The sequence below is a fragment of the Tursiops truncatus genome, chromosome 15 (assembly GCF_011762595.2).
Source record: "Tursiops truncatus isolate mTurTru1 chromosome 15, mTurTru1.mat.Y, whole genome shotgun sequence".
Lineage (NCBI taxonomy): Eukaryota > Metazoa > Chordata > Mammalia > Artiodactyla > Delphinidae > Tursiops > Tursiops truncatus.
In genome coordinates, this window is record NC_047048.1 from 8,377,898 (window position 1) to 8,444,224 (window position 66,327).

The 66,327-nt window shown below is 48.0% G+C and overlaps 2 protein-coding genes across 3 annotated transcripts; both read left to right on the forward strand.

Annotated features, from left to right (window-relative positions):
- Positions 1 to 527: 527 nt before the first annotated feature.
- On the forward strand, positions 528 to 29,700 carry SSC4D (scavenger receptor cysteine rich family member with 4 domains). Of its 2 annotated transcripts, XM_019933775.3 has the most exons (10): positions 528 to 693; positions 2,136 to 2,171; positions 2,444 to 2,749; positions 3,469 to 3,546; positions 4,332 to 4,646; positions 5,727 to 5,804; positions 6,378 to 6,452; positions 6,568 to 6,879; positions 7,781 to 7,849; positions 8,479 to 29,700. In XM_019933775.3, exons 1-10 carry the CDS (start codon positions 528 to 530, stop codon positions 8,793 to 8,795), a joined length of 1,752 nt encoding a protein of 583 aa, XP_019789334.2. In that variant the 3' UTR covers positions 8,796 to 29,700. The 2 variants fall into 2 exon arrangements, 1 of the variants encoding a protein (XP_019789334.2); XR_012326015.1 differs by lacking the exons at positions 528 to 693; positions 2,136 to 2,171; positions 2,444 to 2,749; ... (3 more) ...; positions 7,781 to 7,849; positions 8,479 to 29,700 and adding an exon at positions 4,722 to 4,847 and having other exon boundaries at positions 5,634 to 5,804; positions 6,207 to 6,412.
- Positions 29,701 to 29,801: 101 nt separating this feature from the next.
- YWHAG (tyrosine 3-monooxygenase/tryptophan 5-monooxygenase activation protein gamma) lies at positions 29,802 to 57,054 on the forward strand. The gene is made up of 2 exons (XM_033839207.2): positions 29,802 to 30,089; positions 53,639 to 57,054. Exons 1-2 carry the CDS (start codon positions 30,003 to 30,005, stop codon positions 54,293 to 54,295), a joined length of 744 nt encoding a protein of 247 aa, XP_033695098.1. The 5' UTR covers positions 29,802 to 30,002; the 3' UTR covers positions 54,296 to 57,054.
- The last annotated feature ends 9,273 nt before the right edge of the window (positions 57,055 to 66,327 follow it).

Below are 66,327 nucleotides of genomic sequence, written 5' to 3' on the forward strand. Positions count from 1 at the left end.
TGCAGCCAAAAAAATAAAATTAAATAAATTAAATTAACTTTAAAGGGAAACTTTATGTTGTTCCAGATAAATGAAAAGCCAGAATCCTTTGCCATAAATAGAAGGCAGTGTAAAAGAAAAAATAAATGAAAATGAAACAGTAAATGTCATCTATCTCCCCCCAAAATGATGTGGGTTGCCCCCAGTGGCACAAACACCCTGCTTTGGGATGTGCTGCCCTGGAGGAAAAACTCTGAGCCTTTGGCACAGCCAGGCAGACCTGTCTCGGTTTGGGATCAGACAACCCTCCCACCCCTTGCTTTCATACACCCTCTGCTCCAGCCAGACCTAACTCCTCACGAGGAGTTTCCATCTGTGTTTCTGTCCTCATCCTCCAGCTGCCGCCTCCACTCAGAATACGAAACCCAAGTGGAAATGTCACGCCCCCACCCCTCACCGAAGCTCTACCTGGGTCCTTCCAGCTGGAAGAAGTGAAGGGGAACCTTTAATTCCAGAAGTTCCAGCTGTGACTTCTCCATCACCCCTTAATGGGACCCTTGGAAAGGCCATCCACTGGCTGGACGCGTAAGGACACGGAGATGCAAGTTGGTCCCCAGCCTGATGAGAAGAGCAGGGGATGGAGGCTGGGAGACAGGAACGCTGCTCCTTCCCCCCTCACCCCTGTCCTGTCCTTCCTCCTCCTCTTGCCACTGGGTGAGTGCCCCCCTCCCCTCATTTCCCCTTTCTGGCTCTGAGTCTTCCCAGTTGTAAAATTACGGTGGGAGGTGGCCTGTAATTGAGGTGGTTTTCAACATTCCCTCCAGCTCTGACATTTGCCCAGGTTTGATGAAAGCTAAGGTCTGAGCTGGGGGAGTGGAAGGCTCAGTGCTAAAGGTGAGGGCTCAATGTACACAGAGTATGGGCAGTTAGGATATTGGAAACAGGCAAGGAGGGAAAGGGCATGGGCTCATCAATGGCTGTTGGAAAGCCAACTGGTGGAACAGATGCAATCAAACAGCCTAGGGACTATCCTAACTTAGGAAAGAAGAAACTGACTCTTAGTTGCTTCATCTGTAAAATGGGTACACTAGTACATGCCTCAGAGGTTGTAAGGATTCTTTCTCTGAGCTAAGGTATGTGGCTGTGTCTGAGAATTCTGTGCACAAATGAGGGGCTATTATGGGTATTCAATTTCCCATGCTAGGCCAGTTTCCCTCTCAGTCCACGTGCTCAGAATTGTATGGTGAAGGAGAGTGTGGCTGTCCGGGTTAGAATTCCAGCTCTACCTTTTATTTGCGGAATGGCCTTGAGCAAGTTACCTAATTTCACTAAACCTGAAGTTTCCCCTTCTGCAAAATCCAAGCTGCCTCATAAGTTGTCCTAATGAGTATGTGAGTCAGGCCACATAAAGCAATAAGCACAGTACCCAACATACACATATGTGAAAGCCGAACCAGAAGGACTTATACAGGTAAACCTTTGGGGGGAAGTCAGAATGAATCCCAAAGGTAATTTACACACTTAAGGCAGAGCTACTGAGCACCTGGGGAGTAACAGGCTCTGGGCAGGGGGCTCTGGGGGAGACCGAGATGAGACAGACGTGGCCACATCACCGGGCAGAAGGCCTGGAAAAGGGTATGTATACGGTGCCCAGGTATTCAGAGGAAAAGGAGAGCACTTCTAGCTGAGAGCTCCAGGAAGGCTTCCCATAGGAGGTGGCTCGATCTGCAGGGCTGTAATGAGCTGGGCTAGCAGAGGAGACTGCAGGGTTAAAGACCTGGAGACAAGACTGATGGGAGATTAAGAAGTAAGGAGAAGCGGATCAGAAGATCCTAGAAGACTTTGTAGAGAAAATTTAGGTTCTGGGACTCCTGCAGGAAAAGGGGAGTCTTTGAGGAATTCAGCAGTGGAGTGGGATAAGCTGAGCTGATATGTGTCTCAGGCAGATCTCTCTGGCGTGGCCCATGGGCCGATGGGCGAGGGATGAAGCAAGGAAAACAACTGGGGCAGTCAGGGGCTTTGGAAAAGCAGGGGTAGTGAAGAGGAGGGGGATGATGGTGGGGACCATGGGCGGAGGAGAGGGGGCTCTGTTCCCAGGGCCAGGCAGCCAAGGGAGGGGGCTGAGGGGGCCAATGCTCTTCCTCACTCTGTTCCAGCCAGCGCCCTACAGCCCACCTCACTGCCCTTTCCAGGTAGGTGCCCCTGCCCCACCCCCCCGCCCTCCCCCCTGCTCCCGAGGTACTCAGATGCTCAGACAGAAGACCCAGGGAATAATGACTAACCAGCCCTCCATTATTCTAGAGGCCCCCAAAGGGATTGCTCTAGTCTCCCCATTTTACAGAAAGGGAGAAATAAGTCCCAGGAGGGCCTGATCCCAAGGACCCCACAGCTTCAGGGCAAGGCGGAGGCACCCTCTAGTTTGGGCCCACTGATTCCCCCCGTGCCAGCTTAACCCACTCCACAGAGCTGAGGCTGGTGGGGGGCCCGAGCCGCTGCCGGGGACGCCTGGAGGTCCTGCATGGCGGCTCCTGGGGCAGCGTCTGCGACGACGACTGGGACGTGGTGGACGCCAATGTGGTGTGTCGTCAGCTGGGCTGCGGCCTGGCTCTGCCCGTGCCGCGGCCCCTCGCCTTCGGCCAGGGCCGTGGCCCCATCCTGCTGGACAACGTGGAGTGCCGTGGGCAGGAAGCCGCGCTGAGCGAGTGTGGCAGCCGAGGCTGGGGCGTCCACAACTGCTTTCACTACGAGGACGTGGCTGTCCTGTGTGACGGTGAGCAGGACAGTCTGTGACCCGGAAGGGCAGACAGGCTGGCAGGCAGCAGGGCTTCCCAGCGGTAAGAATGTTCCAAAGAAGAAGACCGAGCCAGCAGCTGCAGTGTACGGCGTTGGGGAAGCGCCCCAGCCTGGCTGTCAGAGCCTGGGCCCCAGCAGTGCTCTGGCTCATTGTGTGACCTCTGCTGAAAACCAGCATTACTGCTTCCATGGAGGGCCTTGATTATCCCAGCAGAGCCCTCTTCCCATTTTTAAAACCAGACAATTGGGGTCAACACTGGCAGTGAGGCCCGCTTGGTGTAGAGCTGCAACAAATCTCTGAGAGGCTTTGACCTTGAGAGCAGTAGTTCAGGTTTTCAAGAAAATCAGCTGGAGGGCTCATTAAAACACAGATGGTGGCCCCATGCCAGAGTTTCTGATCCTGCGTCTGGGGTGGAGCCTGAGAATTTGCATTTCTAACAAGTTCTCAAGTGATGTGATGCTGCTTTAAGAACTAAAAGAACTGAGAACCAAACGAAATCCTCTAAAGCTACTGCTTTCAGGACTCAGGTGGCCCTTTCTCCTCTCACACCCCAGATTTCCTAGTTTTGACCCTTTGTGTGGCCAGAGGCCCTGAGGGCAGGTACCTTAGGGTCCTCAGATCCCATACCTGTGTTTGTGAGGATGGAGAACAGAAAACTCCATATTCTCCTCCCTTCCACCCTGCTTCTTTCCCAGAATTCTTGCCCACGCAGCCCCCAACAAGGAAAGTGTTAACCAGTAGGGCACCCCCTACAACTCCCCAGAATGGAAAAGGTAAGTAAAGGCAATGTGGGGGACCACCTGGGTCTTAGGAGAGGGATCCAGGGAGGAATATCCCAAACCCTACCCTAGGCAGTGGGAAGTGAGGGATTACTGATGGGTGAGTTTGGTCATTCCTTCATCCCGCCCTGCCCCTGCACCCCCTCAGGCCACTCACCATCTGGACAGGGAAAGAAGATTCATTCTAGTGGGATGATAAAAATAGTCAGCACAAGGTTGGAGAAAATAAGAGAGGTGGGGGCTGAAGCTTAATCTAATGGGAGAGTCCGATACTCACAGAAATGCTGATAATGATGTAGAACAACAAAATGAAAAGTTCCCTTAAAGAAAGACAGATAAAAAGGCAAGAAAATCCGGAGGAGGAAGAAGATCCCATTCATCAGAAATCAGGGAGGGTTTCCTGGAGGAAGAGTTGTTGTTGCTGTACCTGGAAAGATGAGAAGGCTTTCATTGCAGTTGTGTTATAAATGAGGAATCAGCACATCCTAGATGGTTAGCAGAGCATGGATGGACAAGGGCAGGGAGGGTTGCTTTTAGGCAGGAAATGACACAGTCATAGGGTTCTGTCCTCAGATCCCATAAAGCACCCCCAATCTAGACTCTGAGGAAGCAGTGCCTTGGGGGTAAGTGGGTGAGCAGCTCCTCCTAGGTTTTAAGCCCTGGGACACCATGCACTGTGGGTATGCGGAGGGCCTGGGGCAATAAGGAAGAACTTTGGGTTGGGATGGGCAGCAAAGCCATGTGGGAGATGCTCCTTGTCCCCCCACCCCCATTACCAGGTGAGGGCAGCGTGCGCCTGGTGGGGGGCGCGGGCCCGTGTCAGGGCCGAGTGGAGATCCTGCACGGTGGCCTGTGGGGCACCGTGTGTGACGATGACTGGGGGCTGCCGGACGCCACTGTGGTCTGCCGCCAGCTAGGCTGCGGGGCGGCCCTGGCAGCCACCACCAACGCCTTCTTCGGCTACGGCACGGGGCACATCCTGCTGGACAACGTGCACTGTGAAGGAGGCGAGCCCCGTCTGGCAGCCTGCCTGAGCCTAGGCTGGGGGGTGCACAACTGCGGCCACCACGAGGACGCCGGCGCGCTCTGCGCAGGTGCGGATTTCGGGGGCGGGGCCGGTGGGCGGGGCGGGGCCGAGTCCTGAAGTAGGAGGAGGTGGAGTGGGGCCTGGGAGGGGACCGGGATGTTGACTGTCTTGGTGTTAACCTGAGCTCTTTCAAGAAGGCCCCCGAATTAGTTTTAATTTCTCAGTACTGCTCTAGAAGTGCCTCCGAACATCCTAGTAGACTCCACAGGTATGTAATACTGCAGTATTACCTCACCAATACTCCAGAATTGTCTAACAGTACTCCAAAAATGCCTTCGGAATTTTCCACCACTTTCTAAGTACTCTTTATGGAATACTTCAGAGTAAAGTAATAGTCCTCTAGGATCGCTCCAGAGATACTCCAGAATTCTCTCATTGACACCCAGGTATGTCCCCAGAATTCCCTAGCCATCTGTAATCCTGATTCTCTTATAATAGTAGTTCTTCTCACCTGGTCCCTCTCCCATACTGAGAGGTTTTCTGAAGTAGGAATAATAGGGCTGTTAATGGCATTTCACAAATGGACTCCATTCTACCAGATATAAAGTGCTTGCCCATGCCTCACAGCTAACCAGGGGGCATCATCCCCAATTTACAGATGGGAAAGCTGAGGCCCAATGAGGCAGAGTGAGCCCTGGCAAAGCCTCAGCTAACCTTGCTGCATGATCTTGGGTATGCCCCTTGCCCTTTCTAGTCTTATTATTTTATCTGTAAATGGGGATAGTGAGTTTTGTTCTGCAAGCCCCTCAGGACTGTGCATGGCCCTCCCTGTTGGGCAAGGCCTTCTTTATCTCCCCATCTTGGACACACATTGGGCTTCTGGGAGCACTGGAGAGAAATGAAAGCACATCTGTGAATGCCTGTATAAACCGTGAAGTGTACACCTAGGCAGCACAAATAAATTACAAGAACTGGCAAAGTGGGGCAGACTTCCTTGGACCCCAGTTGGGACTAAGCCCCCAGCTCTGAAAGTAAAATATGTTGTCTTCTCCAGGGAGACCCTCCCATCCTCTCCGAGAGCCCAAGGCTGACCAGGAACCAGAACCTTGGCCTCTGACCCTACTCCCTTCTCTGACTCCTACTCTAGTCCTGGGGCACCTGGCTCTCACAGCACTGCCACCGTCGGGCACAAGAGCGGACTGGGCCTGGCACACAGAGCCAGAGGGTAAGGAGCCCAGCCCACCAGGCTGGAATGGTAGGGGCAATGGTAGGTGGGCAGGGCTGGGAATTGGGAAGACTGTTCTGGACTCAGGGGGAGGGGGCCCGGGCTAGCAGGCCAGGGCTTTTGGCCAGACGGTAAAGAGGTGGGTGAGAGAACAGATGAGCAGGTGGAGCAAGGGTGAAATCCAGAGCTCTGAACAGTTCAGCAGGGTGGGAGGAGGCACTTCCTCAAAGCTCTGAAATAAAACTTGGGTTGGGGCTGAGGTTGGAAATTGAGAGGCCTTGTGAGAAGTGAGATATAACTTGAAGGAAGGGTCGAAGTACATTTGCAATTAGGGCTGGACCTATCATTGGGATCGAAATTAGGATAATGCATGGAAGTAGGATTTGGTTTATTCCCTTCAAGCTTCCTGAGGACCCCACCACAGCATACAACATGGTGACGCTAGGATTGAGGCTGAGTGGGGTGCAGGTGTGGTAAGAGTTGGGGCATCTCAGTAGACGCGCCCTGTGCCCTGCTGCAGGCCAGAAGCCCTCTTTGTCCCCTTCAAATGCTCTAGATACCCTGTCTCTGCAGCTACAGGAGTTGGTGCCCTGCCTTCCAGGGAGCCGGCACTGTTCACCACAGCGGCCTGGGCGGCGGGGAAGAAAAGTAAGTGGCAGGGCCGGGGTTCCGTTGTGGGTGGAAGAGGGTGGGGCCGGGGCTCTGCCCGGGAGCCGATGGCCCCAGCCCAGCCCCTCTGGCCGCGGGCCTGTGCGCCCCGCAGGCGGGCGGCTGCGGCTGGTGGGCGGCCCGAGCCCGTGCCGCGGCCGCGTGGAGGTGCTATACGCCGGGGGCTGGGGCACCGTGTGCGACGATGACTGGGACTTCGCGGACGCGCGCGTGGCCTGCCGCGAGGCGGGCTGCGGGCCGGCGCTGGGTGCCACGGGCCTCGGCCACTTCGGCTACGGCCGCGGCCCCGTGCTGCTGGACAACGTGGGTTGCGCCGGCACGGAGGCCCGCCTGAGCGACTGCTTCCACCTGGGCTGGGGCCAGCATAACTGCGGCCACCACGAGGATGCGGGCGCGCTCTGCTCAGGTAAGGCCGCTGCAGGACCACGTATGCACAGCGGCACGGGCGGAGCCGAGCGCCATCTGAGGAATGGGGGGCCGGAGGGGGGGGGGGGCGGCGGGGTGCCAAGCGCAGGCGCTTACTGCGACACGGGCGGGGCCTGCTGTGAGATGGGCGGGGCCGGCGCAGGCGCGTACAGAGGCGCGGGCGGGATGAGGCAGGCTCTGGGGAACGGGCGGGGCCACGCGCAGGCACGCTCTGCGGCGCGGGAGGGGCGGGGTCTGTTGGGAAATGGGCGGGGCCGAGCGTCAGAGCTCGCCGAGGCACTACGGCGTGAGCGCCGCGGGAGAGGATTCACGCTCCGCAGACAGAGGCGGAGCCCACCATCGGCGCGCTCTGCGGCTGCGCGGCATGAGCGGGGCCGTGAAGGGAGCGCCCTCTGCTGCAGTGAGGGGCGGGGCCCGAGGTGAGAGGCCGAAGTCCAGTGGTAAAGTGTGGCAGAACCTGTGACAGACAGGCGTGGCCGGGGAGGTTTTGTTCTGCTGCGTCAAGGACCCGAAAAACTGTAGTTAGCAGGGAGAGTTGATCAGCTTTCGGGGAGCAAGCGTATGACCCTTGGTGGGAGTCAATGGAAAAGGGATGTTTGCAGAGTCTGACACATTTAAAAATGCGTCTCTTTATTGATTGCTTTGGGAATCGGTATTTTCGCCCTTGTTTGGTGTCCTGGTAGCCTTGGCCACAAAGGGTTCTGCTTTGGGCCCCAGGGTGAAAGAAGCACAACCCACGTTTCTGTACCAAGGAGCGGGGACCTACGAAGTCCTTTCTGACCCTAAATCAGTCCTCCCTTGGAGGGTAAGAGGTGACCTGGCCTCAAGGGACTTGTTCCCCAATGTGACAGCCACCTGTTTCTTTATCCTTGCGGAGCCAGGCCCAGACGAGCTAGTCCAGCAGGACGGTGCTGAGACCACCCAGGTGCCCACTCCTCGGCCCAGGGACGGTAGGTGTCCACCGTCCCTAAGAGTGAAGTGGAGGCATCAGGATACGAAGGACCAGATTTGGAAGGAGGTCACAGCCTGGGGTTACACAGCAGATTTGCACCAGGTCCTGGAGCCTTTGTCCTTCTGCGAGAGTCTCAGGCCTCATTAATAGAGGCGTGATGTCCAGAAAGAGGGAGGTGGGTTTTAAGCTAGAGTCATCTAGAGATTTCTAGAGTTGGGACCAAAATAAAGGGATGGGCTCCTGTCCTCAGGAGAGCAATGAAAGAATTCAGACTTTAGTCTGGGGAGTCCAGGGAGGAGGGGAGACGATGATGATAGAGAGGAGCCCTGGGTCTGAGGTATTGGGATTGTGAACAGAGAACTAAGGAGAGAGCAGACATGAAGCTCCCAGCATGCAAAGAGCGCCCCACAAAGGCTTGTGCACATTCTTCTATCTTGAGATGCAGTCTGGACCGATGCCCATCTTATTTCAATCTCATTTGTCTGCCTTCGTCCAGTGGTTCCCAGGGCACTGCTGTGTCCCAAACCACCACCCTTTGCCTCCTCTAACTACCCCTCACCTGGCCTAGCTTGGGAGTGGCCTGGCCTGGGCCAGCCCCTTTCAGCCCCAGACCTTGTCTCCCCACAGGGCACTTACGTCTGGCCAACGGAGCCCACCGATGCGAGGGCCGTGTAGAGCTCTTCCTAGGGCAGCAGTGGGGCACTGTGTGCGATGATGCTTGGGACATGCGGGCAGCCGGCGTCCTGTGTCACCAGCTGGGCTGTGGCCAGGCCCTGGCAGCCCCTGGTGAGGCCCACTTTGGCCCAGGCCGAGGCCCTATCCTCCTGGACAATGTCAAGTGTCGTGGGGACGAGAGTGCCCTGCTGCTCTGCTCTCACATCCGCTGGGATGCCCACAACTGTGACCACAGTGAGGATGCCAGTGTCCTGTGCCAGCCATCGTGACCCAGCCCACTCTGCAGACCACTTCTGGGAGCCTACTGTGGCCTGCCCCTCTTCCTTCAGGAAGTCCTCCTCCTGTGACAACTGCAGTTCACTCTGCCCTTCCCTCCCCTTGCCTGGGAGAGAGCCTGCCCAGATGGTGTAGTCCTGCCTGAGGGAGCCTGGCTCTATCCCATCAACTTAGTGTGTGACCTCACCTGTCATCACCTGCTGTGGGCCCATTTCAATGAAAACTCCTACTTTCTGCTCAGCTAAAACAGAAACTGGTGGGAAGGGAAGAACTCCTAACTTTCCTCTTTGGTGGGACTCCTGTTACAATACCCTTAACCCAGCCTTCCTTAACCCTGGTCCAGGAGGTTCAGGTGCTCTCTGTAAATGGGGTATCTCCTTTCCCCCCACCCATCTGGGGATCCTCAAGAAGAGGGGAAGGCAAGAGAGGCCTACAGCTCTTACCTTAGACTGGCCTGGGGCTGCAGAAGGACCTGGGTCGTTGCCCTGGCCTGCTCTGTGAGGGCCTGGACTCAGATGGTGCTTGGCTGGACAAGGGGACTGGAGGGGCCAAAGCAGGGACAGTGGCCCCTCCCTGCAGCTGGAACCAGCAACTTGATTTATGCTGCTCCCACCACAGAGCCTCCACTTTGCAGAAGCAAAGAACCCTGGGGGCCTGTAGCCACCCGTTCATAGGTGCCAAGTCAATAAAGCATTGTCCCCCCTGTCTTTTAACCGAGGTCAATGTTTGGGCATAAGTGCGTTGTTTGTGGCAGCAGGGAAGACTCTGGTTAGGACTCTCTGGAGGAAACCTGCCTGGGGTGGAGGGCAGTTCAAGAGCATCATCAGAGAGCTTTCGGCGGGCCCATCACATCCTGGAAATGCTGACTCACAGTGTCAGGCCAGGAAGGCCCCTAAAGGGTCCCCTAGCCCATCCCCATTTTCCTTTTACATACACAGAATCCTAAAGGAAGGGGTCTGCTCAAAGGCACATAGCAAGTGTCATTAGAAGAGAAAAAAATTGAGACGAGGCAGAAAGGATGATGGAGGAGAGTAAAGCAGCATTGGGGCTTCCCCAGGGGCTGCTCTTGAGGTACCTCACCTGGCGCCCCAGGGCCAGAGGGAAGTGAGGCATCCTGCCAGAGCCTCTCTCAGCCCCCCGGTGGCTGACTTGCCAGTAGCAACTGTATGACGTCAAACCCCCGCCCTCCACATCAGCCTGCAGGCTCTGTATGAGTTTCCTATCCCTGCCGTAACAAATTACTATAAATTTAGTGGCTTAAAACAACAAATTTATTATCTTACGGTTCACAAGGTCACGAGTCTGAAATGGGTTTCCCTGGGCTCAATTCGAGGTGTTGGCAGGGCTATATTCTTTCTAGAGGATCCAGTGGGGAATCCTTTTCCTTACCTTGTCCAGCTTCTCCAGGCTGCCTGCGTTCCCTGCCTGCTCACAACCTCCTTCCAGCCAGCATTGCATCACTCTGACCCCAGCGTCCATCATCTCATCTCTTTTTCTGATTCTTCTGCCTCCCTCTTCCATCCTCGAAGGCCCTTTGTTATTATATTAGGCCCACCTGGATAATCCAGGATCATCTTCCCATCTCAAGGTCCTTAATTTAACCGTGTCTGCAAAATCTTTTTAGCTACGTAAAGGAGCATTTTCACCAGCTCCAGGGATTAGGACTTGACCTCTTGTGGGGGGGGGGGGGCGGCGGCGGGAATTATTCTGCCTCCCACAGGCTCCAAACCCAAGTCCTGGCTGCCAGCCAGAGAGTGAGGCAGACACTTAAGCTCCAAACTCCATCAGCTCTTGGCAGTATTGGTTTTGTCTCCATTTGTCAGGGAGCTCTGTGACCCACTGTGTCATTGGAGGGATGAGGGCTGGAGGAGTGAAAGGAATGAAAATGCTTAAGAATTCAGGGAGTCGGGGCAGAGGGACAGGGATGCTGTAGCTGCCCTCAGCCCCTAGACCTCAGTGCAGCACACTCAGATTCTGCTTAGCCTGTGGTCATTGCCACTCCAGCCACATCCACACTCGAGTGTGCCTCTCTATTGTCTTGAGATGTGTCACGGCTTCCCACCCCTGGACTCCCTTTCCTCATCTAAACAAAGTGCTTTCATCAATGCTCAACTAAAGGGAAGTATTAGCATCCCTTTTTACAGACAGGGACCACTGAGGCTCAGAGCGGGGAAATGACTTGTACAAGTTCACAGAGGAGACCCAGGACCAGAAGTTAAGATTCTTGATGCCCATTACTGGGCACCAACATGTCCAGTTCTTCCCCTTCCTGGCATATGGTAGATTTGTACTTCCCTGTCCTCTTGAAGCGAGGCATGGCATGTTGACACGCTTTGGCTGATGAAATGTGAGTGGAAGTATCCCCCGCAGGCAGACGCCTTCAAGGACCCAAGCACTGTCTGCCAAGTTCCTTTCCTTCAAGGTGACCAGTGACATTCCAGGTGGTGGAGGCTCCATCAGTCTGGGTCCCCCCTGGAGAAAAGCTTCCATTGACTCCAGATGGGCAGGTAGAGTGAGTGAGAAATCTGCGTTTGGGGATGGTTTGTCATAGCAGCGTAACCTAGCCCATCCTGAGTGAGACACTGAGGCTCCTAAGTTTTTCTCTGTCCTGTGGGGCCGACCTGAAACCTGTTTTCCAGACAGTTATCAGAGCTGTTCTGCTGTCTGTTTTCTGTGGCTCTGTGTACACTTTGGTGTTCTGTGGGCCAGAGCGTACTGGGTTTGGGAACACGCAGATAAATAAGGGTTTTTGCCCTTGAGAAACTCACAGAATAATCCAAATGCTGACTTGAGCGCCCTGTGCTCTCCTGAAACTCAGCCTGTGAGACTTAGAACTTCATCACCTACACCTAAACCTGGGTTTCCCTGTTTAGGAAGTAACACTACCAAGCACTAGCTTAAGCTGGAAATCTGGGTGTTATCCCCAACAGTCCCCACCCTTGAAAAACGAATTAGTCATTAAAGTCTACTGATTCTACCTCCCAAACACTGCTGGAATATGTTCGTTTCTCTTACCATTTCTTCTCTTACATTTCTTTCATGGCCTCTTCACTGCCTCACTGTCTCCAATCCATTCCCCATACCGCAAGAGCAGTGAATTGTCTAATGTTGACAAATCTGATTGTGCCACTCCGCTGCTTAAACCCCTTCCATGGCTCCCCAGTGTTTTCCTCAGCAACCTAGCTCAGTCTACAAGGTCCTGCGACAGCCTGGTTCTACTTGTGTTCGACATCATCCCTTACCACTTGCTGCCAGGCTCTTGCCAGGCTGAACTACTTTCAGTTCCTCTAGTGTCTGGGCTTTCTTCCCACCGGGCCTCTGCACATGCTGTTCTCTCTGCCTGGAATACACGTCACCCTCTCCCCTCCTTCCCTTTGGTCAACTCTTATTTAGCCTCATGTCTCAGCTTTCATTTTCTCCAGAGGCCTTCACGGATACCCCCTCCCCCACCCACGGTCTGGACTAGGAGCCCCCATCACACCCTGTACCTCCCCAGTGACAGCACTCACCCCTACATCACAGCAGACTGCTGACTTAGCTGTGTCTTCCACCAGCCCAGGGGAGCTGGGAGGGCTGGGGCTGGGTCTGTTGTGCTTGACTTTCCACGTAGGACCTTATACATGGCAGGTGCTCAAATAATATTTGTCCAGTGAACGGAGGACATGAACAAGTATTTCTGGAGCACCTGTGTGCTAGTCTGAGCACCGTGCTGGACTCTGGGGCTGCAGAACAGGAAGAGATCTAGACCAGTTACTGTTTGCATGGCCCAGAGATTACCTTCAAAAGAAGACCCATGATAAGCCATTGAACAAGTCAATAGCCCAGAGAGTTTGAGCTAGTGATTAGTGCTACAAAGAACATGAAGCAGGGTGTTATGGGGAGGGTCAGGTGGTCAGGGAAGGCCGCTGAGGTGGTGAGCCTTGAGCTGGGCCCGAGGAGTGAGGGGGAACCAGCCATGAGCCTTTTGCTGATCATGAAAATGTTTGGGGTGGACCATTCCAGGTCCTTCACTGGGGATTTAGCCTGGCCTGCAGAAGGACCAGCAAGAAGGGCATTGTGATTGGAGCAAAGAGAAACATGATAATAGATGAGTCAGGAAAGCTGGTAGGCGCCAGACCACTCAGGATTTTCTAGGCCACCGGGAGGAGTTTTATTCGAAGAGCAATGAGAATCCATTGGAAAATGAAGAATGCAGGCGGCCCAGATGTCAGCCTCTTGAGCATTTCCCACCCCTTTTAACTTGCTGAGTGCACCTTGCCTCTTAAGATCTAATCAAAAGGACCCATTAAAGCAGGATACCAGGATCCCTACCAAAAGCCTCAGGAATTCTTAGGGAGCTTAGATTCTGCTAAGTACCCCTGACTTTTGCTGATTTCTAAATCTTCCATCTGCTTTTGCCTCCTTTGTGACTCTCCTTTTACCTGTTCACTGACCAAGCCCTTCACTCCCAAAGTGCCACTGATTCCAGGCTGTGCGCGGTGCACACTTGGCTGACGATCTGGAGCAAGCATTCAACAAACAGCCGGAAATGAGATACCCTGTTTTTAAAAATCCCTTGTATATTCACATACACACACACTGCCACCATTACCACCACCGCACACACAGGCACATTCCCACGTAATTGTTACTGATAGTCTCTACTCTAGCCCTAATGGCCTACTCCAAATGCTGAGACCCTCCGTCTCCTACCACCTCCTTCCGCATTTGCAAGCCCTCTTGACTCCCACATTTTTGCTCATTGCTTTTTCTTAAATAACAGCTTTATTGTGATATAATTCACATACCATCAAATTCTCCCTGTACACTCAAGTGTACAATTCAGTGGTTGTTAGCTATTTGCAGGGTTGTGCAACCATCACCACTATCTAATTCCAGAACATTCCAGAACAGTTCATCACCCCACCAAAAAAACCTCATACCCATTAGCAGTTACTCTCCATTTTCCCCACCCCGGGGCCCCTGGCAACCGCTAATTTACTTTCTGTCTGTTTGGGTTCTAGACATTTCCTAGACATAGAATCAGGCAACATGTAGCCATTTGTGACTGGCTTCTCTCACTTGGCATAGTGTTTTCAAGGTTCATTTGCATTGTAGCATGTATCAGTACCTCATCCTTTTTTTTTTTAATTTATTTATTTTATTTTATTTATTTACTGTTTCTGGATGCATTGGGTCTTCGTTGCTGCGCCCGGTCTTTTCTCTGGTTGCGGTGAGTGGGGGCTGCTCTTCGTTGCGGTGCGCGGGCTTCTCATCGTGGTGGCTTCTCTTGTTGCGGAGCACAGGCTCTAGGCGCGCAGGCTTCAGCAGTTGTGGCACGTGGGCTCAGTAGTTGTGGCTTGTGGCTCTAGAGTGCAGGCTCAGTAGTTGTGGCACACATGCCCAGTTGCTCCATGGCACGCAGGATCTTCCCGGACCAGGGATCGAACCCGTGTCCCCTGCACTGGCAGGTGGATTCTCAACCGTTGCACCACCAGGGAAGCCCTCATCCTTTTTTAAGGTGAAATAATATCCCTTTGAATGGACTTATCAGATTGTGTTTATCCATTCATCTGTTGATGGACACGGGCTATTTTTACCTTTTGGCTTTTGTGAATAATGCTGCTATGAACAGTCCTGTACAAGTATCTGTTTGGGAACCTGTTTCCAGTTCTCTTGGGTATATACACAGGAGTGGAATTGCTAGGCCATATGGTAATTCTATGTTTAACATTTTGAGGGACCACCAAACGGTTTTCCACAGTGGTTGGGCCATTTTACATTCCCACTTTGCACTGCACAGGGGTTCCAATTCTCCACATCTTTGCTAACTCCTGTTCCCTCCTTAAAAAAAATTCTAGCCATCCTACTGGCTGTGAAGTGTTATCTCCTGGTTTTGTTTTTTATCTACTTAATGACTAATTATGTCAAGTGTCTTTTGTTGTTGTTCTCATTGGCTATATGTATATCTTCTTTGGAGAAATGTCTATCAAGTCCTTTGCCTATTTTTCACATGTGTTCTTGCTCATTTCTTATGCAGAATTATCTTGTCTACTGCCTAGCCTCCAGGACTAGCTTTCCAAAATTGCCCTTTTTGTTTTGCTAATCAAAGCTGGTTCTCCTAATTGGAATTCTGCAGCCACCTATTAAGTGGTTTTGTTCCCTCCCCCCGTCCCCGCATTTGTATACGTTGTCTCATTTCACAGTCGCAACCTGAGAGATGGAGGTAAAATCCTTCTCTAATTTGCCATTTGAGGATTTAGGGATTGGCCGGGATCTTACAGCTAGCTTATTAGGGGGTGGGATTCGCACCCTGAGCTGTCAAACTCCAAAAAGCCCCATGCTCTTCCTACTAACTAGTACTATCTTGTCTCAGGACTACCCCTGGACATGTTTATCTTTATCTCTACTGTACAGAAGGGAAACTCAGGGCCGGAGAAGGATGAGGAGTTTTCCTGGGTCACGAAAAAAGATCAGAGACCAGGTCTAGGGACGCCCACCTCCGCCCCAAAATCCTCCTCCCATCCCCACCAGCTCAGTGGCGTGGACCTGGAAAGGGTGGCTCGGCTCAGCCCTTTCGGCCCAGTCCAGTCGCGCTTTCCTGCTGAGTCACTGCCGAGGGACAGGGCAGGGCGGTCGCAGCGAGCACGCGCGAGGAGAACGAGTAGGAGCCCGCCCCGCGTGGGAACCGAAGCCCCACCTCTGACTCCGCGGTAGCCTCCTGATTGGAGAGCATTGGACTGATACAGCCAATCACAGCAAGCTGCGGCGTGCGGGTGGGGCGGAGCCGAAGACAAGGGAGACACCTCCCGCCTGTCTCCTAGAATCCGCCCCTTCCGGGCGCACCCTTCTGGGCTTTGGGGAGCGTCCTGGGCTCGGACGCTGGAGGGACGGGAGTAGCCGGACCTTGCGGGATGCCGGGTGGTACCTACGCGGGGTCGGAAAGAAACGGTCCGGAAGAGTCCCCAAGAACCTGGGGTGAAGGCGACCTTTTCTAGTCTGTGCGGCCATTCTCAGTTTACAAAGAGAATTTGACACCCCACCCGCCGCCAGTCGGGCCGGGCTGGGATCTTTATTCGTGTTTGTGGGGAAGATTAACCTACAGAGGCCTGTTAAAATTATAAGGCTAGATTTCGTTAAAACGGGCATTGGAAAGGGGCGGGCCCAGGCACTTGCACACGTGCGCACTAGGCTGGGAGTTTGCCGGCAGCTTGGAGGCGCCCCAGCAAAGGCCTGTGTGTGCAGGGTGACCCTGAGGATGTGGCCCGCGTGGTCTCCAGAGTTGGCCCTGAGGGCCTTTGAGATGTAGCCAAGGCAGGGAGGGTGGTCTCTGGAGCTCAGCAGTTTGCTGTTCAAACTCGTAGTCTAGGCCTAACTCCCTGTCTCCCCTGCCGGCCATGCACCCCTCCACCCACCTCCCTGGTATCTGCCCTTGAGGTGTCTCGATGGGCTTGAGTTTATCTTACTCTCAAAGACTGCTAGCCGTCTTCCTCTCCACCTCGCTCACCTACCCAGCAAATATTTGAGCCCTTCCTTGTGTCAGGCTAAGGCAAACAGTGCATCACAGAGCCAACCAGGTCTCTGCTCCTGTAGAGTTTACAGTCTAGGCAGGAGATAGACCAGTGGTTACACAGTGGTTACATTGTGAGAGTTGGATGGGGGAAGAACAGAGTGCCAAGTCAGGGGCAGTTTGCAGGGGGCCCTAACTTAGTATAGGGGGAAGGAGCAGGGAAAGCTTTAGGAAGAAAATAACTTTTTTTTTTTAATTTAAAAAAGAATTTTTTTTCTTTATTTTGGCTCCTACGTGGCAGATGCAGAAACTGATGCTCAGAGAAGAGACTGCTCTGCCCAAGGTCACCACCCTGAGCTAGAGGCAGACTTGGAACCTGGATATGCGGGCTCCCACTGGCTTCACTTTCCACTGCCCACATTTGGGTTGTTTTAGGTCTTCTTTGCTGCGCACGGGCTTTCTCTAGTTGTGGCCAGTGGGGGCTACTCGTCGTTGCAGTGCACAGGCTTCTCATTGCAGTGGCTTCTCTTGTTGCGGAGCACGGGCTCTAGGCATGCAGGCTTCAGTAGTTGCGGTGCGTGGGCTCTGGAGCGCAGGCTCAGTAGTTGTGGCGCACGGGCCTAGTTGCTCCGCAGCATGTGGGATCTTCCTGGACCAGGGCTTGAACCCGTGTCCCCTGCATTGGCAGGCGGATTCTTAACCACTGTGCCACCAGGGAAGTCCAGCAGGAGGATTCTTAACCACTGCGCCACCAGGGAAGCCCGAAAATAGCTTTTAACCAGAGGAAAGGGAGCCTGGCCCACTTGGAAGAATGGAAGGAGAAGCAGATGGCTGGAAGAGAGGTTTAAGAGAGAAGGTGGATTGAGATGAGAGGAGAGCCTTGTGGGCTCATTAAAGATTAGGGAGATTATCCTGAGGGTACTAGGAAGCTAACTAGAGGGTTTTAAGCAGAGGAGAGACATAATAAGATTTGAATTTTAAAAAGATCATTCTGGGCATCTTGAGGAGGGGTAGACAGTAGGGGAATAAGATGGAAGCAGGGAAACCAGCTGCATTAATGCAGGGGAGACATGATGATGATGGTGGTTCAGACTCTGGTGGAAGTGGTACAGACCATGAGCAGAGGATGAATTGTTGACCTGTAAGGGGGCCTGTAATGCTTCGGAAGACTTAGAATGGCACTCCCTCTGAGGGGCCCCTTTTATTTATCCATTCATTTATTCAACAAATATTTGAGCACCACTCTGGCCAGAAATTATGCCCAATTTCCCAGGGAGTGAGGCTGCTGTCTGACCCAGTCGGGGTGGAAGGGAAGGGGTGATGTCTGCAGAGGGGTTGGTGCAGACCTCACTGAGACCCCACAGCTGTACAGTATTTGGACACTGGTGTGGGGTTCCTATGCATTTCAGCTCCCACCAGAACCTCCCTCTGCTGACAGCCAGCCAGAGATTTCAGTTCCTACTTGGCATATGGAGAAACTGATGCTCAGAGAAGGGACTGACCTGTCTAAGGTTACCACCCTGAGCTAGAGGCAGACTTGAAACCTGGGTATGCGGGCTCCCACTGGCTTCTCTTCCCACTGCAGTCTGGCTGCCCACATTTGGGCTGTTTCAGGCTCAGAGCGCCTCTCGCCACTGTCAGGCAGGAGAAGCTGCAGACAGAGGGGCGCCTGCTCCCTGTCTCTCTGCGTCCAGCTCCAGCCCTGAGATTGCTATATTATTAGCAACAACCCACGGCTGCGCAGAGCTGTACAGCCTCCTGCTTGCCAAGGGACTTACATGCAATATCTCATTTGATCCATCTGGCCTCGCCAGGAAGTGAAAATTATTATCCCCACTTAACAAGTAAAGAGACTAAGTCTTAAAGACACCAACTATTAGTGCATCTGATGAACTCCATTGAGGTTCAATAACATACAACTAATATGTATCCATTGCATTCTGATCCCCTGCAACTGTGCTGGGTTCCATAGAATGCAAAGATGAACAGGATCTGGGCTCTGCCCCCAAAGAGGAGATAATCTATAGGGATATCGTGCATATGCATTCCTGGCCTCTGTGTAAGACCCTGGTGTGTGGGGCTTTGGAGAAATGGTGCGGGCTCAGAAGCAGAAGTCACTCCTAGCAGAAGTTCTGGGAAGCCTCTGGAAGAGGAAGCGTTTAAGCTGGAGTTGGAGGCCATGGGTTTGGATAGGTGGTCCTAGGGTCTCCTCTATGTCCTCTCCCAGCATCCTGGGCTCACCCTCTCATCACAAGTCATTACTTGTCTCCCCTGCCAGGTACTATGCACCTAATAAGTACTCAACATTTGAATCAATGGAGGAGCAAGTAAACGGTGGAGAGGCAGAATGAGGCCAGTGTGCAGGTGACCTTGATGATCAGCAGGGGCTCTTCCAGTCGTAGAGGGCTGCCATCTGGGGCAGAGCTCTTGGGCGGGTGGGATAGAGCGATGAAACATGTCCTTTCTTCCCTGTTTTTGGTGGGACTTGGCACCCAGCATAAGTGCTGGGGTTTGGGGGTGAGGGGAGGTGGGTAGGAGCCTTTAATTGGTGATCTTTATCAATGGTGCAGCCCTGGAAACTGGGGTCACAACCTACTCTCCTGACTCCCCACCTTTGGCCCAAACTGCTTGGCCAGATTTTTGGAACTCTCCCCAAAGGGTGCCAGGAACAGAAGGTATCTGTTGCCTCCAAGATCTTGTTGGACCTGAAGGACACCCTTGACACCCCAGGTTACTCAGGTCCTCTGTGGGGTAGGTGAAGATATGTCACAATCACTGAGGATTGGGAGGTTGTTTCCAGTTTACAGATGGCGACGAAGGCTGCAGAGAGCTCAGTGGCTGCCAGACCTCACAGCTAGTGAGAGGCAGAACGGGGTCCCTGCCTCCAAAGCAGCCCCCTTCTCCGACCTCCTGCTGCCCCTGAGGAAGCCCTCAGCAGGGGCACTCCTCAGTCTGCAACACAGGGTCACCTGGCTGGGCTTTCTGCAGCGGGTGGTGCAGATGGAAGGGATGATCCAGCTGCCTGGCCCGGTGGCCTCTGCCTTCCCAGAGCAGCCATCCATCTTGCACTGACTGGGTCCAGCCCAGCAGCTTCTGGGATGAGCTGTGGGCACCTGGCCAGCGAGCTCAGCACCTTCCCTCTGTCGGATCCTTTCTGTCTTTCTGTCTCTGTTTATTTCTCTTTTCTCTGCTTTTATTTTATTTATTTATTTATTTTGCCAGCCTCAGGGCCTCCTCCCTGGCCTTTCCCTGCCCCAGGAATAACCCCTGGACATCCAGGGCCTCAGAAATCACAGCTGCCCCTACTCTGCCTGTGCCTCTCCTCAGCCACCAGCATGACCCCGTGGATAAAAAAGAACAAAGCAAGGGAATACGGTAGTCACGCTCCGCTTTGTTCGAGCCCTTGGCTTCTTCTTCCCCGGTTGTGAAGCTCAGGAGGCCCGAATCGGCCCCATCTTTCCGAGGTAGAAGTGCTGGCCCGGAGATCAGAGTTATAGGAGCAAGATGCGAGGGTGGCAGGTCCCTGTGCCAGGCAGAAGGGAAAGGTGTGGAGGTTCAAGCCGCCAGCTGCCCTGCCTACCGCGCTGCTTCTTCCAAAGCCAAACCCTTTGAGCAGACCCCCTTCCCTGGGGCTCAGAGCTCGCAGCTCTGTGAACCATCCCTGCACCCTCACAGCCTGGTCCTGGGTGGCCTTCCTGAGGCCTTTGGCCCCTGGTTGTCGTTTTCCTCCTTCCCCATCCTGGGGACTTCCAGCATCCACAGGACACAGCATCTGCCACCAGAGCCTCTCAAGGGAACCAACTCAAACCTGAGCCTCAGCCCTAGCCCCTGTCCACTCCCCAGAATTTTCTGCTGCTCTTGGGCTGCCCACTCTCCTGATGCTCTGGCACCCCACTTCATCACTCCCCTCTACTTGTTCTTCCATGTCCCTGAGCCCTCCGGCTTCTGACCCCCTCCCGCCTTTATTTTTCCCACCTTGCCCGGTCCTCAGCCAGTCCTGGCATTCACTCCTTTGATATATTGAGCCCCCTGGCCCCCAGGCCCTCGGCCACAGCTGACCACTGCCTGCCCTGGGTGGTCTGACCTCGACCTTCTCAGCTCCTGGCCCACACTGCTGAGAGCTGCTGGAGAAAACCACAGGGCCGGGCAGATGGGGGCCCTGTGCACGAGGCCTCCAGGCCCAGCTGATCCTTTTCCCAGCTCACTCCCCGCCCTCCCCAGAGGCTCCCTCAAACCTTCAGCCTGTTCACCAGCCTCCTCCCCTCCTCCCATGACTCAGCAGATGACTTCAGCTTCTCCTTCTCTCCCCGGAATCTCCCAGCCCTCCGCTCAGAAGTGCAGCCCAGCTGCCTTCCATCCCGGCTGACCCCTCTTCCAGGGCTCCTGACCTCCCCCACGTCAACATATCCACCTGTTCCTTCCACACCACCCCCATCCTTCCAGCCTCTCTCTCTCCTGCCTCTTTCCCTTGAGCATTTAAACAATCCCAGCCTCTTGCAAACAAAGGAAACCCTCCCTCTGCCATGAGCCACCAGTAATACCAGCGTCTCTCTCCTTCATCTGACCATTAAATTACTGATGAAAATAGTCATTTGCCTAACACAACATTGTAAATCAACTATACTCTAATATAAAATAAAAAATAAATTAAAAAAAAGAAAATACTCATTTCCAAATCCTAATTCACAACTTCTCTACCCCCTGCCATCCTGAACCACTGTAGTTCGGCTCCACTAAAATTGCACTTGCCGAGGTTGACAGAGATGCCCTGACTCATGGAAAGGCCTGCTTTTCTGTCCTTACAGTTTTCTGGAGGCACCTGGCACCTTGGAGCACCATGAGGAAGGCATGGTCACATCCTGTGGATCCTTCCAGGTCTCTTTCTGAGCCCATCTTTTCTGGCCCAGCCCATTGCTCATTTATACTCCTTAAAGGCCCATGGGTCCACCTCCCACTGCAAACTCAAATTTCTGTGTCCAGACCCAACCTGGGCATCTCACCTCCCAAACTGAACCCATCAGCTTTCCCTTAACCCTGCTCTCTCTAGGAGGATGGGACTGTCCCCATCCACCCACTTTTCTAGGAGTCCTGCGGGGTATCTCCCTCCTCCCACAGCCATCACTGCTCCCTAACCCCTCCCCCCACACCTCTCACAGGGGCTATTATAGGAACCACCCCCCAAAGGGTCTCCCCACCTCTGGTCTCCCCATCCAATCCACTCCCTACTCCAGCTGCCAGAATGACCATTCTAATTTGCAAGTCTGGGAATTCCCTGGCAGTCCAGTGGTTAGGACTCCATGCTGTCACTGCCGAGGGCCCAGGTTCCATCCCTGGTTGGGAAACCAAAATCCCACAAGCCTTGTGGGTGGGCCAAAAAAAAAAAAAAAGACCTTAATAAATGCAAATCTGACTCCATCTCTCCCTTGCTTGGTATCTTCACTGGCTGAAGAATCCCAAGGGCAGAATCTGGTCCATTCTGAGATTCCCAGCCTCAGGGCTTTTCAGGACTGGTTTCATTTATCCTCCCCTCCCCCACTCCCAGAACCCAGGAAATCCCCAAGGTTTCATTGAGCGCTCCTGATTTGTACAGGATAACTGGAGTTCAGATCTTTTCAGCGAAGGCCGGAAAATGTGAAGATTTTAGTATTAACCTAAGTGGCTTGTTCTGAGCAAAGGAGAGTCAGAGATCCAGAGAAGAGAAGTGATTTGTTTAAGGTTATTCAGCACATCATTGGTGCAGCCAGATCTCCAGTGTTCTGTTTGCTGCCCCAGCCCCCGAGGGCAGCCCCAGCCTTGGGGAGTACGCCTGGAAACGGCTGTCCCTCCAACTTCTCCAGGAGGACCTTGACTTTGACTCATCCTCCTGGAGGACACACTCCTTCTCGCTCCCATGAATGAGCAGGTCATTCACTTCTGCTCTCAGGCCCCTCCTGCTACCCAGCTTTGTCTGCATCCTCCCACTGGAGAGGTGAGAAGTAAACCCAGGGCTTCCCTGGTGGCGCAGTGGTTAAGAATCCTCCTGCCAATGCGGGGGACACGGGTTCGAGCCCTGGTCTGGGAAGATCCCACATGCCACGGAGCAAGTAAGCCCGTGCGCCACAACTACTGAGCCCGTGTGCCACAACTACTGAAGCCTTCGTGCCTAGAGCCTGTGCTCCACAACAGGAGAAGCCACCACAATGAGAAGCACGTGCACCCAACGAAGAGTAGCCCCGCTCTCTGCAACTAGGGGAAAGCTGGCATGCAGCAACGAAGACCCAATGCAGCCAAAAATAAAATAAATTAATGAAAAAATAAAACACCATTCACTAAAAAAAAAAAAAAGAATCTGCCTGCCAACGCAGGGGACACGGGTTCAAGCCCTGGTCCTGGAACATCCCACATGCCGCAGAGCAACTAAGCCTGTGCACCACAACTACCGAGCCTGCGCTCTAGAGCCCGTGAGCCACAACTACTGAAGCCCACGTGCCTAGAGCCCGTGCTCCACAACAAGAGAAGCCACTGCAATGAGAAACCTGCGCACCACAATGAAGGAGTAGCCCCTGCTCACTGCAACTAGAGAAAGCCCGCACGCAGCAATGAAGACCCAACGCAGCCAAAAATAAATAAATAAATAAATAAAAGAAGTAAATCCAGCTGTGTGTAGGGAGTCAGGCCTGCCTTCACTGGCTCTGAAAAGAGGCCAACAAAGAAGAGTTCCCTCCAATGAGGAAGAGGAGACACATGAACCTCCTTCATGACCCAGCCCCTCCATTTACTACCTATGTGACCTAGACAGGTTACTTAACCCCTCTGTGCCTTGGACTCCTCATCTGTAGTGTGATTTCTCTCCTGTCTATGGGGGAATGGGGGCAAACGCATATGCTCTCCTGTTTTTTCTCATTTATTGGCCTTTCCTTGCCCCCTGAGTATTATTAAAGAAACAAGGTGAGGACTTAGGGGGAGGATCACAGAGCACTGATTATAGACCTCGAGGCAGCCTCTTATGGAGGCACCTGGCTCAGCCTAGGTTGGGGTGGCTGCCCTAGGGTTGGAAGGCCAACGTCCACTTGTCATGAAGTGCTCTTAGGCCTTGTATAACCCTCTGGGCACACATCTCTCAAGTTGGGGGGTCAGGAGCTCAGTACCACATGTCCTGGTCATCCATCTCTTTGGCCATCTCTCCATTCCCATCATGCACCAGCCATCATAGATGGAGAAGAAAAAAGACCGTGCTAAAATGTACTCTTTGTTCCTGGGGAAGCTTGTACAATATGGAGACAAAAGGGCTTCACATGTCCTGGCCTCAAACGTAAAAGGCCTTTGGGGAGAAGAGTTCTCCTTTTTCTTGTAACACCATAAAGTAGAATGAGGAACAATGGGAAAAAGATCTGGGAACCTAAGTGCTGTCCCACAAAGGAAGGGGGACTTCAGGAAATAGTAAACTGCCTATGGCCAGAGGTGTGCTCGCAAGGGCTGACACCCAGGAGATGGGGTGCTGTATGTGGGATTTCTCTATTGGATGAACAAGGGTCCTTCTGCTGTCCATTCCGGTTTACCAACTCCAACTCCAGGAAGACAGGGAGGAAATCTGGCTGGCTCTGAAGCCTAGAAGACAGTGTAGGCCCCATGCTCCTGAGTCATCTCAATTTGCTCAAGGGTTGATGTGGAGGGAGTGCTTTTTGCCCCTGTCTGTCCCCAGGCTCAGAGCAAGGAGTTGGTGCTGTCTGTGCCTACCTCCTGTCCCCTGGTGCAGCCTGGGCTCCTGTCTGCCTGCTGTGTCAACACCAGCGTTCCTGTTACATGATCAAGTGGGATCTGCACTCTGGAAGCATTAGTGCTGGGCTGACTTGGCAGAATGGCCAACACAAGAAAATGCCAGTTCCCTACCTCTTCCAGCTCTCAGAAGGCCTCATGGCCACTCTACTTCCTCTTTGAGCAACCCAGCCTGGCCTTCTTCAGGGTTTCCAGGGTCTTTTGAGGTCACTCTGGCAGACCACTAATGGTGGAAGAATCCCCCAGAGAGCTTTAAAAACGTACGGGTTCCCAGAACCTACTGTTGGAGATTCTGATTCAGTCTGTTGGACCGAGGACTCTGGATTCTAGACAAGCTCCCCTCAGGTATTTGGGGGACCGCAATGCATAGCCTGGTTGAGAACCACTGGTCAGCATCACCTCTGAGTGGCCGGTCCTCTGGTCCTGCTTATCTGCTGGTCCCTCACCTCTGATTCCTGTCCCACCCTATCCAGACTCAGCCCATGCCATCACTGGACAGCTCTAGCTGATGGAGAAATTGCCTCCTAGAAATGAACTGAAACTGATGGGCTCTCTGCAGCTTGGAGTCTTCTAAAAACAGAAAGCACCTGCCTCATTCTCTGTGGTAGGCAGGCTGCCACCATCCCCACCACCGTGGCTCTCCCGTGAGTCATTTGCCCTTTGTTGGAGTCAAGCATCAAAATTCTCACTCAGACCCTTCTACCAAGTCAAGAACGCATTCATTTCATAGTCCAATTCAGAGGTCATTGTGGACAGTTCTCTTTAAGATTCAGTGGGGAAGCTGAGGTCCAGATTGGTGAAGCACTTGGCCCAAGTTCACACAGCTGAGTTTCAGGAGAAGATTCTATCCTGGGCTCCTCTGCCCTGGAGTGTCCAACTCTTGAGAATGGGGACAGTTTACCTCTTTGTTTGGGACAATGGCCTATTTTTTATGGTGATGGACATTCCCTTGGTGTGGTAAAGTTTGAAGTGGGCTCTTTTCAGGGGAATGCAAAACTTAAAATATAAAGAAGTTTTAGACTTTTCAATCTCTCCCTCCTTCCAGGCCAGTCAGTTTTAGGGGATCTGAGAGGCCCCAGATTTAGGGAAGCTGGCTTGTTGAGGAGCGGTCAGACACTCAGAACGGAAAATTTCTGCAGGTTGTCAGACCCAGGTCAACAGGCTTCCTTTGAAATCTTCTGTCTGGCTCTTCTTCAAGACCATTCTTTCTGGCTGTGGCCCTATTTGCTCCTGGGATTGTCTACAGTTCTGCCTTCCTGAGTTTTGGCTGCAATTTGACCATGGCCGTTTGTTTTGGGGCAAAATCTTTCAAGTCCTCCTCAAGAGGTAAGACCATCACCAGGCGATTCATTCTTGAAGCAGAGTCTTTTTCATTGAACAAAACTTCCCTGAGCACCTGCTCCATGCCGGGCTCGGAGCTCAGAGGTGACTCCGATGGACCTCTGTCTTTGAGAAATCCATTTGTAAGACCACAGGGGAAGACAAAGTCACACACATACAAGTGCAGTGATGAGGTCTAGAACCTGTGCTGGGAGCTGGTAGGAGCACCGAGGGGGAGCGGTCAGTTCAACACGCTGTGTCTGAGTCTAAAAGACGAAGAGGTAGGATTGAATGGGGGGTAGGAGTAGAAGGAGTTCCCAGCAAAAGGAACAGCTTTTGAAAAGGCCCAGAGTGGGAAGAGGGCACTGCATGGTCAGGAAATGCCAGTCTAGTGTCCTATGTGAGATGCGGGTAGAGAGGTAGGCCGGAGCCTCGGGAAAAGCCCTTGAGTTCCAGGCTAAGAAGCATGGACTTTGGCCCATATGCAATGGGAGTGGTATGCATGGCAGAGCCAAGGTGAGGGAAGGAGAAGATGGGACGCACATATAGAAAGATCTTTCAGATCTTGTACTGTAGAGGCTAGGAAGACACTATGGTAAGGCAGTTGGCAGGCTATTGCTACAGGCTGAAAGACCTTAAGAAGCATCCGTGCAATTCTGTTATATTACAGATGTACAGTCTGAGGCCCAGAGAGGTACAGCGACTTGTTCAAGGTCACCCAGCAAGATCAATAGCAAAGTCAAAGCTTCAACCTGTGGGTCCTGCCTCCCAGCACAGCCTTCCTCCACTGCTCCAGTATCCTCAGGAGGAGAGGCAACCCACTGAGATCTCCATGTTGTCCTTTGCCTCTGAATCTGTCATGTGCTCTGCCCCTACTGCAGACCAGCCTGTTAGGGCAGTGACTGGGAAGTGTTCCTAGAGGACAGGGTGGGGAGCATTACCGGTCTGTTTTGGAAGATGCTGCTGCTGCTGCCGCCTCCACACCAATCAGGGAGCTTCCTAGCCGCAGGAGGAAGCCAGGAGCCAGGGGATGGGGCTGCAGTGATTTATGACTGCACAGAAACAGCAGGACAGTAATGTCTCTGGCTGGCCTGTGTGTCCGCCAACTCAGCCCAGAGAGGATGCATCTAAAGGTCATATCCTCCAGCACTGGAGATGGGGCAAAGGGTTAGCCATACAGGGTGCCTGCCCAGAGCCTGTGTGTCAGGCCAGTCACCAAAGGGCAAGGCCCCTCCTTCCCTGAGCAGATACCAAGGGGTAGATTCTCATAGCCTGGGCAGGAGAGGGTGCCCTTGTTACTGGGAGTCCGGAAGATCTGCCTGGATTTGAATTCAGGTTCTGTTGGTCCTTGCTGTTTGAGCCTTGACTGGTTACACAGCCGAGATCTCTGTGTCTCAGCCTCCAAGTCTAAAAAACAGAGATGACTGAGCCTCTCAGCTCTGGGACTGAACCATCTCTCAGGTCTGCAGGTACAGATTCCCTGTTTCCACAGCTAAAGAATGTCAATAGCCTTCCATTTCAGAAGAGGAACAGGCTGAATCTAAACTATGACTTGTCACACCTGGGCGGAGCACTTAGCGCTCATTGAATTTAATTTCTCACTTCAAAGGTGGGGAAATTAAGACCCAGAGAGGACACAGGCCTTGCATATAGACCAGGGGGCCAGGCAGAAGCCAGAATGCTAGTTCTCCACCTCCCTGCTCCAGGTTTCTCTTAGCAGTACCACGGCATGGAGGAGGAAGCCAGAATGTTAAGCCATTTGCTCTATGTCATGTTGCCATGCCTCTGAAGCAGCCCTCTAAACAGCCAGGGGCCGCTGGGCAGCTGCAGCTTTAAGCCTAGAGTCTTAAAAAGAATCAAAAGGGAAAGGAGGGCAGGGCCAGCTCTCCCCTGCACCATCGGAGAGAGGCCTGGATGTGGAGACTACAGATGTTATTCCTGTTTGATTTTAGAACATCCTTTTCTTTGCATCTGCTTTGCTTTTTCCCCAAACAGGTTTGGCCTGGAATTCTTTTACTTTATTTTATTCTTTAATTCACATTGGACTGGTGGGGGAGGGAGAGGTCAGAGAGGCAGCCTGAAATGTGCCAGGAAGTTCCTGGGATTTAGCTTCTGGGGCCTGAATCATTGGCACATTTAATCCACATGTGGACAACCAGGGTTGGCTGTAAGGGTTCCCTTCCCATGCACCTGGGATGCCCAGGCCAGAATGGTTGAGGCCTGGCCTGCAGGGAGGAAGAGAAAGGAAGAGGAAGGACTTGGCGAACTCTCATGTAAGAGACAGAAGGAAGTGGGAGGGTTTATTCACCAGCAGGATTGCATTTTGCTGGGTGGTGTAGTAAGAGAAGAGGGACCAGATCCCATGTTGGAGGAGGGGAGAACAGAGCTATTTCTAGAGTCCTCTCCTCACTCAGGCCATCTCCTTCACTCCTGCCACAGCACTCTCCCTAAGCGCATGCATGCGTTCATTCATTTCTTCATTTCACATGCTCTGCATACGTATGGTGTGCCAGGCACTGCGCTCGGCACTGAGGAAGCAACGATGATGAAGATCAAATGCAAATCTCATCCTTTTCTGCCCTGGTTAAAATCTCTCACAGGCTTTCTATTTATTTTGGAAGAAAGACTTCACTCCCTTGCCTGCCATTCAGGGTTCCTCATGTTCTGGCTCCTGACTCCATCCCCAGCCCCACTACCTGTCACTTCAGGCAACAAACATACTGAATTCTTTGCCTATCAATAAATATGTCAGGGAGGAACCTGCTTCTGAGACCCCTGCCTGTGCCCTCTTCTGCTCTCAAATCCTACACATCTTTTTTTTTCTTCTTTTTTTGTTTTTGTTTTGCTTTTCTTTCTTTCTTAAAAAAATTTTTGTTTTTCATTTTATTTTATTATTATTATTAGTTTTTAATCAAATCCTACACATCTTTAAGGGCCAGGTTGGAAATGTTACCAGCTTTTCCGAACTGGTGGTTCAGTGGTTAGGACTCCCGCCTTCTCACTGCGGAGGGCCCAGGTTCAACTCCTGGTTGGGAAGTTGCCGACACCGCCCCCCCCCCAAAAAAAAAGAAACTCTTCCTATCTAGCCTGAATTCCTTGAGGGCAGGATTCCATGTCCTCTTCCTCCAGTGCCTCGCATAGAGCCTGGAATATTCCTTCACAGAAACTCCCTCATTCTCTATTCTCATAAACAACGCTTCATGTCCACTATCTTTTTTTTTTTTTACTAGTTATAATTTTCTAACGTACTCTACACGTTTTTTATTTTGCCCATTTTCTTGGGCGGGGGTTTTGTTTTGTTTTGTTGACTGCTGTACCCCATTACTTAGAACAGTGCTTAGAACATAGTAGGTGCTCAGTAGATAAGGGCCGAATAAATGAAATAAATAAAATGTGCAGTCAAAACTATGGGGTGTGTGAGCTACATGGAATGTCAAAAAGGGAAGCATATGAGCAAGAATTAGTCAGCCTGACCTCAGCGTGTATATCCTAGGCGGGGAGAGAAGGTTTGGTTAACCCCGAGACACAACCCAGTGGTAAGCATCCATTGGCTCTGGTAACTGAATTGAATCTTTAACGCTCCACCCCGGAGAGGAAGAAGGGGCTCCCCAGGGATCAGTCTGCAAACAGCTGCATCCTTTCTGTATATTAACCAGAGTGCCCGGCTGGTATTTGTCTTTCCATATTTCCACCTGTCAGGTCCAAGAACCTCAAGGTGGGGATGGGGGAGCTGGAACCTTGTGGGGGGTGGGGGAGGTTGACAGTCCCCCAAGGTTTGGCTCTTTAATTCAGCCATCCCTGAGGTGGGTACCACCCTGACAGTTTGGATCAACAGTGGACGCGCCCCATCTCCCCAATCCCCCCATGGCGTGCTATTTTATCTCGGAAATACGGTCCAGGGCTGAGGCCCTGGCCCCCTCCCCCAGTAATTTCCCGAAGAATATGGGGCGGGGCCGTGAATCAGCACTCGCTCGGACACAGGCAGCCTTCGTCCCCGCCAGGGGTCCCCAGCGGCCGCGGAATTAGACCCCCCCACCCCGAATCCTCCTCCATCTGCGCGCTATGACCACTGGGAGATGTAGTCTTGACCGCTCCTTTGTCCTTGATCTCCCCAACGTAGCACCTCAGCAGAGGATGAACTACAACTCCCAGGGGCCCACGCGCCGGGGGTCTGGCAGGGCGGGGGTCTGCATGGCGAGGGGTGGGGGTTGTCTGGAAAAGCTAGGGCGCAGCAACCGGGGTGAAGGGAAAAACGGGGCTTGTTGAGGGGCAGCGGGGAAGAAGGGGACACCCAGAAGGCGGCGGCGAGCTGAGTTGGGGAGGGGCAACCCGAGAAGCGGAGGGGCCGGGGCGGGGCCGGGGCGGGGTGCGCGGGGTGGTGGGCGGGGCCGTCTGCGTCACGCGGCGTGGGCGGGGCCGCAGAGGGTTGTCCGCCCGCGGCACGCACAGCAGCCGCAGCCACCTCGCGCCCGGTCCCGCGGTCGCAGCTCGAGCCGCAGCCTTCGCGCCGTCGCCTCAGCCCCTCGCTTCGTGGGTCGGTCCTTCCGGCACACGGGCTCCAGCCGCGCCCGCAGCCGCCCTCCGAGCCCTTCAGGCCGCCCTGGTCTCCTCGCCCGGCCCGACCCAGCCCGTGAAGATGGTGGACCGCGAGCAACTGGTGCAGAAAGCCCGGCTGGCGGAGCAGGCGGAGCGCTACGACGACATGGCCGCGGCCATGAAGAACGTGAGTTTCTCCTCCCCCCCCCGCCGCCTCGCCCCAGCCCCTTCGCAGACGCGGGCTTTCGCGGGGTCGACTTGGGGACTAGTCGCCCGTCGCTCCTGCAGGTTGGCCGCCCCAGAGCGGGCTGGGGAGGGTCCTGAGAGCGCTGAGGACCGGGTGTGACGCGGCCTCTCCCCGAGCATTCCCCAGGGCCGGCGGCGCTGCCGCCTCGGCCCTCCCCACGCGCCCGCGCTGGGGCGGGGTCTTGGAGGGCTGGTCTCGGGAGCGGGGTCTCTGGCCGCTGCGCCTCCGGGTCTGCTGGGGACCTGAGCAGGGGCCGTGCGCATCCTTTGTGCCCCACTTCCCCTCCTCCCAGCCTGGCCGTGTGGGGGCGGGGGACCGCATGGATGCGGTTCCTCTTTTCTCCCTGATGTCTGGGCGGCGCCTTTCCCATTCACTCAGCAGGTCTCCCGGTTTTCTGATACTCCCCCCCTCCCCAAATCTTCCCACTGCCTCTCCAGACAGATCCTTTAGGACCTCCCCGGGAAAAATGTAGGCTGTCCTGAAAACCTGGGCTCCAAGATGCAGAATCGAAACCTCCTTGCTCACGTTTTTCTTAACAAAAGGCTCCTCTTTCTGCATGCCCCAAAGCAAGTCCTCTTGCTTTTAGGAAGGGGGCACGTTTGTCTCGCTAGCGTTTTCATTGATTGTTCTCAATATGTCATCTCCTTGTTTTCCTACGGCTTTCGTATTGAAAAGTGTTGGTATTGTCTTTAAAACAAAGGTTGTGAATTTAGCTGACTAGTTCAGTTTGTGATATATGCTGTTTCTTTTTTAAATATAGGCACACATTTGTCGAAATTCCTATAAGTTGAAAAAATATTCTCTGATCTGATATTGCAAACAAAGCGCTGGTGGGAGGCAGTATCAAGTCATTCCAGAAGATTCTGCATTTGTCGTATTGCAGAGAGCCTAGACTGGGTGGAGGCTGGGAGGAGTTATTTTAAAGGGGAAAAAGTCTTCTTTTTTTTTTTTTAATTTGTTTTGTTAGATGCATCTGAAGCTTAAAAAAAAAAAACCTAGCGCATCCTCAATGCTGATGAAAAGAGAATACTGATCTCCAGTTGTCGCATTTTGCAGATTCCTGCTTGTATTGCACCATTTTGTCAGTAACACTATATTCACCTAATGGGTGGTCAACCAGTTTGATATTAGAGGATTGGGGAAGTATTGAGCATTATTAAATGAAACGTAAAATTATCTAATGATTTCGGTCTCCCACTATTTTCATATCTAACTTCCTGCCTTATGTAACAAAGGTTTTAAAACGCATCTCCAGTGTGCAGCGGATGGAGGAGTGTACCTTGCCTGTTAAACCTCTTTAATGAAGCAGTATAGGTATTGCAGATTAATTCTTGAATAACTTTACTGGTTCACAGAAGACGACAATGCTGATGCCTGTGTATTTAAGCCAGATACATTAACAAAGAAGATTTTTATCTCATTAAGGAAGAGAATTGATTCTGACATTTGGAGTACTGCTGTATTAATATTATTGCCACAGTTGCTGTCCTTAAAGCTCAAATGATGTAAGTTGCACTTCAGCAGATATCAGTATCTTTAGTTCACATTACTTAGACTCTTCTAATTTTTCCATATTTCTAGTTTCACAGGAAAGCGAGTGACCTCGCTCCTATATCCATAGCAACCCAGTGATGTCACACACAATGACACAGAGGCTGCAATGCACCTAATGGGTTGGTAGGGAGTATGCAGATGGCATTTGTCCAAGGTAATGCAGAAATTAGCAGATAAGCCAGGTGGAATTGAGCATTTTGTCTTCCACCGGATGAGAATTGGTCCTCCAAATAAGAATTTCATTTATCCTTAGACGTGCAAATCAGGGATGTCTGGCTATGCCTGTTCACCTGCGTATTTGTAGTTTTCTCAAAAGTTTATAAGATACAGTCGTGGTTTTAAACATTTGTTAAAATTGGGCAATGAAGGAATAAAGATAGAAGTTTTAAACAAGAATATGTTTTATGCTCATAGTGCAGGGATGAGCTGTATACATGGGTTTATTGCAAATTATTAACTCGGCAGGTTTTAATAAAAACCTTAAAAAAATTATGACTTCCTGCTGGGGCATTTTCAGTAAACGTTAGGGAATGAGAATCCCTTACAGAACAATTTACCTTGGGATTTGGAAAAGTTCTCTTTTGCTGTGTTTATGTTTCTGCTCCTTAACTGAGTGTGCAGGAAAAAACAGTTTATAAAATATAGCAGACCTTTTCCAAATCTGTTTACCATGATTTTGAGGAATTAGGCTTACCTCTGATCTGCATTTTCCTCATCTGTAAAATGGGTCAACACCTGCTTGACAAAGTTGTTAGGATTAAATAAAAAATATAGTAGGTGCTTAAGAAAAGGTAACTATTTATAAAACTTTGTTTCTTCCTTTGTTTATAAAGATCATCTCATCAGAGAATTTGGAAAATACAGGAAGATACAAAGAAAATACTCAGTTCTACCACTTGAGTTCTCTTCTAAGGCTGAAGTCATCCAGATGCTAGCGTGATTAAAGTTATTTGCATCGGATGAAGTTACCCTAGTAGTAAAGAGTTAGGACCTGTGATAGTTGTAGGTGGGTGACCAGGATAGAGGTAAAATGGTGTATTCTGGAAAGGAGGAAAGAAGGAAGTTTAGTCTTTTAAGACACATGTGTAGGCTTATATCTAAAAAGAGCAAACACCTAGATGTTTCCTACTTGTTAGACAATACTGACTTGTCCTTTGGATTTTAATAGCCTCTTGAGAAGTTAATATTCTAAGTAGGCTACTGGTACTTTCCTGGGGGGAGGGCGGGCAGAAAAGGTTCTGGGCTAGTAACTTTGTTGAAGTTACTGGGTTAAGCAATTTAACTCGGGTGTGTTGGGGGGCATTAGTGGCAAAAGGCTATCTTAATTATATAAAAAAGTCTTCGTGGTGGAATCGATATACTTAAAAAGGTTTTACAATGTTAAATATTCTGTTTTTCCTACTAGCTCTTCCAGGAGGCTAGATCAATAGCCATTATCACTAATGGAGTAATGACACCTCTTTAGACTCTTCAGAGGTGGAGTTCTGCCAGCCATTATTATAATCAAAGTCATGTGGTTTCAGTTGTTCTCTTTGGGGTGGAAAGCATACAGATGACAGTTTGCTTTTTATGTTAACCTTCACAGTAACTGAAATGACTCTTAAGTGCCTTTTCTAATTATTTAAACAATTTCATGTGTATCTTTTGGATTATATTAAGATAAAAGATGTTGCTGAATGTGCATCCTCATTACGGTTCTTTGGATTAACTGCAGACCCTAGGGAGGATTTCATCCCCTAGTACTTGGAGGAAGCCTTATTTATTTATTAAACCAAACTCTAAATTATTAAAAAGTGGAGGAAATGATTTTGTTTTTATTGAGGTAAAAGTCACAACATAAACTGACCACTTTCAAGTGTACAATTGAGTAGCATTCAGTACATTCACAATGATGTGCAGCCATCACCTCTAGAAAAAATAGGAAAATGATATTTTTAAAAAGTGATGATGGTCTGGCTATAGCTGGCTGGATTTCAGCACATTACTGATTCAGGAATGTGTCAATAGTGCAGGGCTCACAGCCAGTGGTAATCAGTATCCCTTTCTCTTTGTTTTCTAACATCCGAACCGTTCAGCATAAATTGAAAAGGGGACTTATTTTGGCTAGATTTGTATTTCCATTTAAAAAGTTACAGAGCTTAAAAACTATACGTTGCTCACACAAATGAATAAGAACAATTTACCTGAAATCGGAGCAAACTATTAACTATTTGGAGATTATAGGAATTTTGCTGGTGTTCTTATCATCACTCATTTTCCACCCCAAGACTGACTTTGTTAGACACACTTGCCCTGCTGTGTGGCCCGGGTTCCTGCAGTGCTGAGAGTGGTGAGCTATTCAAGCATGGGCTTCTCGTAAATAAGATGTTAAATACATTGTTTTGGTGTTTCTGAGGCTGCCAGGAACAACTTCTTGTCTCCAGTATCACCAGCCCTAACAGTTTTATCTGGCAGGGCATCTGATTCTTTCGTGTTCCTACCAGATTCCATGAGATGTGGAAAAAAAGAAGCAAAGACCACTTTATATGTTTAACAGTCAAAGGGAAAAAAATCACATATAAACCATTGTCTTTTGTCTTATTTTCTAAGCTCTGATTGTTAGAGCTTGACCAGATATTCGAGACTGTAATTATAGGGAACCTGTATTTGTTGCCTTTCTAGGCTATAAAGGCTATCAACATGAGCTGCCTTATGGCCTTTCCTGTCATGATCATTTTTCTGCTGTCTTCCCCACATTCCATTTTAGGTATTACCTATCATTTTGGTTTAGTACCAGACCATATTATCTTGCTTTAGACTGGCACTTGAAATTTTGATTTTACTAATTTATGAATTTGAGTCATAAAAAAAGTTACATGAAAAGTGATCAACAAAAATTCCCAAAAGAAAGCTTTAATTTTAAGATAAATGGTTAAATTTATTTGGTTCCATGATTTTGCAGAAACAATAAAAATTTGTAAATCTTGTAAGACTTTGCATCAGTCTTTTTTTTTCTTCCTTTTAAAAACTCGTGAAGTCTAAACCAAATGTTCATCAGCATATCACTTGTAAGAGTGTCCCACGGAGGTAGATTTTTCTTTACCTAAGTTGAATAATGTGGTGTATAGCATTAGTTGCGTTGTGAATAAGTAGATAGAAATGAGAGTGTTCTTACATATGTAGATTTTTAACATGACATTTTTTAAAAATTCCAAATAAACTCATTGGTCTTATCCTTTTAATCTTTGAAACGATACCTCATTTTTGGAGAGATGTAAAGCCAAACTTGGTGAGTAGGACCCAGGTGTAGTGTCAGCTTTTCCCTCTTAATAATTCTGTTGCTAGAACAGGGGTGTCAGAGCTGGGGATATGACAGTGACGGCAGTGGGCAGCTGAACATGTAATGACAGTAGTGCGAGAGGAATCCCTCATCCACCCTCCCCCACTGCCGAGTATGAAGAGCAGCTGTGGTGGTGTGAGAAGTGAGAGAAGGCTAAGAGGTAACAAGAGGAAGGCTTTGAAAAAGAAGGTTTGTTTTGAAGAGAGATCATTTAAAACTTCTTTAGCTTTCTGAAAGGAGTTATTAATATGGCACTTAAGCTACCGTATTCAAATAACCAAGATCTAGGAAACAAAGTTGCCTGTGGTGCCAGTACTTTAAGGATGTGGAAATAAGCTTAAAATATTTTTGACTGAATTGTTTCAATTCAGTGCTATTCAGTTCAACACAGTGCTCCTTTTGTATGGGTCTAACATGAAATAGTGAATGAGTATGTCTTTGCAGCAGAAGCCCAGGATGGATAGTCGCCATGCAAACAATCCCATATTCCTGCCAGGACATTCTTAAATGAGGGCCTGCCTGGCATGGCTAGACCCGGTGGATAGATGTTATTTTCAAATCATACTCCACTCTTCACATATGACTCACCTCTGGTCTTTCTAACTACATCTGTGTAGTAAAAATAGAGACTTAAAGTTGAGACTATATATATATATATATATATATATATATATATTTTTTTTTTTTAACGGTACGCGGGCCTCTCACTGTTGTGGCCTCTCCCGTTGCGGAGCACAGGCTCAGCGGCCATGGCTCACGGGCCCAGCCGCTCCGTGGCATGTGGGATCTTCCCGGACTGGGGCACGAATCCGTGTCCCCTGCATCGGCAGGCAGACTCCCAACCACTGCGCCACCAGGGAAGCCCAGACACTATATTTTTTTCCTAGTAGTTTGAAAATGACCCAGTGCGTGAGGATAAGGAGAAATAACAAGATAGGGTAAGAACAGCAGAACAGCATTCCGCAGACAAGGAAAGCTGGTGGGGACAAGTGAGTAGGGAAGAAAAATTTTAGAATATCTTGATTTGGGGGTGCTCTGATCTTCTAAGGGACTCTGGTTTTTGGAAGGCTGTTATCAGTGGGACAGACCACTGATGACAAAAATGTCTGGCTTTTAGGACGCTGGAAAAATGACAAGTATCACCATAATAGTTCCCTATGCAGGGATATTTCCATCATGTCTTTCTACAGGGTTTTGCACCTTGCTTTTTCCCCTTGATATTTCAAGGATATTTTCTTCTGTTATCAGTATTTTCAGTGGCTGAACAGTCCTGTGGGTGTGTCATAATTTAATTTTTATTTAGCATTTAGGCCGTTTCCAAATTTATAAATAATATTGCCATGAATATCTTTGTGGCTAAAGCTTTCAACACAGATTGTATATTAGGACAGAGACCCCAAAGTGGAAGTTTTGAAAGAATTGCTAAGAATTTTTAAGGAACTTGAAACCATCACTAGCACTGGTATGTATCTCAAAAGTTTTGGAAGATGTACTTGTTTGGATAGATAGTACATACACATGGTTCAAAGTTCAAGGATACCCTATTGCCCTTTCTGCTCCAGAAAGAGAAAATGAGGTTGAAACAGGGGAAAGTTTAACTGCAAGCTTATTTGTGGCAAGCCTCTCTTCTGCTTTCTTGTGGTTGGAATGAGTACCTTTTTTAAAAATTAAAAAAAAAAAAAAACTAATATGGTAACTTTCGAGTATATGCAAAATAAAGATAATAGCATGATATAACTCCATATAACCAGTTTCACCGTTTGTCAGCATATTGGCCAATCTTCTGTCTATATACTTTACTACTGTTCTGGTCCCCTTGGTATTTACCATCTTGCAAGATGGTTTCTTTTTTTTTTTTTTTTGCGGTATGCGGGCCTTTCACTGTTGTGGCCTCTCCAGTTGCAGAGCACAGTCATCCAGACGCGCAGGCGCAGCGGCCATGCCTTACGGGCCCAGCCGCTCCGCGGCATGTGGGATCTTCCCGGACCAGGGCACGAACCCGCGTCCCCTGTGTCGGCAGGCGGACTCCCAACCACTGCGCCACCAGGGAAGCCCGCAAGATGGTTTTTTATTGACCTAAAATTACGCCTTTTTTCCCACAAATGTTCCAATTACCAGCAAGATCTCTTTATATTCAGATTTGGCAACCTCAAAGTGTAGTTTCTTGCTTAAGGCATATAATCCAGGTGGCAGATAATTTTTTCCTTGATTTTAAAAGGAGTGTTTCTCTCAGTTGACATCCAAGTGCTGCTTCCCATCAGCCTTTGCTCATGAGGAGGAGGAAAGGCTGGATGGGTCACGACTGGGGAGAGGAAAGGTGGTGCTGTGTCAGGTAGGTTTAGAGAAGGGCTTTATCATTACTGGACTGTTTTTTACTGCCTTTTTTGGGAAAGGGACAACAAAGGCTGATATCTTTTGTCAGTTCTGGCTTTTATCACCAATCTGATAGAAGTGCTAAAACCCAGTTGATTTGTTGAGGGCGATGTGGATAAACAAGTTTTGCTTTTGTTTGGTTTTGTTCCTTGCCAAGCATTTTTAAAAAATCATTTTTGCCTTAAAGTTATCATGGTACTGGTTGTAGGTATGAGTAGGTAGGTAGGTAGGTAGATAGATACGTACATACACTAGCTGTCTGGGCCCGGACACCTTGGGCTTGAATTCCATGCTCAGAAGTATGGAGTTGACTAGTTTATTGATATCAGTAATACAGGTGAGTATACTGCCGTTTTATTTTTTTACCATTCGAAGGTCCTGCAGAAAAAGGCTAGATTTTTGGAACCATTTATTGAGGAAGAGAAAACAACATGGTAAACTTCAAACAGTTTTAGTAATGAATTGAACTTTAAAATTGCATAAAATATATTTCTATTAACATTACTTATTTAGAACTCTGTCTAGCATATAGATTCTCAAAAACACTGAATTATATAGCTAGTTCTTATTTTGGATTTATGGTACTCTTGCATTTTGATCATGTTTTTCTCTTCATAATCTGGCTGGCTGTATAAATACATATATTTTTTAATGAAGGATGATTAAGACTAGCTTTTTAGCAAGTGTTTACATCTGTTGTGAAAATCACGTCAGTACTATAATTTACTAAGCTGTTATGGCATAGCATTACCCTGAAATGTTGATGAGTTCCACAACACAGTGGAAAACCTAGTGTACTTTTGGGTATGACTTTTTTCACATCTGTTCTATAGACTTCTGCACTGACTGTAATATTTTTGGGAAGACAAGATTTTTGGGGGGGGGGGTTACGCGGGGCTCTCACTGTTGTGGCCCCTCCCGCCGCGGAGCGCAGGCTCAGCGGCCATGGCTCACAGGCCCAGCTGCTCCACGGCATGTGGGATCCTCCTGGACCGGGGCACGAACCCGTGTCTCCTGCATCGGCAGGCGGACTCTCAACCACTGCACCACCAGGGAAGCCCGGAAGACAAAATTTTAAGTTACACACTCTCAGATTAAAATATTGCAATATAGTTGGACATTTACTGTCACTTGGAAAGCATCTTTCTATAGTTTTCCCATTTAATTTCACAACAGTTTTATAAAGTGATGGTCCCATTTTACAGGCAGAAATGTTTAAGTAATTTGCTTATTAAGGCTTGAGTTAAAAGTATTTTTCCTAAATCTCGGCCTCTTTTAAAAGGTTTTTTAGTTTTCAAAAAGGAGTCAAAGGTGAAGTGTATACATGGATACTGGTAATCTTTTAGCTATTGTCTCAGTGATCTGTTTTCATTAATTTTAGTCAATGTTCCATTGTTTGCAGAAGCTTTGAAATTGCTTCAAACTGCTATATATTTAATATTTTCCCATTTGGTTGTGCTTGAGAGGGTTGTTATGTAATCCAGGTTTTTAATACAGAGCAAACTTCTTTAGGACAGCCCTAAGATGAAATACTCAATATGAGTGTAATCTTTCTTCTAGAAAATATTTGGTCCCATGACTGTGGTGTGTTTTAAATACCATTTAACAAAGGAGAACTTGCAGTTTTTTAGCATAAGGAGGTAAGTACCATGCTTTTGCCATTGGAGTCTTACAGGTATGGCCAAGAAGTGAAAGGATGCTACTCAAACTGAATGGAAGAGTATACCTCACTTGAAAGAAATGGGAGGAAGCTGTGACTTTTTTGTACATCAAAGATAATATGGGCTTGTGTGGAATTCACAAACTGGAATGTGGAAACATGTTTTGAGGGGATTTAAGTGAAGATCAAAGGAAGAAAAGAATGTTAACTTGAATATTTTGTAGATGTTCTAGGCAGTGGAAGAAGTGAATGGTACTGATCCAGAATTCACACAGGGAAGGTAGAGTTGTGAGGGGATTATTGAACGTCTGTGGGAACTTCCACACACAGAAAGTGAAGGTCAGCCCAGTGCTGTGGTATCAGGACACTGAAGTCACCCTGAGCATCAGGGGAGATTTCCTAGAGAAATGATAGCAGAGCAGTGAGGGGTGGATGTTGAGGGGAGGGGAAAGGCTGGAGGAAGGAGTGTCCAGGCAGAGGGAATAGCATTGTTTAGTTGCAGAATGTACAGGGAGCAGAATCTGTTGCATGATTGATCCAGTCACTACTGGTTGCGTTGAGAGAATGTTAGGAAATGAGTCCAGAGAGGTAAATAGGGGCAGGAGCCAGTTCATGAAGGGCCTTGTGGAGTTTGGGTTTTTTTTCTTAGGCTTTGGAGAGTCATTGAAGGGTTTCAGGCAAAAGAGGATCATTGTCCGGTTTTTGGTTTGGAGAGAACCTTGGCAGCAGTGTGGAAGTTGAAGAGGAGGACAGTGCGGCAGAGGGACAAGACTGATTAGTATTGCAGGGTCTGCTCTGAAGGTATGAGGAACAGGACATGGACAGTGACGGCAGATTTGAGAGAGAGAATTTGATGGCTGGAGATGGGAGGAGGAGGAAGGAGAAATGATGGGGAAGATCAAGTCAGCTGCTGACATGCTGTGTTTGAGGAAACATTTAAGTGGCGGTAAATGGAAGCATCATGGCTACAAGTTAATTCATGAAAAGCTCTTAAAACAGGGCCTGGCACAGGTTAAGCACTCAGTGTTACTTATTATTCATTAAGTAAATAAATATTTATTTAGGAACCACTAACGGCCAGGTTCTAGTCTCAGACCTGGAGGATATAATATCCCCTGCCCTCACAGAACTAGCATTCTAGTGGGAGTCTCCTACCAGGCATAATAAGGTCACCTAGGCAAAATTGAGAGCTGAAGTCAAAGTGAACCCTGGGGAATCCCACTTCAGTAGTGACTGGAACGAGGAAGAAAAGACTAAGTAGATGGTGATAGAAAACCAAGAAAGAAAGCTAACAAAGTGGACAAGAGTGTCAAGAAAGGGGGATTAGTCCGCAGTGTTATAGATCCCTTACGAATTAAGATTAAGACATAAGAGAACATGGGATATGTGAGGTAGGAAGACAGTTGATGACAGTGGTAATGGGGTGAGGAGTGAATGAAAGGTGAAGAAATGGTAACAAGTATAGGCTAATTTTCAGAAACTTGATTTTGAAGGAAACAGATGTGATTAAAAGGCATCGTTTATTTTATTTTTTTTTCCTCTGCGGTACGCGGGCCTCCCACTGCTGTGGCCTCCCCCGCTGGCTCCGGACGCGCAGGCTTAGCGGCCATGGCTCACGGGCCCAGCCGCTCCGCGGCATGTGGGATCCTCCCGGACCGGGGCACGAACCCACGTCCCCTGCATCGGCAGGCAGACTCCCAACCACTGAGCCACCAGGGAAGCCCCGGCATTGTTTATTTTAAACCTCAACTTGGACTACATGTTAATGGGAAAGTACAGGAAAGAGAGTGACTGATGGGAATATCTTGAGAGGGAAGAAGCATCTTGTTTGCATACAGGGCGGAGGCGGCAGTGGTAGGGGCAGTTGTTTGTCAAGTAAAGGCCTTTGGTCACTTTCCTTTGAAGAGGCTGTAGTAGAGCCTCTTGGTTGCCAGGCAGTGAGTGCTAAGGGCCCTGCTGAGGTTAAAAAGCCTTAATTTGTAGTGATTACAATCTAGTTTTTTTTGGTCTCTCCCTCTCCCCTACCCCGCACCATATTTTGGGTATAAGAGTTGAAAGCAGGCCGGGTGGCTCTATTGATGGAGAATTTGGGTGTTTAGAGATGGTGTAGCAGAAGGACAAGGCATAGGAATGTTGATATTAATGCAAAAATAATTGAATTTGATGGATCTTGATGAAGCTTACAAGGAGGAAATAAAACCTAAAGGAAAGGGGCTGAGGAAAAAGGAGAGGGCTCAAGAGCGAGTCTAGTAGGTGGAAGTGAGGACTGGTAACATTGAAGGGTAGGTAGGAGTTTGGTTTTATTATTTTTTACTTGTTTTGGCCGTGCCGCACAGCTTGCAGGACCTCAGTTCCCCAACCAGGGATTGAACCCAGGCCACGGCAGTGAAAGCTCCAAGTCCTAACCACTAGACCACAAGCGGACTCCCCTTTTTAAAAAATTTTTTATTTTTTAATTTTGTTTATGTCTTTTTGCTTTATTTATTTAAAATATTTATTTATTTATTTATCTTGGCCACACCTCTTAGTTCCCTGACCAGTGAAATCGCCGTGTCCTAACCAGTGGACTGCCCAGGAACTCGCAGGAGTTTGATTTTTAAAGTGAATGGTTGGGGGTGGGGCGGGGGGATAAATTAGGAGTTTGGGATTAACGTATGCACATTACATAAAATAATCAACAAGGACCTACTCAATATCCTGTAATAACCTGTATGGGAAGAGACTGCAGAGAATGGATACATGTGTATGTCTAACTGAGTCACTTTGCTGTACGCCTGGAACTAACACAGCATTGTAAATCAACTATACTCCAATATAAAATAAAAATTAAAAAAATGAATGGTTGTGAGTGAGGTTAAAGGTGTGGTTTAGTGATAAGTTGTCAGAATCGAGATAACTGAACTGTTGTTCAGAATTAATTTGAGGGAGTAGCCTTGGATAAGGAGGTAGGGCCAGAGGTCTGGATACAGGTAAACAATCTCAAAGAAAGTGAACATGACATTGATTCTAGGAGAAATTTTAGAAGCACAGAAAAGGCATGAAAGAGAAGATTGTGAGGGAGTCAGTATGGGCTTGTATAAGAACCTGCATAACTAATTTTGATTTAACTAATTTTTATTTTTTAAAAATATTTATTTATTTGGTTGCACCGGGTCTTAGTTGTGCCAGGCGGGCTCCTTAGTTGAGGCTCCAGTTAACTAATTTTTAGAATAGGGTTATTTGACTGCTAGCCAAGGGAGTGCTAGAGCATAGTATATCTATTTCCTGATTTGTGAGGTTAAATGGTGAGCTGCAGAGCTTTGGCATTTGTCCCGGTTGTTGAAAAGTGAGATCAGACTGGAGCAATGGGTGGAATCTCGGCTAATGAAGTGGCCTTGTTTTTGCTTCAGGTCCTGTACCTTGACCCTAAAATTCAACTGTTCGTTACATTTGATGCAGGTGGCACTTAACAATAGCCATCTTAATACTCGTTAAGTTTTTGTTTGTATCAAACTACCTAAAGCAGATATTTCTTGTTTATCACAGTTCTTTATACTGGCCAGGTAGTTTGGGTCTAGACTTGCTCCTGTGGGGCCGGAATAACTATGAAGAGGTAAAGGCCTCTCATCTCCAGGTTAACCCAGGCTTCTTTGCCTGGGGAAGGTTCCCAGCAGCGAGTCCTGATTCACAAGCAACTTTTCAGGCCTTTGCTTACCTCATACTTGCTAATGTTCTACTAGCCAAAGCAAGTCTCATGATCAAGTTCAGATTATAGAGTTGCGGAAATATAGTTCTTGATGGAAGTTCTTGATGGAAGGAGCTGCGAAATCATTTAAAAGGAAGGAGATACACACAGGGTTGGAGGGAGTTATTAGGACCATTTATGCAAACAGTCTGGGCTGGATACAGCCTATGTAGATTCATGTCACTTAAACATTTGGAAGTGACAGTTTAGGTACTGTGGTTGATTCACTGCTGAGTGAAGTGTGCTACCTGCCCTTAAGGACTTTAGTCCTTTTAGGAGAAAGAAAGGTATACAGTTAAACTACAAGGCATTAGATATAAGCAGTATAATAACTGCAAGGTGAAAGTTACACACAGAGTAAGCAGTAGTTAGTTCTGCCTGAGGAATTTTCAGGCTTCAGGAAGTAAGTGTAGTATTTGAATTAGGGCTTAAAAGATGACATATAGAGAATTTTTCTTCATAGTTCTGGAAGTGCGTTTTAGGTGGTTGGAAAAGCATGATAGCACAGGAGTGTGTAATATGAGGAAGACTGCGAGACCTGGGTCTGGGTATTGATGACTTGAAGCAGGGCTCTATTGATATTTGGGCCAAATTATTCTTTGCTCTTGTATGTGGCTGACCTGTGCATTGTAGGATGTTCACCAGCATGCCTGGCCTCTGCCTGGTAGATAATATCTAAATAGAGCTGCTTTTAAAATGCACTGTACCATAGGTTATACAGCATTTTCAAATACACCAGCTTATTTACCTTCTTCCCCCTGCCCCCCTCCCCCCCCAAAAAAGCAGATCTATGGTAAAACTAGCGTTATAAATGTTAGTTCATTTGTGCTGAATTCAGAAAATAGCCCGGCTAAAGTGTGAAGTGGTGTATTCTAAATAGCAGACTGACGAGTACTGACAAGAGTACTGGCAAATTTGGGGGGAAAGAGTCAGGATGATGAGGGGAGTTGTATCTAGATCATAGAAACAGTTAAGTAGAGAAGACCTAGGGGTATGAGGACTATCTGTTTGAAGAAGTGATTCTGGCTCCAAGAAATAAAATTCTTAAGGCTAGCGACTGGCAGTTTTAGGGGAGATAAACTTAGCTTTATCATCAAGTCAGGTACTTCTGATGTTACTCTCTAAAGGTGGATTTAGGCAGAATTCTCCCAGGTGTCCAAGTAGAGGGTTGGAAGAGCACCCAGCAGGGTCTGCAAGAGGGAGGGGAGCACAGCTTTGGGTTTGTGTGTGGATTGTCTGTAATTTGAGAAGTTGTTATTTTAGTATATTTCTCTCCTGCCTTTTCCCCCCATAGTGGCAGAATTGAATTGCTTCATAATGAAGAATACCCATGGTAGGGAATGTAAAATTCTTATCCCTTTTCAGGTTTGCTTAACTATATCTGAGCAATAGAGATAACGCTCTCGTTCACATTTTTGGCGAGGCTATTGAGAAATATTAACCTATGTCAAACTACGTAGTTTATTTGAAAGCGCAAGAGGAGGATTAAATAAGAGGTAGAGGTTCATGCTGTATTATAGTGGGTTTTCTTTGTAACAGCCCACATGTTATGAAGTATTTGGAATTCTGAACTTGTCAAATAAGCTAATTAATTATTGACATGTGTGAAAGTGCTGTAGAGACTGTGGCATAGTGCAGCAGTTTTATCTTTATTGAGATATGGTTCACATACCATACAATTCACCCATTTGAAGTGTACAGTTCACTGGTTTTTAGTGTGTTCAGAGTTTTGTAACCAACACTAGTATCTAAATACAGAACATTGTCACCTCCCCAGAAGAAACCCTGTACCATTAGCAAGCTGTCACTGCCCTCTGCCCTGCCTCCCCCCCCCCCCCCAACAAAAAGAGCTCTAAGCAACCACTAATCTATTTTCTGTTTTTATAGATTTGCCTGCTTGGGACATTTCATGTAACTGGAATCATAATATGTGGTCATTGGTGATAGGCTTCTTTCACTAGCCTAATATTTTTATTGTCATCCATGTGGTACCATGTATCAGAACTTCATTCCTTTTTATGCCTGAATAATATTCCATTGTATGGATAATGCTACATTTAACTTATCTTTTCATCTGTTGACATTTGGATTGTTTCCACTTTTTGGCTGTTTTAACTAATGCTGCTGGGAACATTTGTGTGCAAGTTTTTGTGTGGGTCTCATGTTTTCATTTCTTTTGTATATACCTAGGAGTGGAATTGCTGAGTCACGTGGTAACTCAACATTTTGAGGAACATTGTCCTGCAGTTCTTAACCTGGAGAAATAGACGTGTGTGGATCCCATGCAATACTGAATCTTTGAAGGTTAGGGCGCTAGGGAGAGTGTTTTACAAAAAGCTCCTCCTTGGTTAAGAACCAGTCATGTAGTGGAAAGCATATGGGATTTTGAGCCGTGAGATTTGCATTCCATTCTTTGGCTCTGAGCCTTAATTTTCTAAACTCTAAAATGGAAATAACAGTACTAAATCATAAAGGGTTATCTGGAGGACCAAGGAGGTATTATAATTTTAGTGAAGATCTCATTTTTGATACTACAAAAGTTATTTAGAAAAATACGGAATAGATGAATACTTCTTAACATGATAGAAGTATCTTTTAAACAAAGAGTTGGTATTTAAGAATGAAACACTGGACGTATTCCATTAAATTCAAAATGAAACAAAGATGCACATTATAAGCATTATTAATATTGTCCTTGTCCTTGCAGTAGATGTGATACAGTATAAGAAATCTAAGCACGGGAAAGGACAAGTGATATTTGGAAACCGTAAAATTAGGTAGGGAGTAAACTGGAAAAATGTTAGAATTAGTAATTCAATGAAACAGGGCTGAAATCTATAGTATGTATTTCATATATCAGCCCTAATCTGTATAAAGATATAATGAAAGATTTTTATGCAACTAAGTTTTGGGTTTTTTTGCTTTTTAAGGTATTCTTGGTAGAAGCGAGGTGGTGAGCACAAAGCAGCAGGTGTGGGTTTGAGTTATTTACATGAGTAAACTTGTTTACATAAAACTGCTGGCTTTGAGCTTTTTTTGAAAACTTGGTTTTCAAAATTGACTTTAAACTTTAATCGTGGGTGTGATTAACTCGGTAAGTTATGGAGAGGGTTTGTTTGAATAGGTACTACTGGTAACAGGTCAAAATTCAACCTCCTCAACCTTGACTGCCTCCCAGCCGCTCTCTTTTCAGACCCTTCTAGAAATACAGTGAGAGCATACAAATTCCTTTTTAATGTCTACCTAGAACTCTGTTGTGTGGATGTTTCATAATCTAGGACCATTTAGGTGGTTCCAAGACTTTAGCTGCTACAGATGATGGCAGTGAATCAGTTTCTAGAAGTGGAACGGCAGAGTCAGAAGTTTTCTTAGTATTTGTAATTCTGATAGCTGTTCCCAATTGCCCTCCATAAAGTTTGTACTAATTTACGGTTTCCAGCAATGGATGCGAGTGCCTGTTTATCCACAGCATCAGCCTTCACAGCGAGTCATCAAAGTTTAAGTTTTGCCAGTCTGATTGGAGAAAAATTAGCATTTATAAAATGAATGAATTTGAGTACTCTACTTATATTTTTCTTTTTCTTTTTCAATTGTCCATTCCTTTTGCTCACTTTTCTATTACTGATTGGTCTTAAATTCCTTTTAGGAAGGTGTTTTTGTTTTTGTTTTTGTTTGGCTGTGCCGCTGTGAGGCTTGTGGGATCTTAGTTCCCCAACCAGGGATTAAACCTGGACGCTTGGCAGTGAAAGCACGGAGTTCTGACCATTGGACCACCAGGGAATTCCCTGCAATAGCATGTCTTAAAGTACATTTTTTTTTTTTTTTTTTTTTTTTTTTTTTTTTTTTTTGATGGTACGCAGGCCTCTCACTGCTGTGGCCTCTCCCGCTGCGGAGCACAGGCTCCGGACGCGTAAGCTCAGCGGCCATGGCTCACAGGTCTAGCCGCTCTGCGGCATGTGGGATCCTCGCAGACCAGGGCACGAACCCGTGTTCCCTGCATCAGCAGGCAGACTCTCAACCACTGCGCCACCAAGGAAGCCCTTAAAGTACATATTTTTTTATTGGAGTTTAGTTAATTTACAATGTTGTGTTAGTTTCAAGTGTACAGCAAAGTGATTCAATTATACATATATATTTTTTTCAGGTTATTATAAGATATTGAGTATAGTTCCCTGTGCCATACAGTACGTCCTTGTAGAAAAGTACATATCTTAATTAAAAAGTACTTCATTGCTAAAAATTGCTAGCCATCAGTCTGACAACACAGGGTTGCCACAAGCCTTCAGTTTGTAAAAAACTGCAGTATCTGTGAAGCGCAGTAAAACAAGGTACAGGCTCTATTAGAGAAACTAGTCCTTTCTCTGTGACATGTTGCAAGGTTTACATCTTCAGAGACTCAAGGTAGGAGAAAGAGCACAGGATTTGAAACCAGAGGACCCGAGTTTGTGTCCCTGCCCTGCTGTGTGTTAGCAGTGTGATTTTTGGGAAAAAGTCCGTTGATTTCTCCGCATCACACCTGTAACGTATAATGTCCACCTTGTTAGGGTAGTTGTGAAAAGAACATAGGATTTGGTGGCTGTCAGAAAAGCCCAGGTTCTCAGGAAGCTCTCCTCTCATCCATGAGACCTTGAGCTTGGCCCTGAATATGCCATGGAAGTTTCATTTTTCTTCTAGGATGTTCCTCTTCCTGGAATGTTTCCCTTCAGCACAGTTTTTATCCAGGGTCATTGCTACTGGCTTTTATTTATTTATTTTAAATTGGTAAATTTTTGTGTAGGCTTTTTTTTTTTTAATTTATTTATTTTTGGCTGCATTGGGTCTTTGTTGCTGCACGCGGGCTTTCTCTAGTTGTGGCGAGCGGGGGCTATCCTTCGTTGTAGTGCGCGGGCTTCTCATTGCCGTGGCTTCTCTTGTTGCAGAGCACGGGCTCTAGGCGCACAGGCTTCAGTAGTTGTGGCACGAGGGCTCAGTAGTTGTGGCTCGCGGGCTCTAGAGCACAGGCTCAGTAGTTGTGGCACACAGGGTTAGTTGCTCTGTGGCATGTGGGATCTTCCCGGACCAGGGCTTGAACCCGTGTCCCCTGCATTGGCAGGCGGATTCTTAACCACTGCGCCACCAGGGAAGTCCCTCTGCTGGCTTCTAAAAGGCCATCTGATGAGCTTTCCAGGCAGAGTTTGAATATGTGTTGAGGGTCCCCAAGACTTACCCCCATGTTCAGTGATCTGCCAGGACTCAGCATATAGCTGTGCTCTTGGCTATGATTTATTACAGTGAAAGGATGCAAAGCTAAATCAACAGAGGGAAAAGGTGCTTGGGGCGAAGATCAGAGTGACCAGGTGCAAATTTTCCAGAGTCTTCTCTCAGGGGACTCACACAGAGTGCGTGTGTGAAATGTCTGCTGGGAATCTCATTAGAGACTCAGTACCCAAGGGTTTTTTCGTTTCGTTTTGTTTTTTTGATGTTTAAAATGTTTATTGGTATTTTTTTAATAGATCTTTATTGGAGTATAATTGCTTCACACTACTGTGTTAGTTTCTGTTGTACAACGGAGTGAGTCAGCCATATGCATACATGTATCCCCATATCCCCTCCCTCTTGAGCCTCCCTCCCACCCTCCCTGCCCCTCATCCATTGAGGGATGCTCACAAAGGCACTTTCTGCCTAGCACAAACCAAATTCAAGACTCCTAGAAGGAAAACAGGTGTTTAGCATAAACCACATTGTTTGGACAAACATTTTAGGGACAGTGAGCCATTCTTAGTCGTGGATGGTGGGAACCCTTCCAAAATCTTAGTTCTCAGATGCTAGCCAAGGGTCAACTTTGCAAGCAGACCTTTCTAAAGATAGTAGTCTCAAGGCTGTTGTGTTAACTCTTTTTTGTACAGACTGTACTTCAAGTTTGAGGCATTTTGCCCACATGTGCAAGACATGACTTCAGATTATTTTCAGAAATTTTAATTTGAGATTTAGCAGGTCATCTCTAGAATACATGACTAATTTAGTGCAAGCAGAACAGTGTCACATTTACTTGCAGTGGGTTATTCTGCTGCCTGCACAGTATATAGATAACTGTCCATTACATGGACACTGAGACTGATTTTGCACCTTGTCACGTTTTTCTTTTTGGTGTAGGGTGTTCATATATAGCAGTCACTGCATTTACCCTTTTTATGGCCTCTTGGCTCTTTCAGGTGATATCACTCCTAGGACCAAAAATGCTTCATGGGGCCAAATGTTATACCTGGTGTCTGCTAACTCATTTTTTTAATAGACTATTTTTTAGAGCAGTTTTAGGTTCACGGAGGAAAGCACAGAGGTCCTGTATGCCCCCCTGCCCCTCCCCACTGTCAGCATCCCAGCGTAGTATGCTGGTTACCATCAATGGACCTACACTGACTCACCATTAGTATTCAAGTCCATCATTTACATTGGGGTCTTGGTATTGTACATACTGTGCATTTTTACAAGTGTGTAATGACATGTATCCACCATTAGAGTATTGTACAGAATAGTTTCACTGCCCTAAGAATCCTTTTTTCTGCCTGTTCATCCCTCCTATCTTATTTGGATGTGAACAGAATGTAAGTTCTTTGTGGAGATTTTCAGCTTTCCTTAAGTCAAGGCGTCTTACTCACCATCATAAGTTATTGTACAAGATTCGGCTTGATAGAAATACATTTTAAGTAAAGTAAGCTTAATTCAAGTTTCATTTAAGGAGTTTAAACATTTGAAGTTGCACTCATTACAATTTAAGGTTCTCCATAGGTAAGTTGAAGAATTGTGAATGACTTGGTGCTCCAAGAGCACAGGGTCAGAAAGTTATCTAAATAGCTTTCCAAGAATCTCATGGGTTGTTCATCTTAGGTAGAGAAGATTTCTCTCCTCATCAACTCTTAGGGGACAACAGTTGATAACTAATTAATATCTGATGCCTTAGCAGCTGGGATTTGGGGAGTTTTATTTCTTAAACTGTTGGTGAGAGTAACAGATTTTTCTAACCTTTTTGCTAACAGCTCTCTCGAACTCACTGAAAGAAATTTGAACTTGAGCTAGTATCATAGGAGTTGAGAAGAGAAACCTTAATTTTATTTATTTATTTTTATTTATTTATTTATTTTTTGCGGTACGCAGGCCTCTCACTGTTGTGGCCTCTCCCGTTGCGGAGCACAGGCTCCGGACGCGCAGGCTCAGCGGCCATGGCTCACAGGCCCAGCCGCTCCACGGCATGTGGAATCTTCCCGGACCGGGGCACGAACCCGTGTCCCCTGCATCGGCAGGCGGACTCTCAACCACTGCGCCACCAGGGAAGCCCCTTAATTTTATTTTTAACCAGAACATAAAACTGGAGAATGTACAAACTGTCCACAGTTTCCAGTAGCCATGACAGTAAATTTTGGGGACCATATATACAAGTATTGCGTTCTTAGAAACAGTTCAGTGACTGTTTTGAAAGACATTGCCTTGCTTCCCAAATGATACATATCTCACATCTTCCTACACTGAATAGGCATTCGATCTTGGTTAAACCTTTTGTGAACACTATGTGGATACTTTTTTTGACCTTTTAAAAAAAGTTATCTTGACTTTTGAAACTAGGATGGTTGGGATCTCTATTTTATTTTAATGTAAAAATCACAGATTATCTCTCATACAATCATTTTGATATTAAGGATTTTAAAACAAATTCTGATTTAAGGTTTTTAGAGAAATCTTAGTTCCTTTGAGCAGACTTTTTTATTAGAATTAAAGGTTTTCCCCTCTAACATAGTTTTTCAGTGGCAGAGAACATCTGGGTATGTCCCAAATGTGGTTGAGTTACTGTATCTAAAGGTGACGTTGGCATTTCATAATCTCCATGTTGCAGCTTGTCTGAGGCAACTGGACAAATTTTACATAAGCGCAAATGGCTACCTTTGGGCTCTTTAGCCCAACTTTTGCAGCAGGAGACCTAACGGTATAGAGTACTGGTGAGGTAATTTGAGCTTTAAATAGTTGCTGGCTCTTGAAATAAGGATAGCATGATTTAGGGGAAAGGCCAGAACCCGATCTCAGTGGCCTTAGGCATCACAGCTTCTTGCATTGGAGACAGTTATCAGGTTACTCTAGAGGTGGCTAGTCTTCAATATCTGCACATTCATTCAGTGAATATGGGCTGGTGTCCTATGGTATGCGGGCCTCGGGCCTACAGAGGCCTCTCAGCCTGTTTGAAAGCCAGTCTGGGGAGTTATTCCAGGCTATATGATATTAAAGTTTATGGAAAGGAAGTGATGTAAGGGAGCTAAGGACTAGAGAATAGCATGAAATGGAGAAGAGATACTTGATATCTCTTATACATTAGTAGCATTGAGCAGAAGATAAACGAGATGATGTGAGGAATACAGAGGCCTCCTATGGCGAGACTTAAAGTGAAGGGACGTTATTCAAGGTGTTCTCAAAAGTAATTGCTCAAGGGAATTTCCTGGCAGTCCAGTGGTTAGGACTCCGGGCTTTCACTGCCGAGGGCGCAGGTTCAGTCTACCTGGTCAGGGAACTAAGATCCCGCAGGCGCATGACTTGGCCGAATAAAAGAAGTAAATGCTCACATCTCTATAGCACTTTACTGTGTTGGGAGCACTTTATCGTTCATCTGATACACCCTTATAATCTTATGAAAGAGGTAGAAATCTGTATGCAAACTGAGGCCCAGATAGATGAAATGGCTTGTCCCCAAGGTCACTTAGTAAATGGTGGGACTGGAAAGCCCCAGTCTTCTGGGTTATTTGCATATATGTCAGAAATTGGCAGGAGTGACAGTGGCTGAGTGCTGGGAATAGTTTCTCCAAAGTCCAGAAATATATGGGAAATTGGATGTGAGATGATAAGCCTCCTATTCAGGGGAAGCAGTGTTTCCACGGTGGGGGGGTGGAGGGGCGCTCAGAGAGTAAAAAGCACCTCTGTGCTGGTTTCCTTCTGCTCTGAAGTCCAGTAGAACCAGAGCCCTGTTCCCCGACTCTGCATCTGCTTCCCCTAGGCCACCTCTGGCAGAGCTACTGTTGCTGTCTAGTGTAGAGTGGAGAATCAGTAATGCATAGTAAAAGGTTAGCATCAGAAAAACCACTCAAAAAGTTCGGAATTTGAGAGTGTGTTATTTGCTGGATGTTGTGAGAACTAGCAAGCAAAGCATATGAACTAATAAGTATGGTTTACATTCTGATTTGATTGTATCTGAGAGGAACTATTTTACAACCAGTTTCCTTAAGTATAATCCTCTCCCACCCCGACCTCTTCCATGATAAAAGAGGAATACATACCAAATGTAAACGGTCCATACACAGGTAAGTCTCTTGGAATCCCAGCCCTTCCCCACCCCCCCCCACCCCCCCCCCCCCCACCCCCCCCCCCGCCCAGATACTTTAGCTTATCTTTTTGGATTACATCCCAGTACCTTTCACATCTCTGAGTAATACAGTGTTACATGGGTGCTGTGGTTGATCTACACAGGGAACAGGGAGTAGCCAGTTTAACTGGGGGTGGGAGGAGTAGAGCTGGGCAAGATTGCATAGAAGCCATGAGTATAACTTGGTTCTTGACAGTTGTCTAAGTATTTTCCAGGCAGGAGCACTGGTAGTTGTTCTAGGCAGAGGCAGAAGAACAAAGGGCAGAAGTATGAAAGGTTTTTGCAATTAACATGTTACCACTGGAGCGCAGGTACATGAGAGAATGAGGCGAGGAAAGCATCTAGTCTGTTGTAAGTCATAGGAAAGAGCTCATGATCTGGGGTTTCTGATAATGCCGTTGACTTAGTATGTACCAGTCTAGATATGATAGTTAACCAGGCAAATAAAAATGTGACCTCAGAATAGGAAAAAAAGTAAGAGCTCAGTCACTCCTCCTTGTAAAATTTTCTGTTTCATATGGTTGTTAGACACTTAGAGGTGTATGGCTCTGACATCACAGAAATCAGGTAATATAAATTAAATAGTTTTAGTCACTTGATTTAATTTCTTTATTATATGCAGTTGTTTGGTAGTCATAAAAATACACAACATCGGTGTGCCGTTGCTTTAGTGTCCTCAAGGCTCTTAGTGTTTGGGACGACGAAGACCTTCTAGCACAAGTGAAAGAAGCATTAATTCCTGTTGGCCACCTCAGCTCGGAAGTGCTTTGCTCACCTCTCCATTTTATTGCTGTTGTATTCAGACACTACAAACACATGTTCCCCAAGTTGCTAATATGTCAGTGATCAGAGTCAATCCCGTGCCCCCAGTTTTGACTTCCTTTCTGGCGTTCGTAATTTATATTATTTTAACATAAGAAAAGTTTCTTTGTTTCTCAAAAGTCAACTTGACGTTGACTGACTATGTTCTCACCCGGTAGGCAAGATACTCTCACCCAAAATGGATGGGACCGAAGTTTGGTAGACAGGGCAAGGTTAGGAAGCAGCTGTCATTCTTTTTTCTTAAAAAAACTGATGAGATATATAAGCCATCTATACTTAAAATCCTTAGGATCAGTACGTACGTAATGTTGCATGAGAGACTTGTTGACCTTTTGTAATTTAGATCAAATTTCGATTTTACATCTAAGAGTTAGACTTGATAGTTCTTTCCTGGAACAGCTGTGTGATAATAAGCCTATGTGTCCTTCTCTAGGGAGAAAGCAGGGGTTCAGGCACCATTGAGCCAGTCGCAGGTTTTTCCCTTCTTTGTTGCTCCTTCCCGCTCTATCCCTCTTCCATATAACCACACAGCCCAACTTCTGTTTGCTGATTACTTTAATCAGCTGGTAGACCTCTTTGTGTTTTAGTGGCATAAAGATACGATTAACCCAACTGACATCATCTGTACCATAACAGCTCTTTATTCTTTCCTCCTTAATAGGTGACAGAGCTGAATGAGCCACTGTCCAATGAAGAAAGAAACCTTCTCTCTGTGGCCTACAAGAATGTAGTTGGGGCACGCCGTTCTTCCTGGAGGGTCATCAGTAGCATTGAGCAGAAGACATCTGCAGATGGTAATGAGAAGAAGATAGAGATGGTCCGTGCTTACCGTGAAAAAATAGAGAAGGAATTGGAGGCCGTATGTCAGGATGTGCTGAGCCTGCTGGATAACTACCTGATCAAAAATTGCAGTGAGACCCAGTATGAGAGCAAAGTGTTTTATCTGAAGATGAAAGGGGACTATTACCGCTACCTGGCTGAAGTCGCCACTGGAGAGAAGAGGGCGACCGTCGTGGAGTCATCTGAGAAGGCCTACAGCGAAGCCCATGAGATTAGCAAGGAGCACATGCAGCCCACTCACCCCATTAGATTAGGCCTGGCCCTTAACTACTCCGTTTTCTACTATGAGATCCAGAACGCCCCAGAGCAAGCCTGCCACTTGGCCAAGACCGCTTTTGATGACGCCATTGCTGAGCTCGACACTCTCAACGAGGACTCCTACAAGGACTCCACGCTCATCATGCAGCTCCTCCGAGACAACCTCACGCTCTGGACAAGCGATCAGCAAGACGACGACGGTGGAGAAGGCAACAATTAAGGCCCCCAGGTGGACTGGCAGCACATGCTGATGCTACTACTGCAGTCTTTATTTTTTTCCCATGAGTTGGGGGTCGGGTGGGGGAGGGAAAGGGAGCGATGACCTTCCTAGGGAGAAACCCACGACCTGTCCTGTCTTTGATCGCCTCTTTGACATTTTTGCCAAAATACCACTAGTGGAAAGTCAGGCTAGCTGTGCTGGTATTGGAATAGCAGCCTCACACTGGCATATGGACTGTTCTGTAGATTAATGCAAGTGGAGCTGTCCTTAATTTAACTTATTGCTAGAAAATAGGGTTTTAAGATGAAAAGAAAACTTAAACGGAATAGCCCTCATTCAATAAGTTCTGTGGTTCCAGTAAGGATTTTTATGTACATATGCTCTTGTCTTTTAAGTTCTGGGTACTTTCTAGCTCATCTGTTTTAGCTGTGCATTTTGTTTTTCAGGGTGTACTCTACCAGACATGGAATAGTTAAAATCCCAAGCTGATAGACTTAGAACATAAGGTATATCCTTGTGGTTTAGGCCTTGCCAGTTTTCAGAAGTTTCTGATTAGTTGACAGTATTAACACTAAATTGCAGTTTACAGTATTTCTACATTACAGCCATATGTGACATCAAGCCATTGTGATTGTGTGTTTTTCTTATTTTGGCTTTTACATCCTTATTCAGCCTCATCCAGGTTGGTTTTGCTGTTATCTGTCTCCTAGGCCAAAAGGCTTGCCTGAGGAGAATCAAAGCTACTTTAGGTTTTGTTGAATAGGTGCTTGGCAGATGGCTGTGGGATTTTTGTCCTTCTTTCTTCTTAACTTAAATCCACCACAAAAATGATTAATCACTTTAATAGAAACGTTAAACACCACAAAAATAGAGAAAATTCAGGTCTGTATGTCATTTACTGTGCTGATGTTTCCAGAGAAATCCTGATTTTTTTCAGCCGCCATAGCTTCTTCCTCAGGGACTGCACTGCTGTCTCACTCCTCACTTGGGTCTTCCGTACTGTACCTTGTGCCCAGGGCATGCACTCGGGTGGGTTGAAAAGCTGTTGGGTTGTAGAAGTTGGCGGTCGTTTTGAGAAAGTTTGTGGTGCAGTGTGTGAAAATTCAGGTGCTAGGAGCTTACTGGTAGAAAAATCCTAAAGGAAGAGCTCTATTCGTAAACATTCTGTCCAGTTTCAGGAGCCTCGTGTGTCAGTTTTTCCTCCCTGAAAACACTCCTTCCCCAAATAATCATTGTAGGAAAATAAACTAAAATCATTATCAGATAATAAATATTTAACTCCTATTTGACCAAAACTTTTTCTATGTATTTTTTTGCTTTTTAATGAAAGCATAGAATGTGGAAATTCATTTGTGCCATCTGTACACGTTTTAGAATTGAAGGAAACCACGATGCTATTTCCACAAGTTTGTTTCAGTTAGCCTTAGGTCCTTGGTTCTCATTTTGGATAAGTCTTAACACACGACCTGTTGCATGTGCATTCAACCTTTTTTTATAAAGTCAGTAACTGTGAACTGCTGAGATAGGTAATGACACCAGACTTGTTTGTTTGTTTTATTTAGGCAGGGAGAGGAATGAGTAGTAATTGAGGAAAACCTGACAGTTGCTTTTGCTAAAACGAAAATGGAGCTTCCAGTTGTGAAATGCACGTGTTGACCAGGATCCAGGTGACAGTGAAGATAGAAGAGTGTGACGATGCTCTGTAATGTGGCACAGTTACCCAGCATGACTTTCCTTAGAAGGCCCCCTCCATATGCTAGAGCGGAAGTCCCAACTAACCAAACCTACCAGAAGAACTAACAGAAGAGAGCTTTATAGCTTCTGTGCCCTAACAGGGGCCTAAGGTCAATGCCACGGATGGGAACAGATTTGCGGGGGTGGGGTGGGGGGTTGGTGGGGTTTTCCTTAATTTATCTTCATGTCCAGTGAGCAGTGCTGTGTCCTTCCTTGTAGCATTTGGAAATGATTTACTGGAATTACAAAACCTATTTTTCTTTTAAATTTTAGCTTTGGCTCTGGCTGCTTTTTAGAATAATGCAAGATAAAACCGTGTCTGAGGGCTAAAAATGAAGGAGGGAATGGGAGACTTGATATTTAAGCAGCTTGAATGGTTTATTTTCTTTTCTTTATTTTTAAAGAAATGCACTTGCCTATGATGCTGTCTCTCCAGTGAAATGATTACTCCTCCATTACTCTATTGATACAATATTGTGCATGCTAGTGTTGTATTTCTATACAGTAGCTTGAAATTTATTAACTTATACTGTAGGTGTTATGTATTCCTATGACAAAAAAGAATTAAGTCTTCAAATTTTTTAAAGTTTTTTTAATTTAATTTTTCCTTTTGGGGGTAAAGTTTGCTCTACCAAATAGTGATCGTAACAAATTGATCTGTTTTGGATGTTGCTCTAGTGACATGCAGTTATATATTTTGTTTTTAAGGGTGGGGGGGGGGAGCAAAAGAAACACCAGTGTTAGCTTAATCTTAATGTCTGGTGTTTGTCATGGTGAAATTATAACTATTACAGTGTAGGAGAACAACGAATATGTTCTCTGAATGAGCCTTTGTGCTTTTTGTCATGTTATGCAGTGAACTATTTTTAAGGTCTAATCAGTGATTATTTTTCCAACTCCGTGTTTCTCTAAGGAATTATTTCACACACGGACCATTCTTAGCAGTTTTCCTCAGTGATGGAATATCATGAATGTGAGTCATTATGTAGCTGTCGTACATTGAGCAAATAAACTTACAGATCTGATGTCAGTGCTAGTTTTATTTAATGAGTTGAAATTTTCCTTTGCTTTTGAAGGTTTGATTGGACATGGGTGTTCTGCCCCACTCAAAGAATGAGGTTGGACTGCGGGGGGAAAGGGGCAAAATGGTGTATATTGGAAAGTGCCTACCTCTGGGAATCAGACCTGGGTTTACTGACCTTAAAAAATGATCGCACCTTTTGGGTCTCCATTGTTTCTATTATGAAACGAACCTTAAGTTTGAATCATGACTCCTTTTGATTCTCGGTCAAGTGACTAAACTTCTGAGCCCTAGGGGTGGGGGATATAGGTCTAAATGAAAACCGGGTCACGTGCCTGGTTTGGTATTTCTCAGGTGCCCATTGGAGATCTCATTGTGTTTTAAATGAGGTGGGTTTTTGCATTTTAAGATGTTCATTCATAAATACATTGTCTTGGGTTTTTAATTTTTAAGTCTTCTGAGGTGGTCAGCAGCCTTAGTTGACGTGGGCTGCACTCAGCAGCCTGCTGTTTCTGATGGCAGCTGTCAGGATGTGCCCACGGCTTGGATCACATCCCTGGACGTGTGGGGTGATCTGCCCTGACCAGCTGTGACGAGGGGTTTGTCTACAGGAAGGAACACCAGGGCAAAGGCGTTCTCCTCCACCGGCTTGGGTGTGCTCCAGCAAGGCAGGAAGGGGCTGGCTGCCCTGGTTCATGCAGAGGAAGAGGACGGCTTTTGAGTTTTTGGAGAAATTTTAATTCACATTTTAGGAATAACACTGGGGGACTAGGCTTTTGCCATGTTAATGAATTCACGTGTTTTGGCTCTTTGTCCCTCAGAACCAGCCTGAGAGCGCCGCTTCTGTGGACACAGAAGTGACCTGTGTGCCTAAGGTCCCACAGCTCACTGATGACCCATGTTGCAGCCGCATCTTCAACCCTCCTGAGCTTCGCCTCCTAACACCAGGCTGCTTCTGCTCCTCTAGGAGAGAACACTGAGCAGCAGCCAGCGCGCTCACTGAGCAAGAGCTCAGTGTGGCAGTTACTGGATAGGGGCAAGTTGTACACGTCTTGCCAGCCAGGGGGGTTGAGAGATGGGCAAGATCAGCACAGGCTCGCCAAGGCTCTTCAGAAAGAAGGGCAGCTCCTGGAAGGTGGTACCATTACACCCTTGTTCCTGTGGTGTAACGTCCCATTGTGAGTGCCTGGAATTTGACATAAGACTGGAATTTGCCCAGAGGATTTTCCACAGACAGCCTTCTGGAGATAAAAATGCTGTCTGTTGCTGCATTTCCACCCAGTTTTAACAGTTCATTGATGCAGTGTTTCTTAAACTTTTTCATCTCAGGACCTCTTTACATAACTCTTATGTAGACTGTATCAAAAACTAGAAACTGAAAATACTCATTTGTTTAAAAATAATGGAAACCTGTTACATGTTGCGATACATAACAATTTCATGAAAAGTAACTGTTCTCCAAAACAAAAAATAGAAGAGTAGCGTTATTTTACAATTTCGCAGATCTCTTAGTAGAAGTCATCTGGACTCTCCTAGCTCCTTCTGCATTCAATCTCCTGTGACATATTTCCAGTGTGAAGTATGGGGGTGGGGGGTTTGCATTAACAGTGATAAGCAGTTGGAAAAGAATGGCCCTGAAAAGTTGAGGTTAAGAAAGCTCTCCTAATTCAGGAATTGAATGATACCCCGGGTTAGGCACTAACGATAAAGGTCCTCTTCCTCAACGCACTCTAGAACTTAAAAAATAACTGATAGTGGGAAGGAATTAAATAAAGGTGATGGGCAGGAGGGTAATTGTAAAGGAGTGAATGATCTACTTGGCTTCGGGCATCCACAGAGCGGGGTTCTGCATTCCTAGAACTTTGCAGGTGGAGTGGAGGGGCTATCAAATGGGACTTAGTGGCAGGGAACCTTTCAGTGGAGCAAATAAGTTGCCTGGTGAAGCGAGTGCAGTTTCCCTTCACTCTATTTATATGTAACGACCGCATGCACTGGCCTCTGCGCTGGTGAGCGGAACCTGCCTGTTGACTCTCACTGGTTGATCTGAGTGGCTGAGAATGGCAGCTACCTCTTCCTGTGCAGTTTCCAAAGCAAACTTGGAGAATCAAGCCGGTAACACCGTTTTGTATTTCTTGGAGCTGACATTAAGTGGTCTCCAGCCTAATCAACATTAAAATGTGGTGTACCAGCTTACTAATTTAATTGGGCTGCTAGTTTGAACTTTCCAGTTCTGGTATGGGTAAATGTGGTTGGATCTGAATGGCCACAAACCCTACCTCTGATTAACCAGATACCTGTGGTCAGTGAAGAGTTGGGGCTAGAGTGGCTGGATCACACTGACGGGAGTCCTCAGTACCAGCTCATAGGATTTTTGGTATTTCATCTTCATAACTTAATCCTTACCTGGCTTTATATTTTTAAAGGGCTGTAAAGGGAAAAAGTGCAAAGAGGCAGTATGTTGCCCGTGAAACTTAAAATATTTACTGTCTGGACAGTAGTATGGTGACATCGGGTAACAGTAAGTCTCCCATGGTTTTCCCAGCCACCCATTTCCCTTCCTAGAGGTAACGAGTGACTGTCCTCTGTGTTTCATAACCTGCCTCAGTTTGAGATGGAAGGACTTTTGCTGCTTTTGAGCATTAAGTGACCCGTGGGTCATATAAGGTTTTGCCTTGTGGTTTTTTGTGGGTTTTTTTGGCTGCACTGCGCAGCTTGCAGGATTTTGGTTCCCCCTCCAAGGATTGAACCCAGGACTTCGGCAGTGAAAGCGTGGAGTCCTAACCACTGGACTGTGGGAGAATTCCCTGGCTTATGGTTTTTAAATGTGGATATTTGAAACCGGTGGTCCCAGTAATTGCCTCTTGCTTTAGATTTAACCCTGTTTAAAGGATAGCTAGGTGGTATCGGGGAACTTGACCCCCCCAACCTTTTTATAGTTTGAAAAATTTCAAACACAGAAGTTGAAAAGATGGTACAGGGATAAACCAAATATCCATTGCTTTGTGACATTTTATATTTGTCTTGTGGAACCTTGAAAGTAATGACATTGCACTCCCTATGTTGATATTTCTAAAAACAAGGACATTGTCTTATGAAGGCCACACTGTCATCACACCTAAGGAATTCACAATAATTCTCTAATACCAGCCCATATTCAGATCTCCCCAAATTTTACCCAGAATGCCTTTGATAGCACTTTCTAACCCCCTCTCCTCTGATCCAATGAAATCGATTAATTGGATTTCATAATAGTTTTCTTTAGCCTCTACTCCTTCCACCTCTTTTTTATAACATTGACTTTTCCAGAGACCAGGCTACTTGGTGGTCTTAACACATTCTGGGTTTTGTATATTTGTTTCCTCCTACGTCATTTGATTTGTGTCTTATTCCTGTTGGGGTGCTTTTTTTGGTCTTGCATAAAGATTTTTCTTTGTCCCTCCATCCAGCCTTTTCATTGGTTCAGGTGGAACCGAATTTGAATTGAGTGGTGGCCGGCCCAGGGCTCTTCCACCAGAATCAGGTGGCCTTAAGCAGCGGTCAGCACCAGGGCCTGTGACCTGAGCCCAGGAGGACAAAGCTGCCTGCCTGTCACCCAGAGGAACCATCTTGTTTTCTGAGTAGTCTTTTAGGTTAGGGTGTTCTGCCTCCTCAAAATCCTCTCCTGTTTCCCTTGGATGGGAAAAGAACTAGGTAGGTGTCCACTCAGCACACGCTTTGACTCAGCAAGCCATCTCATACATGTGCTCACTTGACCTGGTGAGTCCTGGTGGCCTGCCGCTGTTTGCCCCTATGCCTGGCAGAGGCGGGAAAATAGTGCAGCCCACCACTCCGAGTTTTCAGGAAGCTGCAGTCATGTCTGAGAGGCTGCCTTCATATTGGATCTGCCTTGGGAGAATGAATCTAGACTTTCAACACAGTCTTGGTGTTAACTGGTTATTCCCACCACGATGGACAAGTTACCCTACTACATACTGGCTCTCAGATAAGGGGCCAACACGAGACATCAAACCTTCCATCTCTTCATTCTCTTAGCCTCCTTAAGCCAGATTTTTAGAGCCGGGGTTTTGATGGTTGGTCAGTTCTTTAAAGCCTGACTGAAAGCTCATTTTGGATTCCCTTTGGTTTGTTATGAAAGCATTTTGCATTCCAAAAGTCCTGGCTTCCCAAAATATGGAGGTGTTAACGTTATTACGGTTTATAAGTGGTTTTGCCTGCTCAGTTTGGAAACTGCTGAGTTTACAAACAGACATTCCTTTTGGGGAGTGTGGTTCCTCAATAATGAGTACTAGGTTGGAGAGGGTAGTGGATGGACTAAGTGAAAAATATTCTCTTGACCAAAATTAGGCCTTACATTCAAATACACGTGATAGATTTGGGAAGTAATGGCTGGGTAACCCGTATAAAGGAGGAGCAGCTTGTGGCTGACTGCAAGCATTTTGGGTGAGTTCCTTTCAATGTAATTTCGCTAAATGCTGTCCAGATCCCCAAGATCAAACACTTCATTACACTGCTGGGCAAAAGCAAAAGGAGCAATACTCCCCTAATATCCTAAATGTTAAGGGTTTAAAATTTATTTAGCCCAGTGGTGATAGGGCCAAAACGAACCTAGATAACAAAACAGCCTTCATCCATTCCTCAGGGCTTCAGTACCCAAGAATGCACCAGCGACTGGTCTGGCCGCCTCTGCCCCATTTATTTGGGTTTACCAAATGATTTGCAGGGCCCCGGAATTGGGAGGATTCAGCAGCCTTCCGGGCCCCGGCCCCCCGCCCCCCGCCCCCCCCCCCGCAAGGGCCGGCTCCAGTGGCGCCGTCCTCTGCTGCCCCCCGGTGGGCGCCGCCCGGCGCTGCAGCAGGCCCGGGCCCCCGGGTGTCGGCTGGGTTCGGCTTCCTGCAAGCCTTCGCGTTACCCGGGTTGGGCCCAGACCCTGGGACGGCAGTAGGGCCCCCGAGCTCGGCCCGCGCACAGCTCCAACCCATTCGGGAACTCCATCCTCGGCCTTCTCTCCGGTCACCTATCCGCAAACACCTGGGCCCCAGGTGCAGGATTTCGCTGTGTGCGTGTGCTCGGGACCTCAGTTCTGCGCGGGGACGCCTGCGCGTACCCGCACCTGCGATTCCGCGTGGGTGAGCCTCACCGCTCTGCGCGCCCGCCTGACATGTCTTCGGCGCTGCCCTGTAGGCCAAGGAAATCTGACAACCCGGGATCGCTAAGGTTCCAGACCAGACCAGACACCCGGATGTGAGCTTGGCGGGGATGCGGCCGCCTTCCAATCGCGGGCGGCGGCGAGAACCAATCACAGCTAGCCTTTCCCGGTCCTCCAATGGTCGGCCTGTTGCTAGGGCTTTGCGCCGTAATCTGCCCGGCGGTGCCCCAGCCCTCCTCCCACCGCGGGCTTTCGTAATTCCCTTCTCTCCCCCCCCCGACCCTGTTCTCCATGTTCCACTCTTTCCTTGGTTTCCGCCCTCCGTGGGGGCCTTTGTCACCCGGGGTAACCTGGCCTGCGTTCTGTAGGGCGTTACAACGCCTTATAGGGTGTTAGCGACATCTGTGGGCCTTGTCCGTTGCCGCGGTCGGTGGAAGGAGCTGGTGTGGGAGGGCGGAGCTCAGGCTCCTGCGGGGCCCTTGACGGCGTACCTGCTCCTCAGATTCCCCGTCTGAACAACGACGCAGCCTCTAAAGTCCACTGCGGATTCGTCATGCTTTCTTCCCTACGTATCGTTTTTTCTGGAGCCAGCCCCTGTGGGTAGGTCTACGTTATTCCCACATTGCAGAGGAAGCCGGGTCTGTCTACAGCTTGCCCGGCCCACAGACCAGTTGGAGGGGCTCAAAGGGAGATGGCGAGTGGGGTCTGTCAGGTTCCATCACCTCACACGCGGGCCCCAAGCCAGAGGGACTCTGAGGCCAGCTCCTGCCCGTCTTTGGCACTCAGGGCCCTCCACGGCCAGGCCCCAGCCCCTCTCCAGCCTCGCCTGCCGCCTGCCCCCGGTGTCAGCCCAGCTCCCGTCCCCGCTGAACACCCTTCTTTCCCCCACACTCGCCGGATAGACGCTCCTAACTGGGAATTGTGTGGTGGCCGGCCGGAGCTCTCCCCCAGAATCAGATTTCAGAAATGATAGGGAGCGCAGACACCCCAATCTCTGCCCTTCTCATCTCCCAACATAGAGCTGTGTAACCTGAGGCCGAGAGGGGAGATTGGTTGCCCAAGGCACACAGTCAAACCTGGATTTAGGAATTGAAGACCAACTTCAGTGTGGTTGCTGTTTAGAAAAGTGAGATTTCCGTCACTCAGCAACGTGTGTCATTTTCCAAATGAAGGGCTCAAAGTGGTAGAAAACTTAAGAGTTTAGGATTTGAATTCTCAACCCATCCTGTCCTAGTTGTGAGGCGTAACTTCTCAAGTTCCTTCGTCCTTCAGAGGTCAGTTTGCATATCTGTAAAATGAGAATATTACAGACCACCTCATAAAGATGCCTAGAATTGACTGGACGCTTCCTGGGTGCCCCAGACACTGCTCCAAGGCTTCACTTATGGGAGCTCCTTTTTATCCTAGATGCGAGGCTGCCCAATTCATGAATAATTGACCAAAGCCAGCTAGAGCTTCAAATTTACTCAGCTGAATTTTTTTTTTTTTTTTTTTTTTGCGGTACGCGGGCCTCTCACTGTTGTGGCCTCTCTCGTGGAGCACAGGCTCCGGACGCGCAGACTCAGCGGCCATGGCTCACGGGCCCAGCCGCTCCGCGGCATGTGGGATCTTCCCGAACAGGGGCACGAACCCTCGTCCCCTGCATCGGCAGGCGGACTCTCAACCACTGCGCCACCAGGGAAGCCCTGAATTTTGTTTTTTAACACTCCTTTTCTTCTCATTAATACTGAATGGTCACATCTACTCTAACTCCGTTTTCTTTTCTTTCTTTTTTTAAAATTTTTAAGTCTTTTTTTTTCTGGCTGTGCTGTGTGGCATTCAGGCTCTTAGTTCCCCAACTAGGGATTGAGCCCGTGCCTCTTGCAGTGGGAGCGCAGAGTCCTAACCACTGGACCGCCAGGGAATCCCCTAACAGTCTGTTCTTTTCTGTCTTTCTCAGAACTTTATATTCCTGATTATAAATTAAATCTCCATTATCAACTTCTCCATTGCTTCTCTCCATCCATTCTCACATCATTTAAACTCATTGTCTTTAGTCTTGAAAGGAAATCTTCTCTACACTTATTTTCTGAAGCTCAAGCCCCATTTCCTTCCCTTTTGTAACAAAACTGAAAGAATGATTACCATTTCCTCATATTTCCCTCAACCTTTTTTTCTGGCCATGCCCCACAGCATGTGGGATCTTAGTTCCCCAACCCTTGCCCTCTACAGTGGAAGCGTGCAGTCCTAACCCACTGGAGCTCTAGGGAGGCCTCAACTTTGGGAAGGTCACCAGTGATTTCACTCTCTAATAGTAAGTGCCCCAGTGGGGATTTGAACCCAGGCAGTTTGACCAGTGCCCACAAGCACAACTGTAATCCTCTGCTGCCTCTCAGTGGCATGAGGTTGCTGTGAGGATTTAATAAGCGAAGGAGTGGTTGGCGGCTAGCAGGTGCCCCGTACACGCCAGTGTGATTAGGAACAGAACACCTACGCAGCAAAGGCGCAGAGGGTGAGGCAGGTCTCCCTGGGCTCCAGGCCTTGGCGCCCAGACCCTGCAAAGGCAGACTGAGAAAGTGAGCTGCGTCCTTCACGAGGGAACTTCCAGGAGGCTTGAGGGCATTCAGCGACTGAGGCCCAGAGCAGAGAATATGACCAAAGGTATGGTAGGTGCACGGCTAGGGGGCGTCAGTGTTTTCCAAGACTCGGATTTTCTGCCCCCATTTCTGCTCTGGGCCTGGCAGGACCCAGAACCTGGGCAGAGATTCCCGAAGTTTCTGGGCTGGGTGGTGTCAGGTATCTGGGTGTCTCTGGGAGAGCACCAGGGGGCACTCACTCATTGTCCTATCTGGGCCTTGGGGTGGTGGGGGGGAGAGGAGAGGGGATGGGGAGGCCCAGCAACAGGGTGTCCTACAGGGGGTGCCTCGGGCCTTACCGTGGCCCCGCTCCATCCTCCTTACAGGTGGGGTAAGACTTCCTTTCTGGAGTCGGTACAGTCTGAGGCCTGAGTTAGCATGGCCTGCTGCCTGCTTGGTGGGGATTGGTGACTCCTCCAGAACCATTCTTCCTCCCACCCAGAGCCTTGGGGCTCCATGACCCCTGCTGAGGGATTGGCCCGTGGGACCACTCCTAGGGTTCAAGGCTTTCAGGCTGGTAAGGCCTGGAGAAGGGGGTTTTCGGGATCATCCACAGGGCCACCAAGGGCATTGTGCAAGGATAGCTCAGCCACCAGGGCCCAGAGAGAGGTAGGGGAGGGGCTCCCAAAAGGGAGGGGCGCTTGGTGAAGTGAGAAGATGCAGTGATGGATTGGGGGTTCAGAGAAGGTGGGAGAACTCCCAGAAAGGAGGGGGTTTCAGTGTGGGAGAAGGGGCTTGGTGTTGGGAGGGAGGCAGTGATGTGGGGGAGTGGGACGAAGTAAGGGAGATGCAAGATCAGAGAGGGACAGGGAGACCCAGCAAGGAGGATGGAAGCTCAGAAGGGGCTGCGGCGGGGGGAGGGCTCAGGGACCACTCTGGTCATCCATTCACCTAAATTCTCAATCCCCCTGTCCTGCCACTGTCCCATTGTCTCCCCAGCCTGAAAACAGCTATCCCTAAAGGTCTTTTTTTTTGGCTGCACTTTGGGACTTGTGGGATCTTAGTTCCCCGACCAGGGATCGAACCTGGGCCCCCAGCAGTGGCAGTTTGGAGTCCTAACCACCAGACCCCCCGGTCTCCCTGCTGTTTTTGTTTGTTTGTTTTGTTTTGTTTTGTTTTTGGTAAGGGACTTTCAAAAGGACTTTCATGAACCCATCTTGATGAGGGGGGAATGACGTGGGAAGAAAAAGTTCGTCCAGACCTGCCCTGGGGTCAGAGCCAAGACTGAAGGCCTTCCTCATGTCAGGCCCTTGTTGGTCCTGCAGAAAGTTGTCTTATACCCTTGGGCATCTCTGGGACTTTGGCCTTCCTATTATTTATTTATTTATTTATTTATTTGCGGTAGGCGGGCCTCTCACTGTTGTGGCCTCTCCTGCTGTGGAGCACAGGCTCCGGACGCGCAGTCTCAGCGGCCATGGCTCACGGGCCCTGCCGCTCCGCGGCATGTGGGATCTTCCCGAACAGGGGCACGAACCCGTGTCCCCTACATCGGCAGGCGGACTCTCAACCACTGCGC

Bases quoted from the DNA above. Each gene is read 5' to 3' on its own strand.
- SSC4D (XM_019933775.3), top strand. From the start codon at position 528: ATGGGACCCTTGGAAAGGCCATCCACTGGCTGGACGCGTAAGGACACG. The intron at 694-2,135 runs GTGAGTGCCCCC...ACTCTGTTCCAG, and splicing joins CCTCCTCCTCTTGCCACTGG to CCAGCGCCCTACAGCCCACC. The intron at 4,647-5,726 runs GTGCGGATTTCG...CTCCTACTCTAG, and splicing joins CGCCGGCGCGCTCTGCGCAG to TCCTGGGGCACCTGGCTCTC.
- YWHAG (XM_033839207.2), top strand. From the start codon at position 30,003: ATGGTGGACCGCGAGCAACTGGTGCAGAAAGCCCGGCTGGCGGAGCAG. The intron at 30,090-53,638 runs GTGAGTTTCTCC...CCTCCTTAATAG, and splicing joins TGGCCGCGGCCATGAAGAAC to GTGACAGAGCTGAATGAGCC.